Source organism: Salvia hispanica, chromosome 2 (genome assembly GCF_023119035.1).
Source record: "Salvia hispanica cultivar TCC Black 2014 chromosome 2, UniMelb_Shisp_WGS_1.0, whole genome shotgun sequence".
Classification (NCBI taxonomy): Eukaryota; Viridiplantae; Streptophyta; class Magnoliopsida; order Lamiales; family Lamiaceae; genus Salvia; species Salvia hispanica.
Genome location: NC_062966.1, coordinates 17,062,840 through 17,128,130, shown reverse-complemented (window position 1 = coordinate 17,128,130; position 65,291 = coordinate 17,062,840). Strand labels below are relative to the sequence as shown.

At 35.0% G+C, this 65,291-nt stretch overlaps 6 protein-coding genes, 1 non-coding gene and 1 pseudogene across 7 annotated transcripts; 6 read left to right on the top strand and 2 right to left on the bottom strand.

The window, feature by feature from the left end:
* Positions 1-38: 38 nt before the first annotated feature.
* On the bottom strand, positions 39-1,835 carry LOC125206386 (annotated as a pseudogene).
* A 7,466-nt stretch (positions 1,836-9,301) lies between these two features.
* Positions 9,302-11,628, top strand: LOC125206385. Its single transcript, XM_048105646.1, has 7 exons — positions 9,302-9,402; positions 9,473-9,570; positions 9,736-9,827; positions 10,086-10,631; positions 10,712-10,937; positions 11,000-11,007; positions 11,149-11,628. Exons 5-7 carry the CDS (start codon positions 10,835-10,837, stop codon positions 11,509-11,511), a joined length of 474 nt encoding a protein of 157 aa, XP_047961603.1. The 5' UTR covers positions 9,302-9,402; positions 9,473-9,570; positions 9,736-9,827; positions 10,086-10,631; positions 10,712-10,834; the 3' UTR covers positions 11,512-11,628.
* A 1,520-nt stretch (positions 11,629-13,148) lies between these two features.
* LOC125203145 lies at positions 13,149-14,491 on the top strand. The gene is made up of 2 exons (XM_048101440.1): positions 13,149-13,666; positions 13,754-14,491. The coding sequence occupies exons 1-2, from the start codon at positions 13,271-13,273 to the stop codon at positions 14,258-14,260; spliced, it is 903 nt and encodes a 300-aa protein (XP_047957397.1). The 5' UTR covers positions 13,149-13,270; the 3' UTR covers positions 14,261-14,491.
* A 3,695-nt stretch (positions 14,492-18,186) lies between these two features.
* Positions 18,187-21,641, bottom strand: LOC125207235. Its single transcript, XM_048106491.1, has 2 exons — positions 21,366-21,641; positions 18,187-19,892 (listed from the first exon to the last, which is right to left on the bottom strand). Exons 1-2 carry the CDS (start codon positions 21,456-21,458, stop codon positions 18,582-18,584), a joined length of 1,404 nt encoding a protein of 467 aa, XP_047962448.1. The 5' UTR covers positions 21,459-21,641; the 3' UTR covers positions 18,187-18,581.
* A 13,428-nt stretch (positions 21,642-35,069) lies between these two features.
* On the top strand, positions 35,070-37,463 carry LOC125208023 (rRNA 2'-O-methyltransferase fibrillarin 2-like). Its single transcript, XM_048107566.1, has 7 exons — positions 35,070-35,219; positions 35,311-35,654; positions 35,752-35,847; positions 35,937-36,014; positions 36,104-36,280; positions 36,947-37,015; positions 37,090-37,463. The coding sequence occupies exons 1-7, from the start codon at positions 35,192-35,194 to the stop codon at positions 37,264-37,266; spliced, it is 969 nt and encodes a 322-aa protein (XP_047963523.1). The 5' UTR covers positions 35,070-35,191; the 3' UTR covers positions 37,267-37,463.
* LOC125208690 lies at positions 36,501-36,571 on the top strand. Its single transcript, XR_007174172.1, has one exon. It is a non-coding gene; the product is annotated as a small nucleolar RNA snoR60 (small nucleolar RNA).
* A 5,816-nt stretch (positions 37,464-43,279) lies between the features above and the next one.
* On the top strand, positions 43,280-45,846 carry LOC125206384. Its single transcript, XM_048105645.1, has 3 exons — positions 43,280-43,519; positions 43,611-44,082; positions 45,530-45,846. Exons 1-3 carry the CDS (start codon positions 43,379-43,381, stop codon positions 45,844-45,846), a joined length of 930 nt encoding a protein of 309 aa, XP_047961602.1. The 5' UTR covers positions 43,280-43,378.
* Positions 45,847-59,134: 13,288 nt separating this feature from the next.
* Positions 59,135-61,029, top strand: LOC125203361 (scarecrow-like protein 8). Its single transcript, XM_048101687.1, has one exon. It carries the CDS (start codon positions 59,324-59,326, stop codon positions 60,884-60,886), a length of 1,563 nt encoding a protein of 520 aa, XP_047957644.1. The 5' UTR covers positions 59,135-59,323; the 3' UTR covers positions 60,887-61,029.
* Positions 61,030-65,291: the final 4,262 nt, after the last annotated feature.

The window sequence follows — 65,291 nt, the reverse complement described above, 5'->3', positions numbered from 1 at the left end:
ATTCTAGTTTCCAGTGAATCTTATAAAAGTTTACACCATCAATAATATATTTCAAGAATAAAACTGACCGTTTCAGATCCATAATACTGCACAATATTAGGATGTCTCAAGCGACTCAACAGCATGATCTCCTGCAGGAAACATAGAAGATTATGTAAGAATCTTCAACTTACCTTCCAATAAATTCCAAGGCCAAAAGACTCACTTGTCCCAACTGCTTTGCACTTTCTTTCGATTTTGCATCATCAGAAAATAATGTAACCTCCTTCATGGCACACATTTCCCCAGTTTCACTGAACCAGATAGATCAAACCGATTACTCAGGATGAACAATAAAAATGCACTAATTTGATTTAGTAAGCTTCAGAGATTTATTATTTTAAAAAAATAAGAGCTTTCAGAGGTAAACAGAAACACGTTATCACACCTGTTAAACCCAACATAGACATGTCCAAATGTGCCTCGACCAAGCAACTTCCCTTTCTTCCAACGTGAGCCAGGGCTTGTTAGATTCTCTGTTCTTCCTGGACTACGAGGCACAGAAGGCGAGGTCGCAGCTGAATTTTGATGAGAGAATGGTGAGGAATTGGAAACTGATATGGGAGGAAGTGGCAGAGGATGGCTTTGTTGTTTCGTATCATCAGGCCAGTTAGTCTGACACTCAGAATGTCCCCCTCCAGCTCTAGGATGAAGTGGTGTCACAGCACCACTATGGATTCGGGAACTAGGGCCAGGACTTGTCATTCGAGGACTAGGATTTGGAGAATATTCTGGGCTTCCTCGACTAGGCTGCCAAAATAATTGCCCCGACATATCGCCTCCCATTGAGTTATGGCCAGAAGTCTGGCCTGACCCAGGAGAGCATTGACCAGATCCAAGAAATGGAAAATCAGTGTAAGGCTTTCCGGTTGTATAAACAGTATTTGTAACTGGCTCATAACCATAGGCTCTCATTGGACTTCTAGAGGGACTGGACCTTGAGCTATCCGGAGCACTGGAAAAGGCACTATGCTGCGGGACTTGTAAATTTGCCATGTGACCATTCAAATGGCGTCTTCTTGGAGGTGAAGAGTTCAAATGTTTATTGGAGGAGAGGTTTACAGGAACAGGTGCGACTTTTGAGATTATTGGTGGAACGGGAGGTTGATCCTTAAGAGAAAGGCTTCACATGGAAAACACAGGGAGAAGAATGCCTCATTTAGTAAGATAGATATCACATATTATACATAAATAAACCCAAAAGAGAAAATGCACTTCGAAAATAAATTTCAAACCTTGAGGGGCTGCCTGCAGCAGTCCTGCACCCAATATCATAGTCATTTGCAAGAGGACTTCGCTGACGTGAATCAACTGGATCATCACTCTCAATAGAACACTCACTACAAATTGAAGCAACAGCCAACTCAGCATCCAATTCAGAACGTTCCAGTCTCTGGCGGATGCATGCGGGCCTCGGCAGAGGCAGAAACAATGATGCTTTAGAAACCTTCTCTGGTTTTGGTTTTGGCTTTGCTGTTTCGCTTATTCCAGAATAAGTACGACAGACATTGGCTGAGCGGAGGTCAGGCACAGGAAGCGGCTGTGATTGAGGCCTTTCCGCAAAACTTTGACATCGTGCTACATTCTTGGAAGGTGATGGAGACCTCGACGGAGCACGTGACTGAGTCCCTCTTTCTGAACCAATGTCACTTGAACGTCTTCTAGACCCTGCTGATCTACCAGAAGATTTACTTTCAGGACTCTTGAACTTCTTATGAAATGTGTCGATGAAAGCTTTCCTTGGTTGTTTTCTTTTTCGCTTCTTTTGACGACGACTTTCCCCACCACGAAGGCATATTTTCTGCAAACGGAAAGTACAGACTCTAAAGCTTTAACACAGTGGGAACATAAGTTGATCATAAGTCTATTACAATAATAACTACTCTATCACCGTGACATTCCACTCTATCGGAGCCACTAAAATAGAATTGTCATGAAACCTATCTTTCGCATCAATTTTTTCACTCCAGAACCAAAGATATTTACCAATCCCACAATATAAGTGTCTATAAATAGAAAGCTAGAGATCCACACAAGAAAATCCATTAATCATAGTTCTTCTTTTTCTTCCTTCTTTCCTTCTTTATAGTTTATTGTTGGTTAAAAATAAGTGGTTTCGGGATGCATTTCCATCTTGCACTTTCCCATTGACTACTACAATGACAATGGAGCCCGCTATTATAATTATTGAACCATGCTAAGTTTCAAAATGTTGAACTCGTCAAAACTAGAAAAAATTACTCCTTAATTAACCCAAAATCGAGCAATCTTTCCATCCCACGCTAGAAATAGAACTCCAAAATTTTTTCTCTTCTCTAATTTACCGCGAATAATAATATGATCAAATGATGCTCATGATCTCCGAAAACTAGTACAGCAACAAAATGCAATCGCTATCTCCAGTATCCAAAATCAGAGCTTCTTACTACAGATCTAACCATACTTCACACTCACAATACCTAACAAATAGCTTAATGCACAGGAAATCATCGCAGCAACTAATTGAAAATCTCACCTCAACTTGGCAGCTCTCTCACATCCCTAGAGCGAACCAACAAACATTCTGCATAATCTATCCCAAAATTGAGTGTACGGAGTTTAATCAAATCCCTAGCCCCGGAGTGCTTAAGGACTACGCCGTAATAATTCAAGTGCTTGTGTTGTGAGTGTGAATTCAGATTATCACAAGAGATCGCATAGAGAGAGAGAATGGAGTGAGTGCATATTGTGAGTGAAGAATTTAATAATAGCACCAATTATTGCAATTATTATTTTTCATTAAAGAAAAAGGACACTAATTTATTGTAATTTTGGTGGAATAATTTTAAATGGAATTCAATACTTACCTTTATTACGATATTTTTCGTTTTTTGAGGGATAAACTTTTTTTTCCGGTGCGCTTTGGTTGCTTTTGAGGTTTGTACTTTATTTTTTTAGTAGTGAATTAACTTCGAACACTCACTTCATTTTAATAGGGACAACATAGTACCTGAAAGTAACGGCGTCGTTTGTAAATAAGATCATTTTCGGTCATTTTCAAATAATGTAATAAATGTTGCCTAATTGTTTATTGGTCCAAATTTTAATTAGATGAAGTCAATAAATTAGGGCAGGTAATATAATTAGAATTGAATTGTTGGCAGGTTTTAGATTTTAAATCAACATCTACATAGATCCGTTAGTAGTAATTATAGTATTAATATGTTATGTTGGATTTTTTAAATAAAAATGCTATATATGTAGGAAATTTACTAGGGTTATTAATGGATTCAGTTTGAAATATGGGTATTTATGGAAGTACATGACTCGTCACAACGTATCAAACTCACTTGATCTATTTAGTTTAGATGCATCATGTATGTATGTGGAAATTCATAGTGATTTTAAGATGTGGTATTTCATTGAATAGTTAAAATTTAAATTTAAATTCAAACAAATAGTATAGAATTTGGTGGGTTAGAGTATTTATGGGTTTTATTATTGTATTTACTCGATGAATAACCAATATATGTTCTTTCGAGTTGTTGTAATATTATTAGAATATGGTGAATACATATAGTTACGTTTGGCTCTATATTGAGTTCAGCGTAATAGTAGGGAGAGTAACTTTTAATCAATGTTAAAAATTGGAGTTATATTCATCCATTTTCATGTATGCAAAAGAAAACTAAATAAAAATTTCGGTATCAAATACTCCTATAAATTTGGCCATACGTGTTTTAAAATTCAATTCTTTTTGTCATTTCTATACGTCAAAACGCAGTGAATGTGATGCTATATTTTTTACTAAAGTAATAGGCAACTAATCATTAAGGCAAACAAATATGTGCGGTTAAAATAATATTTATATATGACTCTAATTAACAACAATACATAACTTATAAAGTATTCTTGATAGTGACACATACGACGATGTCGTGATAAAATTGATACAACAAAATTATATAGGTCGAGTGATTAGTGATTTAATAGCAGAAAAAAACAAATTAAATTAGGTAAGTATTATAGTCTGCCAAATCGCCGCAGGTTTTAGACTGCTGCTTACATTTGTCATTCTTCAGACAAAGACATGAACAATAGTAGTAGTAGTAGTAAGTAGTAACATTAAACAAAAGAAGCAAAAGGTGAAAGGAAGTCTGGAACTCAACATTATTGATAAATAGAATTATTTTTATTGGGAATGCCTGGCTTATTAAATTTAAAATTACTACTAGTATGATTTTAAATTAGTTGTGTATTGTCGTATGTGGAAACAATGTTAAAAAAATTGCAATTAAATATTTTCACAAAAATGGCCATCAAGCCAAACTTTGATTTCTCAAAACAAAGTCTTGAAAGTTGAACGAGTACCGACTATAATCTGAAAATTTCGGTTCAGTAGCTTTAAATTTTGGGATAGTTTTAATTACTCGCTCCATTCCATAATAAAAGTCACATTTTGTCTTTTCGGTCCATCTCACAATAAAAGTCATTTTTCACTTTTACTATAAATATTAAGTAGACCTCACATTCTACTAACTCACTTCACTCATATTTTATTACAAAATCAATATTGAAAAATGGGTCACATATTCCGCTAACTTCTCTAATTCACTATTCTCTACATTTCTTAAAATCCGGGTGACACCAAATGTAACTCATATGGTGGGACGGAGGGAGTACAAAAATTGAAATAATAGTTTTAATTACGACAAATTGATTATTGAGCATTGTTGTGTTTAAAAAAAGCTCATTTCAAAATTGCAAAACGAGTCAATGTGAATCAAATAGCAATTTTATTAAAAAACATATATTTATCAATAATTACTTTTTCACGTAGTTTTTGGAACAATGCAAGACCACTTTGTATGAATTAATTTTTTTTTGCTAATATAACATTCCTGTTTTCAGCAAACTTTGCCTTTAATTTGTACGGAGTAGTACATATCATAAAATTGGTTGTCTTACGTATGGAGAAATCAGAAATCAGAGGACGCAGTTTTATTTTTGAAAAAAATGGTGCTATGATTTTCATTTTATAAGTCACGTGAAAATTATATATCAACTGTAAAACATTGTACAGTTGTACTAGTACTTATTTATATCGAGTGACCCTAAATCTTAATTATATCAAATACTATATTTTAGTCTTATATTGAATAATTTAAAATCAGTTCACTGCTCATAAAAGATGCTAAAATCTAGAAAATAGGAATTCATTTAGCTACTTCACAACATATTACGATATCCCAGGAGTTCAACTATTTTAATAATAATTTTTATAAAATAAGAATTGATGATTATGTACTTCATGATAACCTTCATAATAAAAAAAAAATTATACTATTTTGAAAATCATAAATCATAATTTTAGAATAATCAATCAAAACATTCCAAAATCATTCCCCCTCCGTCCCAAGATAAGTGATTTGTATTCTTTTTTGGGTGTCCCACTATAATTGACCTATTTCCATTTTTAGCAAAAAGTCATCTCTCTTACTTTATTCTGCACTTACTTTATTCTTTCTTCTTTCCCCTACTTTTCTCTCTCTCTTACTTTACTCTCTCCACTTTAACTTATTTAAATACTATTCCTTAAATCTCATGTCCAAAAGAAGTAAGTCACTTATATTGGGACAGAGGTAATAGTAATTAATGTACTATATTTTTTTCCAGCTTCCATTTTTTTGTTATTAATGTTAATCATAATATGTCAGGTAATTTACACTTATGATATAACAAATGTTACTCCATTAAAATAGTGGAATTTTAGTAGGACATCGAAAATTATGTGATATACTTCTATAAACGTGAGTTTTAATTTGCAAAGATAACGTGTTTAACTTTTTTGGGCATATATATTCTTCAACCACTTTAAGATTAATACATTCACTCGGAGGCGGAGCCAGGAATTTAATTCAGAAGGGACAAAAATATTTATATAAAGAAATTTTAAGAATTTGTGGTGGAGCATTTATAGATGAAATTGAAAAAATTAGAAAAATTATTAAAAAAAAATGATAAAAAAAAAAGTATGTTGAGGAGGGGCAAATGCACCTTATCCCCCGCCCCTGCATTCACTGATCCCATCCAATTTTGTTCTGAAAAATATGTGAATTATGTGAAGGGAATTAGTCAGAATTAAAGTTTTCATAGTATGAATTACAAGTAATTAGAGTAATATGTCCTAAGATAGCTAACTGTAACAAAATAATCATAGTACTGTATTAATATGGAAAATTTTGATATGGAGTGATCTTACAAGAAATAATACCACTCCACAACATATTTCGTATTGAGAAAAGATAAATGTATATAAATTGTACATGTACATAATATCCTTAAATTTAATTGAATTTAATTAAAAATAGTTTTGTTATTTATTGTATTATATGTAGCAATAAGAAAGAAGCGATATAAAAATTTGATATCAAATCGTGACATGGTTTCGAGCTTGATTCAAATTAATTAAAATAATTTTTTTTCTTAAATATATAAATATTTATGTTAAAATTTCAATTTTGTTTCTAAGTGTTACAAAATGATTAGTATGAAATTTATTTTAAATCAATTAATTTTTATAAATCGATTTTCAATGTAAAATGTCAAAATGATTAGTATGAAATTTATTTTAAATCAATTAATGTTTATAAATCGATTTTCCATGTAAAATGTTAAAAAAAAAGTTCGATCATGTAGATACAATTATGTACATTTATCATTGCCCATTTGTATTTAACTTTAACTATTCAAAGCGTATTATTCGGTTTTATTTATATAATTGTTTACTTACTTATTTATTTCAATCAAATAGATGATCAAATATTAGAATCTTTTATATAAATTCATGTATCCATCAAAACTAATAATATTAAGGGAAATTGGTCTCTAAAATCATGAACTTTGCCTAAAATTTGGTATTTACCATGAACTTTAAAATTGGTATATAATATCACGAACTTTGCATTTTGTTTGGTATTTCCCAAACTCACTCAAATAAGATATTTTCATCAAAATCTTATTTAATATAGACAACCTTGATATGTTTTATAATATTTGAAACCACTTTTTAAGTTCATAACATGTAGCATAAAAAGTCATGTTGAAAACTACGTTGATTTAATTGTGCCAAGTATGATAAAAAAAGCCTCGTAAGTTAGTGAAATATAGCAATAAACATGCCGTGGGAAATACCAAACAAAATGCAAAGTTCGTGATATTATATACCAATTTCAAAGTTCATGGGAAATACCAAATTTTAAGCAAAGTTCATGGTTTTAGAGACCAATTTCCCTAATATTAATACTATAAACAATCGTGATATTAAAAATCGTAGAAAAATGTTAGAGAATCACTCTTGGGTATCACCATCGACCTATTTGCTAAGAAATTCAGATATGCAATAATAATAATAATAATAATAATAATAATAATAATAATAATAATAATTAATAATAATAATAATAATTATTATTATTATTAATTATTATTATTATTATTATTATTATTATTATGTCATTTCATATCGACAAAATGAAATTTCTAGGAAATACAAATTGGCATATGTTGGTTGTGGTTCATATGTAATATGTTTATCTGGTAGTTAGGTATTCCTGTCTTTATTTTCTCATTGACTTATTACTTAGGAGTACTAAATTCTAAACCAAACTCTTCTTCCTTTCAAACACTTGATTTGGTCCTAAATCATTAGTCTTAGGTGGTCTTTGGTTTGTTAAATAAAATAGTATCGGGATATAATCGAGGATTGAGTTGTGAGATTATTTTAATTGGAGGGGCGTATTCGGTTTGTAAAATTGTATCCCGGTATTAAATAAGTAGTGTATTTGGTTCATGAGATTTAACACCACAACTCAATCCTAGATGGATAATCACTACCCAATCCTAGATTATATCTCGATACTATTTTATTTTGTAAACTGAAACACCTTAGATGTTGTTCGGTTTCCTATATAAAATAATACTGTACCAAATAATACCAAGATACAATCTAGGATTGAGTTGTGAAATTATTTTACTCATAGGGGGCTAGTTATGACTAAATATCTTATGATTATCCATCTAGGATTGAATTGTAGGATTGTATCTCATGAACCAAACACACTACATATTTAATCTGAGATACAATCTTGCAAATCGAACACCCCACTAATATAGTATTTATTTAGACCTGTTGTTTCTCTCATGTTTCGGTGCATTGCAAGTCCGCTTCTAATAAATTTGCTCTGACTTTAGTTGACACCCCCTCAATTGACTAACTTTTATTTGTCATATGGTATAAGTATATCATATACTCCATTCGTCTACGAAAAATAATCTCATTTATGAATATCACGAGATTAACGCATAATTAATAAAGTATGAGGGACAAACTGTGAATAAAATAGGCGGGGTAAATATAAAAAATAGTCTGCAATATTTTGTGTATTAATTAGAGTATTATTTTAGTTTAGAGTTCAACCCAAAAATAAAGAGTAATTTAAATGAATAATCATACCACGAAACTGAAACACGGAAAAAACGGACGAAATATCAAAACATAACTATGACATATTTTTGAAGACTGAAGTTCTGAAAATAGACTGCGTTATAAGTCCAAGAACAATACTGAAAAAACCTACTGGAGAAGTCTAACTTGTTCATCTGCAACAAAAATAAGTCAAAGAAGTCGACTTTTTTTTTCTAAAAATGTACTCCCTTCTTCCACCAAAATAATCTTACCGGTAGATTATACGAGTTTTAATATAAAATATTAAAATTGATAGAGTATGACTGACAACCTTCCACCAAAATAATCTTACATGTAGAATACACGAGTTTTAATATAAAATTGATAGAGTATGACAGACAAATAGATAACGTGGATATAAAGTGCTCCATTAAGAGATAAATAGATAAAGTGGTAAAACAAGAGAGGAAAAGGGTAAAAAAATAGATAAAATGTAAAAGAGAAATCGATAAAGTGGGTAAAATAATAGAGAAAAAGAAAAAAAATGAATAAAATAAAGTAATTTTAGGGCCTGTTCAGTTTCTTCGATATGTCAAGAATTGGGCTTGTTTATGGGATAAATCCAATGTTCACTTTCCTTTACTCAATTGTGCATGGCCCTAGAGATGGCCCGGGCCCACACTATTCAAATCAGAAACAGCGAAAAAAAATTCTTAGTGACGAGCTAGTTTTTGAAAACATTCTGGGCCCACTAACCCAGAAATGGAGACAAGATTACAGTTTTGCCCTCGAATATGTCGAATTCTCCCTCTTTTTCATCTGCTTCTTTTTCATCTGCTTCTGCAATTATTTAGGGTTACAAATTGCAGAACTCATCCTCCTCCTACAGCCAAAAAAGTAGTAGCAGCACCATAGTGGTAGGCGGTGTTTTTGCCCTCCGTCGATCGAAAATTATAATGGATTAATCACGTTTTCCTTTTGTTGCAGATACAAAATTTCTGGGGGGGTCTCGTCGCGAACGTCTTGAAGAAGGATCTCGGGATTCGTGCCAAGAATTCGTCTCCTAGAGCTCGCAAGATCTCATTGTAACTTCTCCGACCATTGTTGTCTTACAATTTGGTTGACTCGATTGAGTTGTCTTTATTAATTTATAATTTAGCGTAGCTCTACTGATACGTGAAAGGGAAAAATCTGAATCACCCAAGTGCTTGTGCTGTTCTGTTGATTTAATTGAATTGGTATTTAAATAGGCATCAATATCTCAAGGCAATCTTCAGGGGTGCTACACGAATCGTGACTGAAGCTGAACTCTACTACACAGAAAGGTTTTGCAGCTTCATCAGTAAGCTTCCCAACTCTGGAGTTAATTTGGTTAAACTATTTTATTTTGTAGATATTATACAGTATTTAAATGCTTCATAGAGTTTCGTTGAGTTGAGTTTGTGTCATCAATCTTGAAGCAAAACATTAAAACTTAGTAGTAGTCAAAACTGTATGCAGTGTTGCATTATATGTGTTTTGTTGTTGAATGCTTTATCATTAGTTCACCTAATTACTCTGTGAACATTGTTCAAATGTCAAATGTGGTTTCCACATATAGTACCCAAAAAGCACGATGATTCCCCCAACACCTAAAACGGTCGAGCTGTGTATGATGCTTGAAGACCTAACAGATATGTACCGCATGGAGACCACACTTTTAATTATGAAATATAGGAAGGCACGCACCGTGAGGGAGAAGCGACAAATACTAGATCAGGCTAGGAGGTACGGTGTCATAAACAAGATACCGGATCAGGTAAAACACCTTGACCGCCTCATACATTTAACTGACGAAGACTGCATTTCGAACCTTCGCATGGACCGAAACACCTTTGGCAAGTTGTGTCGGATTCTAGGTGAACGTGGTGGGTTGACAGTCGGTAAAGTCATTGGTGTTGAAGAGCAGGTTGCTATATTTTTGGAGGTCCTTGCTCACCACAAAAAAAATAGGATAGTTCGATTTGACTTCAAAAGATCCGGGGCTACTGTTTGTTATTACGTGCATCGGGTGTTGGGTGCCATTCTAAGCCTTCATTCTGAACTTCTAAGTAAGCCAAACCCTGTCCCCAACGATTGCACTGACCACCGCTGGAGGTGGTTCAAGGTATGGATTTTTTGCCATTACTTATTTCAGGCTTTATGAAGTAATTGTTGTTCGTACATGATTTTTGAATTTCACTGCAGGGTTGCATTGGTGCTCTCGATGGGACCCACATCAATGTTCTAGTAAGTGCTGCAGATAAGCCGTGATATCGGTCGCGGAAGGGTGATATTGCAACAAACACATTGGCAGCTTGCGACCGCGACATGCAATTTATGTATGTATTACCGGGATGGGAAGGCTCTGCAGGGGATTCACGTGTCCTTAGGGATGCCGTATCTCGTCCGAACGGCCTGAAGGTGCCACAAGGTTTGTTCCTCTCTTTATTTAATTATATGTTTATTAAATGGGAATGTATAACATGTTCTAAGAGTGTGCTGTAAATTATGTTCCAATTTCTTCCAAGTATGTTGACGTCGTTTATCTCACAGGTTGCTATTACTTGTGCGACAATGCATACACTAATAACAATGGGTTCCTAACACCATACAAAGGTGTAAGGTACCATCTTAAGGAATAGGCACCAGGGACGGATGCTCCCCAAAACTCAAAGGAATTGTTCAACCTACGACACACAAAGGCGAGAAACGTGATTGAGCGGGCGTTCGCTGTTCTAAAAATGCGGTGGGCAATCTTGAGAAGTGTTGCATACTACCCTATTCGCACACAAATCCGGATAATCATGACATGTTTTCTACTCCATAATTTCGTGCGCCGTGAAATGGCCATCGACCCAGTGGAGGCCGAGCTAGACGGAGCCATACCCAATGTAACACAGGATGGGGCATTCATTGGGGCCGAATATGTGGATTGCATAGAACCAACCCAAGAATGGACTCAAACTCGTGACAATTTGGCAATGAACATGTGGAACAATCGTTAGGAAAAAAATTATAGATGTGTCGGGGATTTTTTGTCGAACAATATGTACTAATTTTCTGGACAACTACAACATGACTTCATCCTTGTTATTCTATATTATATTAGCATGTTATGTTCATGGTGTGCTTCTGATCTCTAATGTATTCAACTGTGAGTTAGAGTTCAAAAAATGGGCGTTGAAGTCCCGCATTGTGAGTGTGGTGAGGGAAATATGGAGCTGCGTCTGCTGGGAAGAATGCTACGCTGCGTTGTATAGCATTGATGATGCTGCTCATTGGCTGTCTAATTGGCAAAGTCATGTGACACATGAGTTGCTCCGTGGATGGCACAACAAACCTTATGCCTTTTGATTACTAATCGTAAACACTCAAATCGTTTGGTAGTATAGTGTTAAAAAATGGTATGGTATGTATGTATTTTGACACTCCTCGAGAGCTTGAATTCCATGTTGGCTTATGGAAATTTCAAGTTCTGGATTATTAGCCTCTTCATTTTTAGTAATAGTCAAATTTTATGGTTTCACTTATAAGCTCGAGGACAAATGGAGTTATTGTAGGCAATTTAATCAACTAATATTTTCAACTCATGTCAGACGCTATCTTGTAAATTTCAATTGTCAAGAAAATCATGACAACTGATTAGTGGTTTGATAAATGTAATAAATTTGAGTAGGTATAGTTCCACATTTATTCTCACACAACTAAAGTTGTAAAAGTTCTATATTTTCAAGTACAATCTTCCTTGTGTAACTTCTGATCTCTAGTGCAAACAGCAATTCTGGGATAAATAAAAATGGATGGTATACTGAATTTGAAAAATCAGAACAACAACAAAAACATCACCAATGAAAATAGATAAGTTTCGAAGACCAAATAGTGTATATCAAAGTAAAAAACTTCACTGTTCCATTCAATTTTTAATTGACCAGATGAAGCACTTTTAATTTTTGTCAAATATCCAAATATTACAAATAATATGGCAAAATAAAAAGAAATACTTCTCCAATACTATCCAAATCAATAAAATAAATATCCACTTTTGAATATCAACATCTTCTAAATCTTAATCAATACTTAATATTTTATGTTTCACTAGCTTGTCGTGAAAATGCACTAGGATGTTAATATTAATGTTTTAAATAATTTAACTTTAATTTAATGATATTGTATACAATATATTTTAAATACATACTATTATGCCTCAATCGAAGCAACTATATATATATTCACTTTTTTATCATTGAAATCAGACACTTATCAAGCATAATGGTGTAGTTTAATCAAAAGTAATTAATTGCACACTGTTGTCGTACTAGGCTTATTAGGTGGCTTCTATTATTATCATTAAGTGATGTTTTGTTCTCTAATACAAACATGAATACAATTCATATTTGTATGACAAGGTCTAGATGTGCCACGTCCCATGGCATGTGGCAGATAGACATCTCACCAAATGTAAATAATAGCTCTCATTCTTGCACTCAGAATGATTTATCTAAAATACATAAATGGTATAACTTCAACCATGAAATCTATCTTAAATAATTGTTTAACTTGGAATTATACTCTTTCATCAAGTGAGGAAGAAATGTCAGCACCCAAAAATGGCGGTAGACCGCATTTAGTGTGGTGATTAGAGTGGTGTTTACAGCGTGAATTGAATGAACTTGCTTGCAGACATTGCAATGATGGTATATGGGTAGTTACATTTCAATCCATCTACTAAATTTCATTTAATTACTCTGATGATGGTAGTATATAATGTGCACCTCCGTAGCATGCTACCACCATCCACTTTCCTTCAAGGCTTTTCGAAAACCTGTAAATATGACTCCACCGAACCAAGCTTCCTACCTCTACCATGGTGTTTGGTCCGCGGCTACCGACTCCATCGTGCTAGACACGATGCTCACCATGAAGAAGGAAACTCGGTGGACGGGTAATAATTTCCCGTCTTGGTTCCTCATGACCGCCGCGCAAGAGCTCCAGACTAGAATGGGTATTGTTGTCACCGAGGAAGAGTTGGCCAAAAGAATGGTCATAATGCATAGGCGGTATCGTGTTTTCAAAGCTGTGGTTCGCACGTTCGGAGCACAATGGGATCAAGACAACAAAATTATCACCGCTAGCGACGAGCTTTGGGAGAAAATCATGAAGGTGCTCTCCCATTCTCTCTGTCTTAATCGTGTTATCGTACTTGTTTATGTAACTTGAATTTAATTTAATGTTTCAATTCTTTGGTAGTATGATTGGTTTGTCGGTGCGTACTATCACCACGACGAGCCGGAGTGGACGAAGCTAGCATGCTTATTTGGTTTAGGAGATGTGAAGGTTGAGCATGAGGTGGAAGGGCAACGCCAGAATGAGGTGGTCATAATTTCTGATGACACGGTCAAGGTTCCAACTGGTGAGCCGTACATCAATGACACTAATGAGGTGAATGAGGAGGTGAACTCGCCGGCCATACCCCATCCTCTACCGGTGCGCCGCAAACTATTTGATGATCCTCCACCAACCGATAATGAGTCCACCACCGACAAAAGAATATGCTTCATAGATCTTGCTCTGGATGGATCACTTCGCACACGCTTTGAAAAGACTCGGTCCCTACCTCAGTCTCATGCTATGAAGGCAGCTTGCCCCGGTGGTGGGCTAGGTGAAGCTGGGCCCTCAAGCAAGTCAACTCGAGCTAGCTCGTGCGCATCGAACTCACCCCGATCTTGGTATCCTCACAACATAAGGCGTCCATGATGATGTTCACTTGGATAGGGCATCACGTCCAATAAATTCACGTATACTATAATGTGGATGAGGACTCTTTTCACCTGTTTTTGAAGGCCCTAGAAAGGTAAATCTAGGAACTATGGTCATGGTTTTACTCCTGTTGTTGTTTTTAGTCGGTTGGATCAATCTAGTCATGGTGTGAATTTTCAAACTTGTATTATAGAATGCCATGAATGAATATTTGAATGTTTGTTGGTATTTAAACTTGTCTTTACAAATAATATGGAAAGGTTCCTCAATGCTCTATGCTGAATCTGAAAATCGATCCTTCGGCTCTACCAATGTAATGTTAAAATCTCTCTGATACACATTTGATGTTGTCCATCTTTGGAGACAATTTGAAAATGTGGAATATAAAAATATTCATAAGGATCATTCAGAGGGAAGATACGTACAATCCATCTTGGGGCGTTACAGAACAGTTTATCTTGCCCACAAAATGAAAAATGCTCCAAGTAGCTAGATGATCCTATGGCCACCAAAATATTTACAACTGATCATATGCACTTGCTACCCTAATTTATATAATAATATGCATCATATTATAATAGATATCAACTAGCTAGATGATCCTTTGCTGCCCTAATTTATATAATAATATGCATCATATTATAATAGATAGAAACTAGCTAGATGATCCTATGGCCACCAAAATATTCACAACTGATCATATGCACTTGCTGCCCTAATTCATATAATAATATGCTTCATATTGTAGTAGATAATAACAGCTTCACTTCATGCGCTGGATCACTCAAATACTAGCCTCCGTCGATGAACCTTTTCACATATCCAAGACGAGCATTTTCCGGCATACCCATAAAGATTCGGAGACGTTGTGATTTCTCACTAAGAATGTCACAAAGTTCATACCTTTCACCAAGGGTCAGTCCTTCAACCGTGCCTAGTTTGTCAAACACCTCGCTCTGTGCCTTTCCCATGTCAAACTCGTAGCCAATCCTAGCAGCAATAACCTCAAGCCGAGAGTTAGTCTCAGCATGAAGGTTCGCAAGAAACTCCATAAATGCATCATCTGTGCTGGCGCTCTTCCGTTTGTGGGAGCCATTCTTCAAAGGGGGAGTACAGCGGCGTTCTGCACCTGAGCTCACCCGGTTGTTCAGCAATTGGAGTAGTCTGTTCAACAGGGATGTCGTCCAGGCTTGGATGGTAATCATTTTCATTGCATTCACTTCCATAGGTTCCTTGTGGACGAGCTCGCTCAGCAGCATCCGGAATGTCTTCAGTCGTAGTTCCCTGTGCTCGATCCTTGCCAAAAATAAGCTTCCATGTTTCCCAAAATGGCCAAGACTTATGCCTCATGAGTTTGGCTTCCTTGTCGGCCTACACTCACAGAGGGAGTACACATTCAACTAATAAATCAAATAAGTGTAACATAAATCAAAATCAAATGCTCATCATGAACGAGTTAAGGAATAACACATGAACGATCTGCTCCCATTGTTCGTCATCACAGTCGATCTTGAAATCCCCATGTGGATTGAATCCAACCCCAGTTCGTGCCAAGATCTTTCGAAGGCTGTTGTAGTTATTTTTCCAAGCTTGAAGTTTGGATGTAACATGTGGTGTACCCCTGATATCTGAGGTTGGGAATTCAGCACGAATGCTATCTACGATTTTCTGGAGATAACCAGCGCGAAACCCATTGTCTGATTTCCAACCTCGCGCAACGAGCTCCACTAATGTTGCTGCAAGTATCTCTTCCTCGCGCGATGTCCACATCCGTCGTGTACGATCGCCCTTCTTGAACTTCGCCTTCGCCGGCATAGTGTCCCCTGGTCAGTAAATTAAGTAAACATCTCAGCAACTCAAAACCTGAATAATCACGATACAACCAAGTTATTGTGTCGTATTCTGGAAGAGAACAAACCCTGACTACCAGAACCGAACCCAGAGCTCACGGCTACACGATTCGCGAAAGACATTTTGCTGCAAAGAAATTCAAGTTTAAAACCTCGTATTAACACAAACTTTGCTGCAGAAGGGACGAATGTCTATTGTTTCTCCTCAGGTCAATTCAGTGCCAACACACAAATGTATAAATGTACGGCATCAATATGGAGAATTGAAGCAAAATAAATTCACATAAACATTCAAGACTCCACGCAGGTTAATTCAGAGCCAGATTCACAAGATTAAAAAAAGCAGGGCATCGATATGGATCATTTAGTGCAAAATAAATTCACATCAAAGAATGCAAGCAACATAGATTTAATAAACGCAGATGAGCCGGCAATGTGAAATCAACTCATCTCCGGAGAGGAAATCGAATGGAGAGGAGATTAATCTAAAATCAATTGGACTAATGCATACCTTGGTGTGTTTGGAATCGCAAATTCGATCTTCTCACAGACGTTGTGTGTCGACTACCGTGTGGGAAACTATTTGAAGAGGGGAAAGTCGCCGAAAGTTTCAAATTCGCCGCCCATTTTTTCATTTCAGAGGGAAGAGCTAAATTCTTCATTTTTGAGGCGAGGTTAATCTGGTCAGTTTGTAATATGCATTACTTAAATTAATTATTTAATTCATCCAATCTAGAGTTAAATCGTGATAACTAAACTCCATATTATATTCTTGATATGGTGGGCCATGATGCCTCATTTCTGGTGTTGGTACAAATCTGAATAGTAGCTAAGTAGGAAATTGAAGAGGCCCTTATATTTTTGACATGAGACTAATTTTGATGGACTAACCAAAATAAAAACACGACGAAACTAAGAGCTTCTTGGTATGATGGAATGGAATGTGATTCCTACTTCCATTCTATTCATTTGCTTGGTGTGAGAGAATGAATGAGTGAATGGATGAAAATGCAAAGGAAATCCAAGAAAACTGACATTTCATTCTAACCTCCATTCCATTCCATCATACCAAACATTATTGCATGGTAGAACTACATTTTGGGCCAGAAAAATGCACTTTTTCGTCAAATGTTGTAGTAGTAATTTTTATTAGGCCTGACCCAAGACAATACTAGGCCTATGTTTCAGGCTTATGTTATTTTTATAGGTAAGAATTGTCCCGGCCCGATTTTAAGCCCGACTGCTGCATAACCAGGAACGATAAAGTTTTGGACCAGGCCTAAACTTTTTTATTTATAAATGAATTGTTATTAGGTTGGGCTAGTAATGCACAGTGTAACACAAAACAAATAATCTAGTAATTTCATTTTTTTACTCCATCATGTGATAAATCCACACCAGCTTTCTGTGAGCTCTGTAATTTTTCCTATGTAGAATTTTAACTAGGCGACGTGTTTTAATCGTAGTCGTAGATCGTTTAAATACGATATAGTAGTAAGTTGCTTCCAATAAAAGGTGTACAGTCAAAATATACCTCGGACCACATGGGATTAAATTATTAATCATGTACTTACGACTTATCAATACAAGTAAACAAGACCTCAACCCAACGTACGATTTAAATTTGGTAAATTGCATTCTCACTAATTGTATATTTATCGTGGAAAAGAGAAGAGAAAAAATCAATTTATTATATATACCCCAATGATAATAATCGCTCTTTAAATTCATCATTTCTTTTCGCTCCTTTTCAATTAAAAATGCATCTTTTCTTGTTTCTCTTTCACTCGGATATTATTATCATGAGATATTGGTATAGTAATATTATCCCTCACTGGAGTGAAAAAGAGAATCAAGAATGAGTGAAATTCAATTAGCAAAAAATGATGGAAAACAAAAAAAAAAAAAATTTAAGGCGTGAGAATTATATTATCACACTATAAATTTGTTACCAGGGGTTAGTTGCTAACTACTGCACAGACAGTTACAAACTTACAATCTTTAGCACAACATTTTGGGGATGGAAAGAACATGCTTCTGCAGGAAAAAAAGTTGTATAACACTTTTTTGCAATAGAAAAACAAGTAAATAAGGATATTGGATAATTAGAGGGATAGGCTGTTGAAGCAGGACCGTTCTGTCCAAAGTCAAGAGAAACAAGCACAGAGAGCTTGTTTCCAGAATACAAGTCAATAATCATGACACCTATACATGAAAATATTTTTCATAGTATGCACCTAAAATTCTGGAAATACAAGGAAAAATCTTGATATCATTCTTACTCTACCAGGCATAATTAGGTCTCTATAGATACCTTCTTCTCGATGCAAGGTACTGGAATCCATTTACAACGCTAACCCAACAAGCTTGCAAAATCTACACACGAAACTAAATCGATGTTTTCTGCTTGTATAACCATAAAGTTTTCGAGTTTCTCACCTTCATTCAGAGATTTACAATGCTTGGTGTCAGCTGGCCCCTGATTGTAGCATCGGGAAGAAACTCCAGCTATTCCGAGGGCCTGTTTCCTCCCTTGCAACTTCCTCACTGATCCACCACTCACAATCCACAGTGGATTTCTCCGAGACTTCTCCTTTTGGATTGTTGAAGTCGAACTCTTTGCTCGAACCTAGTGAGATTGTACGATGTTTCTGATGTAACTCCTCTCCCTCCCCTTCTGAAGGCACCCCCGGAACTTCATTTGCAGTATCCCTATTCAATTGCTCTCTGAAGCTATGTGCATTCTTGGTTGCTGAAACCTTCTTATCTGTTTCATCTGCTGTTGCCTCCTGGAGATCTGCTGATGCGTTTCTATGAGACGGGGCTGGCTCCCTCACGATACAAGTAGGAATGTCTTCACCGAATAGTTCAAAAGAGACTCTATGATCAACTACAAGATCATCATTTTGAGATTTATGGTCTGAGTTGGCAAGTGATGCCACTTCATAGATTTGGTTCTCCAGAAGGTGGCCATCTCGGGATGAAGGTTCCCCACCATTAGGTGTCAAAGCTCCAGAGCCTAGCCTTGAGCCCCAACCATTTGGAGTTAATGATCCAGAACCAACTCTTGAATCCCACTTATAATTTGGAAAGTGTTCATACCCCAGAAATGTGGGCGCTTCCCCCACCCTAAATTCCATAATAGGCCGTTTATCAGGGAAGGGCGATGAGGTTCCAGAAGTGGACATTGCTGAGCCAGGTGACTTAAGATGACAACCAGGGCTTCCTGGATACTGATAAGGTTGGAATTCATACTGGGATAAGTTGTATTTCAGGTTGGTGCCACTGTTTCTCCGATTCCGCGCAAGTGATGATGATAAAAGCTGGGCAAAGGGAACTTCTGGTGAAGAAGGTGTTGTCATTTGTACCGATTCAGGAGGTGGAGTGAAACAAGCAGTTGATGGCTCAGTGGTGAAGGTAGAAAAGACAGGTGGCGATACTAACTGAGTCTCATGAGCATAGGGGCCAATTGAAAACATCGGTGCAGTTCCACCAGTAGACTGAGCATGAACTGAAAGGGACGCAAGGGACAGTACACCAGCTGGTGATTGAGTGGCAGAGGAAGGGTCCGATTGCAGGAAGGAAGCAGGAGAAGATGGAGGGGCTATGAAGGGCATTACAAGGGTGGAAGGGCGGCTCCAACTTTCAGAAACAGGGGCCGCGACCCCGGCCCCAGGTGCAGCTGGTTCAGAAACAATAACGGCATGACCAATTCGTTTGCTGTGTTTGTAAGAACCAAAACACCAGTAGATGCTCCAACAGCTACCCCATCTTCTTTTCTGGATTAAAACGAATGCAAGCATGATCAGTTATTGCATCTTCTATTTCTCAATGTTTTAGTAGCTAAATATATAAGAGCAGTTTGAAAAAGATACACACCATGCCAACAGAAAACATCTTCAACTATCATTGAAACTCAGATCTTAAAAACAAAACTACTCACTAGCAGCAGCCCCAAAGCTTCTAACACAAAACAATTACATCCACACAACATTAAAGTGAATATCAAAAAAAGAAATCAAGATTTTATACTGTTAACTAACTTATCCACTCTTAACAACACGGGAAAGACTTAATTATTAGCCTGATAATAACACTCTCCCGCCCCCCATTATGTTTTCCTTAAGAGTAATTAATTAATACACTCAAGCTGTCTCCCAACTTTTCCAAGATGCACCTGCTATGTCCATCTCCCCACTCGCAATTTTCATTTTATTGTAGAGTGCCTGTACGCGACTTCACGTATTCAGTAGCTTGTTGCTTTGCTATACATTTCTGAATTCTCCATATTCACACTTCAATGCCATATTTTGACCTCCCTAAGGGACAGTCTCCATTATATGAACCTTGCGAGAATGACTAAAGCCTGAATCATGCTCTTTACCTTCTACATATAAAAATCCATCAAACAGCCTTATCTCAACATTTCTTGTACTGTGATTTTTTCTAGCCAGGTTGAACCATAAGATAACTTCACCGCTCTTCGGCAAAAAATAGTTTCTTGCTTATGCTGACTGTGAGAACCTTGTTAAATCAAGACATAATATCAAAATACAGGCTAATATTGTTCTTCTGCTCCAATCCCTACAATAATTCTTCAAGAGTGTTCCATCTAAAGAACATTCCAGAAATCGGCAACCCTTATGCTTCAACTTCAAGAGATCATAAACTCAATTTGATCTGTGTCACAAATAACTAGGTTTTGGTAGCAATTGAGTTGGGGAAATATGGGGAAAATCACAAGTCTTTCCAATCTGAGTTCTGCCTAACTTTGCAGTCTGATCTTTCTGCTAAAAATTATAACTGATGTCGATGTTATGGTCATGGTGTATCAAGGACATCACACATAATTCACAGCTCAAAGACATGGAGTATATAAATTTCTGAAAAACACAACTACCATCTGTAATTTTCAAATTAAGGTCAAATTTGGCTGCCACTGTACACTTTAACTCGAGGGAGCCTTTTTCCAGTTAGATTTCTTCCAATTATAGCGCAAGCTTTGCAACTATAACAAAAGTAATTTCCATCATTATATCAAAAAGATTCCATTTACAAATAAGTCGATCTAAAAGATTCAAATTACCATCAAATCTAATTCTAGAAGTTCATCACGAATAAGCGTTAGCAACCAGATTTCCCGATCAGCAAACGGAAAAAAAATACCAAAACAGCAAAAATCGACGCCGAGAATCACACACAGGACAATTCAGTGAGCAATTCAAACGATTGAGAAGAGAAAACAGACGCACCTGAACCGTGGATGGCTGAACTCTGCTTTCAGCGGTAACAATTGCGGTGGCAGCAGCATTTACGGTGTCCACGCTGTTGTGCACGTTGCTCATGGTAATTCGCAGCCGTAGCGACGGCTATTCCGGCGATTGGAAAGCGCGTTGATGCGGGGCCCCGGTGGCTTTCGTCGGAAGTCAATCAAAGAGATGGGTGTGAAGCAAAAGCAAGATCACATGGCATATTTCAAGAGGCTCAGACACAAACACAAACAAACCAAGTAACGGCGACTTTATAAATGAACCCACAAACAATTATTTTCTTTTTTCGCCCTTTTCTTTATTTTTATTTTCATAAACACTCCCATTTTATTTGTGACTGAAGTTATTGCGCAATAGTGAAATTTATGTGACGGAAGTTATTGCGCTTGTTTTAAATTTAAAATCTATTAATTCAAATTTACATTCATTTCCGGTCTGACATTTCAACATTCCTAATTTGATCTTCAGATATTCTTTTACCTAATTGTAAATATCGTATGTTACTATGTGACTGTTTACTTTTAAGTTTTAACTATCCATAAAATAAATTATTGGTTTCATTAGCATTTAAAGGTTCTCTAGTGTTACTATTGCGTCATGGAGTAGAAATTAGCCCAAATGATATTCCAAAATCCTAATCCATCCAAGTAAATAAGAGCTTAGGTTAGTAATAGTACTTTATTCGTTCCATAGCAGATGACATATTTGGATAATAGTATGAGATTTTAGAAGATGTTATTTGTGTTAAGTGGAAAGAGAAAATAGTCATTTAAATTAATGCGAGAAAGAATTTTTTACAAATAAAGAAATGTGACATTTTTTTGGGTTTGGATTCACTGGTGTGGAGAGAGGGGATATTGTTCCTCACAATCCTGTTATTTTATAGTATAAAACAGAAATTAATATTTTAATATTTTATTTTATGAATAAAATAATGAAATATGGGGCTAAGCATTTCTGATGTACTTATCTCCAGTGATTCAAATCCCATTTTTTATGGCACAAATTGAAAAAAGAAAGTGTGACATTATTATGAGATGGGAGAGTATTAGTTATCTTTTTAGACTAATTTTAGAAAGTAAACATCCTCTTATATTCATCTATATATATATATCGGTATGCTATCTAAATACAAGCTGAAAAAAAAACAAAAATAATTTTTGAGTGTCTATATGTATCACTATGGTACCTAGATGTAAAAGCATAAGCATATGTAATAAGCTATATGGTACCTAGATGTAAAAGCATAAGCATATGTAATAAGCTTCCTGAGGTAGTTAATCTTTTGAAAATTATTATTTTATTTGAATTTAAACGATGAAATTCAAGGTAAGTTAAAGATTCATCATGCATTTAATTGGTAAAATCTTAATTTCACTTGAATGTCAATTGTTGTTTTTTTTGTACTAGTAATATTTATCATAAATTTCTATTAAGACGAGAATAATCTACACTCACTTTCGAAATTTGCAAAATGGTAATTCTACCCATGTACGTGAAATCACACAAATATCAAGGGTGATATAGACCTTGAATTTTCTAGCTTAACTATTCCCTTGTAACATCCAATAAGGCATACTGTGAATAAAAAAATATATTTGTGCATGTGGTGTGTGTGATATTTTATGATTGATGAAAAGGGTGGGAGTGTAGCATTTATATTGAAAAAAAAGATGGCAAGGTTCTCTTCATGTGGCTGTTATTTTGTAATTATGCGAGTTGGTGGGGCTGAACTAAGGATTATAAAACTAATTAGGATATGGTGCTTTTTGGTGTTTTGCAGATAGTGTGAGGTTCCAAACACAAAAAAAAAATCGCAAATTGACAAATTAGCCCTCACCTCATCCTAATTTTGGAGCCGCGCAGGATAAGAGTAGGAATCGGCTATTAATGGCAAAACTGACGCCAGGTGGCGGAGGGTGCGCACTGCGCAGTTAATGTGGCGTATGTTTGGTTGGGTGCGCCCACCGCGTTGCAATTTTAATTCCACGTCACGTGACCTTCGTGAAATTGGTGGCCTTTATTGCCAACTCATCGTCGAGTAATTCATCTCTGCCTGAACAACCTAACTACTAGTTCGCTAATTCTACTGATTTGATTAAAACCTTTTGCTAATTGGGTTTTGATTATTAACAACTTTTCTTGAAGGGGCAAAATAGGAAACCTCCTATTTCTTTTTTGATGATTACATTGAGTAAGAGGAGAGAGAGAGTTTTTGCTTTTGAGAACAAAACAAATTAAAACAAATTAATTATTTATTTATCATTGGATCATTGTCTATTTTGTTCATTTGGCGTGCACATTACTTTTTTGAGCGATTTAAATTTGGATTTGTATATGATCCTATAGACAGATCAAACAATTTTTTTTTTACTATTCCCTCCGTCCCCGATTAAAAGTCACACTTTTCCATTTCGGTCCGTCCCCAATTAAAAGTCACATTTCATTTTTATCATAAATAGTGAATAGGTCCTTCCTACATTCACTAACTCAATTCACTCATATTTTATTATAAAATCAATATAAAAAAGGGGTAACTGCTTTTAAAGTCACCAACTTTCCATGAATTTCGGTTTTTCCCACGAACTTTAAAAAGTTCGTGTAATGTCATGAACTTTATTGTCAGTTGCTATTTTCCCATGTCAGGTTTTCCGGTCTGATTCATACTGTTCGTTTCCTATTAAGACAATGTCCAAATTCTTTTATCTTACTATCATTATTTTTGTCTTTGAAATAGCTTCGCGTGGGTACTTTGTACGCCTCAATCGGAACTCGGATGAAGAAGTTATGGCCATTTGATGAAGGCTACGACCTTTGTGCGACCTTGTACTATCATAATGGCCATAACTTCTTGATCCGAGTTCCGATTGAGGCGTACAAGGTACCGTACGAAGCTATTTCAAAGACAAAGATAACGATAGTAAGATAAAAGAATTTGGACATTGTCTTAATAGGAAACGAACAGTTTGAATCAGACCGGAAAACCTGACATGGGAAAATAGCAACCGACAATAAAGTTCGTGGCATTACACGAACTTTTTAAAATTCATGGGAAAAACCGGAATTCATGGAAAGTTGGTGATTTTAAAAGCAATTACCCCTATAAAAAAATAGGTCTCACATTCCACTAACTTTTTCAACCAACTTTTCATTATATTTCTTAAAATTCATGCCCGGTCAAAGTATGACTTTTAATCAGGGACGGAGGGAGTATTTTCCGAGAGATACAGATTATTAGCCATACAAATGACACATGAATATATTCAGTAGTAAAAATCAGAAAATATCCCGGCTTTTCACGATTCTCAATAAATGATCTTGAAATTAAAAAATCGAATTACAAAAATTACTCATTGTTATTTTAAAGTTCAATAATAATTGTATAAATTCCACAAAATCAATGCAAAGACACACATAAAATTGAGCGGTAACTACACTTTCAACATATAAACTATTCATCTTAAATTGTTATTAGCTGAAATTTAGGAGGCTTGAATTATGTTAAAAATAGGCCTAAAAGCAGTGTATTTTCCCTAATTTAATACTACGTACTACTATAGTATCTATGTTTAAAGTAAGCTTGGAAATTAAATAGGGATGGGGCTTTTCGTCAAAAGCATTCACGTGCTTAGATGGAGATGCGTGGAAGGATGGTGTTATTCTAGAGAGAGAAAGTGAGATGAGAGATGGCTATAGGGTTTAGGCCTCGTGTGATAGAAAATGACACACTTTTTTGATTTTTCTCAATACAGATACTTTCCCATAGTTTAACTACTTTTGCACGAGTGGTTCCACCTCCACATTATCTCTTTCCCCCTTTGATAAAGATATCACAACTTCCACCACTCCATTCTCCTTCACCCTTCCAAAAAACAACTATTCTCAATCATTCTCATCTAAAACTATCTTATTCCCAAATATTTTCGAACAAAAGAGTAATACTACAATTATAAATATTTGGGGTCTTTTGGTTGCCATTTTTACTTATCACATGTCTAATGTTAACTATATTATTCAGTTAATTTTTCTCAAAAACTCAATCCGTGACAATGTCTCTTGGCTTATTTCTATAATGCTAATATTAAATTGTCTCTCATGATTAAGCATTTTACCTCCTTCTCCATGACCAACTTAATACTACACAAATCTTATTTTAGCCTATTTCATATTATGTCTTTTTATTATCTTATGTGACGAACCAAATGCCATCTTAGAGAATTATACTCTTTGCGGATATTCAAGCAATTACTAGTAGTATGATTAAGCAAGTGATCAATTTTCATTTTTTATAGAGTATAAATACAAAAATATGATGGTAATTACCTCAATTCTTTGTGGAGTTTTATTATTACTAATTTTTTTACTCCCTCCATCCCACAATAAGAGTCACACTTTGTCATTTTAGTTTGTTCCACAATAAGAGTCTCACTTCATTTTTACCATAAATGATAAGTAGGTCTCACATTCCACTAATTCACTTTACTCACATTTTATTATAAAATTAATATAAAAAAAGCGAGTCTCATATTTTACTAGCTTTTTCCAACTTATTATTTTTTACATTTCTTAAAATCCATGCATGTTCACAATAACATCGACTCCTATGGAGGAGAGAGTATTACTTAACTACAATACAAAATTTTATAAGCATAGCAAGATTGTAGTAGGAGTAGTATTATTCAATCATGTAATATAAATTTGAAATTGATTATTTTATAATTTATGCAAATCATACTCATTTACAACCAGTCTACCTTTGATTGAAGTGAAGACTGGCTCTTTATTGCCCAATGCCCAGCGAATAAATTTTATAAAAAACGGTTATGTTGACTAAATTGCAAATTGCAATAGCATTCAGACAAGCCGACAGTTGTGTATCAAAGACAATTAATCAACAACAAATTAGTAATGAATTAATAAACTTCTTTGCCTTAAAAGGTTTGCAATCGACGCCTTCAACTATGGTCTATGTGTGATGCAATTCAAGTCATATTGATCAGTCTCATGCGTCAAACAATAACGTGAAAATGGTTGGAATTAAATAAAATTATTATTTGAATAAGAGATAGGGATAGAATAAATTCAGTTATAGACTACTAGTGGTTTGTTGAGTCCTCTCTCTTATTAATAAGTATATTTTACTTTAACAAACTTTCTACATAGATTTCATGATGCTTTTTCTCTAATAACTGCGATTGCCTTTTTATCCCACCTTTTTCACCCCCACGAACTGCAGTAGTAATCATCATCACTTTTTAGGCCCATCTCAGGAATTCCAAACAAAATATTTTAACATAAAGTCGTAGCCTTCCTTATAATTTTCACATAAAAAAATAGGAAAATAAAAATAAGATAACTAAATAATTAAATAAATTTGGTGGGACCTAAAGAGACGTGCATCCACTGAGACATCTCACAAACTGACCATCTTATGGGGTGGCTTGTGGCCCCACAAGACAAAAGTTTAACCAGCATCCCACATGTTCAAGTAGGTAGTGCTTCATCTCTAATTATTCTTTTCTCTTTTATTTTAATCATTTTTTAATGTTGTGGGATACTATATCGCATTTCATAAGATCTCAATAATACGTTGAGAAGAAATTTGACTTTTGGCATATCTTTTTATTTGATTTTTTAGCTTCTTAGGGCCTCAGCCCATGAAGCATCTAGCTCTCTTACTTTCAATTTAATAAAGTTTTTTATTTAATTATATATTTAGGCATGATTAGATTTAGGACGGGAACAAGATTTGGATTTTGGATATTGCGACTTTTTTTTAGTTATCATTGATTTCATTTCACGATATCTCAAAATCCATAACTCATTCCTCCTACTATAAAAGTTTCCCTTTTCAAATACGAGATCTTTATATGTTATTGAAAATAATTTTGACATTCAATATTCTACTTATTAATAGAAAAACCATAGTAGTTAATTTCCTCGCTACATAAACTACGAAAAGATGGATTAGTTCGGGAAACGGAATAATATTTTTTTATTTGGCCAACGCTCGTAATTCTTTAAACTTGTTTTCATTCTCTTGGTATAATAATCAATTTCCGTAATTAAAGGCATTTGTGCGACCAAAATGTTGCGACTTTATGTTTTTGATATTCTCGTGTTTTGAAATGTTGTTCTTTTTAGTCGAAGAAGAAGGGTGAACGGTGAACCATGTTAATTAAGGGTCAAAAACCAAACAAAACACGTTTTAATTAATTCATTTTTAGGATATACAGAGCATTTAAAAAAATGCTTGTTTGCATTTTGGTGTGATTGAGAAACAGAGAAAAGTATAACTCTATTGTCATTTTGGTGGATAAGAAAGAGATAAAAGTAAACCCACTACCAATGCTTAAGCCCAATGCTCAAATACTCCACTTTGGGTAACTAGAGTGATTGGTGGGCTCTGATATTGTAACCAAACCAATTAAGTTGGTCAATCGATCTAAATGATGGACAGAGGGAAGAATGAATTGTAAAAGGGAAGAATAAATTATAAAACTCTGATTTTCCAAAACACAAATAATCATAAGTAGATTTCAGAATACAAGTATATTTACTAATATAAGTAATTAGATACTGTTATAGATAAAATATCAATAAAATTATTTTTAATTGAAAAATACAAAAGTAATAAAATTGTAAATCACATAGAATACTTTAAATGTTCATATGGCACGCATCGCATAACACTCATTTGTATAGGTATTCATTTATTATAAATATAAAATTACCGTATAAATCAATAAGTTAAACATATGAAAGAAATTAATGAAATGTGAACTTTGCTTTTATATGCCAGTTTTATACTAACAAATATGAGTATAATAAGTTAGTGAAATGAGAAGTCCATCCATCTAGAAAAATAGCAAAAATAAAATGGAATATTTATTGGGGACCATCAAAATAAGAAAATATATACTCCGTATGAGATATTTAATAGAGACCGAAGTATAATATGTCAATATGTAACATGTAACCACATTGTTCAACAGCCCGTTACGATAGGCTGGGCCCAAGCAAGTTGGCCCTTTTGACTTCTCTACTTTGCACACCCTAATTAGCAGGCTTTGGGCTTTGCACATAGGCCCACTGTTGGGCTTCCTCTCATATGTGATCGGCCATGAAATAAAATTATTCTCAAATAACTACTCATTTTGGTCTATAGATAAAAAAAAAAGCTATATATTTTAACGTATACATAAGTTCACCTCATTAAAATAAAAGTTACCTCTCAGTCCAAAATATTACTCTCTCTGTCCCATGAAATATTGTCCAGTTTTATTATTTCGGTCCGTTCGTAAAATAGTGTTCACTTGCTTTTATTTCACTTTTGGTAAATGGACTCTACTTTCCACTTTTCATTATTCGCAACCTAGAGCAACAACACGTAAATTTGATCGATAAACTTAAAGTTCGACGGCGACACTATTTCCATATCGATGTATTATAGTCATAAAATTTGGAGCCTTTGATATGGAGTAGTTATTTATTCATTATTTTAAAATCTAAGCATTAAAAAGTTCAGCCACGCCGAAATACATCTCCATATTTGTAGTACTGTCATAGCTGCGAAGGAATCAAGTAATTATTCATAATATATGTACAACTCCCAAACAAATGAACCATTAAACCGCATGTATAATGATTAAGGGGTTGGAAACTTGGAATACGTTTATCCGAACCGACCCAATACTATGTATTGGAAACTCAATATCCAATTTTTGAGATAGATCAGATAAGACTAAAGTTTCTTTTTGTTCCATAACATATGACGATTTTTTGATTTTGGTCCATAATTTTATCTTTTGAATTATTTGGTCCGTCACAAATAAAAATGTGTTACATTTAATCTGAAACTAACAGAACTGTTGAAATTTAACGCTAAACGATTTTTATATCGATTTTAACCGGATTAAATTAATAATTATGTTTAATTAAGTTAAAAATCGATGCCCCACACGATCTTCAACACCGCCATCAGCTTCTCCATCTTCCCCACGAATATCTCCCGCAGCTTCTTCACCATTTTGTTGTACTCCTCATTTGCTCGCGCCATCTCACATTGCCCTGTGAAATTCAACTCGATTATCACCCTCACTTCTTTCTTCGAATTTGACCCATCAATTACATCCAAAAACGTATGCTCCACTGCATCAACCAAACAAATCCCCAAATGTCCGCACTACTTCTTTTCTCAATTCATAGCAATTGATTAAAAATTGAACTACCTGAAGGAATATCGGGTGAGCTCTTCGATTTGGATTTGCAAATTGCACTGTTATACCCCGAATTCGGAAGGCGGCGGCACATATCCGCCGCCATTAGACATTTCCGGCAACCGTCCGCCATTAGACTATTCCTCTCTCAATTTTTCTGTCCAGATTGTGCTCCTCATTCTCTCTCTCTCTTCTCCTTTTTGTTCCACAAAAGCAACCGCCCAAATCCTCTCTCTCAATTCTCCCCATAAACTGTCTTTTCTCCTTTTTGTTCCAATTATCTGCAGATTGTGCTCATCTATATACATATACCCTCATGTTCATTCTAGGTGCTTATCCGGATTGATGAGTTTTTGATATCTTCCTCAAGAAGAAGACAAAGACGTGATTCATGTTGATTATTTGCTAGACTAAAAACCGGATAAAAGGAAAGCAATCTCATCTAATTTTTAAAACCCTTAATCCGGTCAAAATCGATATAAAAATAGTTGAATGTTAAATTTTTAGTCATCAGATAATGAAATTTAAAATAATTCTAGTATTGGGTAACTCGATTGGATATCGAGTATGAGTCCTATTATCCACAAATTCACTCTTAAAGATCGAACTAGAGACCAAATTAGGACCCTTAGATTTAGTTTTTAATGGATGAGATTAGCCCATACTTTAATAATTTCACTCCTTCATTAAGTAATTAATTTACTTCAATCCAAGGGTATTTTGGTCAAAATACATGTAGGGTAAATTTTTTGAATCAACTGATTCAATTCACACGGTTCTCATTCAACTCACGCAGTGTTCGTTTTCAATTCTCTCTCTATTTCTTCTCCAAATCGACGAATTTCTCCTCCAAATCGCGCTGATTTCTCTCTCTAAATTGACGATGATTTCTCTCTCCAAATCTACGTTGATTTATTTCTCTAAATCAACATTCATCTTCTACTCCAAATAGACGATTCAAAGTTGTTTCTCTAGAAAAATCGAAATGGTTGACACAAGGAAGTCCTCGGGCGATAGTGGACGCCAATTGCGTTCCACCAGAACTTCTGGTGAAGGTAATACACTTTTAAGCTTTCCAGATGTTTAATCTTAATTTACTTCATCTAGTTCTTGAATTTGTTTCCGATTTAATCAAAACAGATCTAGGACTAAAATATCACCGCAAGAAGATAGCTACTGGAAGAAAAATTCCTGAGGAAGAAGGTATAAAAAATATTTGTTATGAAGTAGTAATTTGATAAAAAGAAGTTAAAGCCCTAATATAAAAACAATCATTTTGTTTGGTCTTCGTCTCGTCAGATGCTGCTTTAGTTTACTCGATTTTATAATGCTCTTGTATGAAACTTGCTATAGAGGTTAAGGGCTGATGATAATAATGCTTAGAATATCTATGCAATGACACAAACACTTGCTGGTATATTGTTGGCTACTACAGTAAAGTTACATACATTGATCTGTAAAATTTAATTACATTGATCTGTAAAGTTTACTACTACTACTACATCACAAGCAGAGATCAGGTTGTCACACGTAGTTATAGATTCATGTTCAGCTTATCACACAAATTTATGAATTCATGTTATATTGCATATAATGATCTTCGAGCCTGTACAATTCATGCCAGTGGATGATTTGAATAAGGTAAAATATTACCTTGTCTTTTATTAACTCTGTTTGAAGTAATATTTCAGTATAATGAAGTAATTATCGTACTGATGAACTATCTTTTACCTTCCCTTTTATTAACTATGTTTGAAGTAATATTTCAGTATGATGAAGTAACTATCGTACTGAATGAACTATTTTTTACCTTGCCTTTTATTAACTCGTAATATTTCAGTATGATGAAGTAACTATCGTACTGAATGAACTATTTTTTACCTTGGCTTTTATTAACTCTGTTTGAAGTAATATTTCAGTATGATGAAGTAATTATCGTACTGAATGCACTATTTATTAACTTTGTTTGAAGTAATATTTTAGTATAATGAAGTAACTATCGTACTGAATGAACTATCTTTTACCTTGTCTTTTATTAACTCTGTTTGAAGTAATATTTCAGCATGATGAAGTAACTATCGTACTAAATGAACTATTTTTTACCTTGCCTTTTATTAACTCTATTTGAAGTAATATTTCAGTATGATGAAGTAACTATCTTACTGAATGAACTATTTTTTATATAATACTACTGACAGGGTCTTAATGTACAAATGTCAAATGTTACATCGCCATCAAACTTCAGTGTTGACACAGGCCTTATGGAAAACTCAAACGCTAATATAATGGAGAAGGTAAAATCAGAATTTTCAGAAGTATACATCTCAAACAATGAAATAGCTTGTCCTTGTAATGAATCATTTTCTAAATCAATATCAGGATTTTAATACACTATGTGTTGTTCAACATGGATCAAATGTGAGATCGCATATAGATAATGAGCCAAAGGATTATGGAACCAATGTATAAATCTAAATTACATGATTAAAAATCTTTATCACCCTACTACACACAACATACAACCATGTGACATGATCCCTTTACTTGTTTGATCCATGTTTACAATGTCAAACACTGAATACTTTTTACTTCATTATATTTATAATTTGGTTCATTATGTAGAAGATCTAGTTCATTATGAATTAACTATCTTATTTAATGAAGTATTTTGTTATGTAATTTTACTTCCAGGATCTTAGTATACAAATGGCAGATGTTAGCAAATAACAGCCATACAAGCTTCAACAACAAACAAGTTACAGCAGCATACTACGAGGAGGAAAGCAAATGCCATATAATAGATGTTGAGAAAATGATTGCAGCATATTTAAAGAAAAAATGAAGATTTTAGCAGATTAAGTTTTGAAATATACATAGATCTGTTTTGAGCAATTCAAAATAAAGTACTTCGCTTATTAATGTTGTTCAATATTAGATTTAAATGTCGCATTGGATAATAGATATAGTTCATTGGGTAGTTAATTTGTAGAATGAAGTAATAAATTATAATAATGAAGTGGAAATCTATAATAATGAAGTATCAGACTTTTATTATGAAGTATCTATTTACTGCGTTGTATGAGTTTATGGTAACTGAAGTGTTATTTGCACATACAAATGAAGATTTTAGCAGATTAAGTTTTGAAATATACATAGATCTGTTTTGAGCAATTCAAAATAAAGTACTTCGCTTATTAATGTTGTTCTATATTAGATTTAAATGTCGCATTGGATAATAGATATAGTTCATTGGGTATGTAATTTGTAGAATGAAGTAATAAATTATATAATGAAGTGGAAATCTATAATAATGAAGTATCAGACTTTTATTATGAAGTATCTATTTACTGCGTTGTATGGGTTTATGGTTTAAATTTAACTGCTATGTTATTTGCACATATAAATGACCTAAATATTCTATTTAATGATATAATAACCTCGTATCAATTAATAAGCTAATGATCTATTTTCATAATAAGCTAAACTATAAAACTAAAAAATATTTTCAGCATAATAATAAAGAATAACATAAGCCATTATAAAAATAATTCAGTCTATACTCTTTAAGATTGCAAAAAGTTTAAACCAATTCAAATTCAAAGTGTAAATGAAATAAGAAACTACCGGTCTGAAGTACAGAACTTAAAAAATGAAGAACAAAACATATCCCACTGAAGTAATAAACGACGGAACAGAACTACTGTTACAGAACAGAACAACAAGCCTCAACATTGTTGTTTCCTCTTTTTCTTCTTCTTTAACTCCTGTATCTTGTCACAATTCCTTGAATCATGCTGACCAATCTCGCCACATTTGCCACATTTTCGACCAGGCTTCGACAACTCTCTTCGATGAAATATATCTCCGACGTCTCCATGAAGCTATGGCGGCGCGTGTACGACCAAAGCTCACACACGATGAGGATGACTCTTTAGTTCCAATCGTTGTCGGTGAACGTGCTGGTCCTGAGCGCGTTGCTGTAGAACGCATCGTGCTTCCTCAACTTTGGCAGCTCCGACGGTGTGATCAATTTCTTGGTGAAGGAGAGGACCTCTGGGAGATTCAACCACGACGGATTTCTGCTTGGGCACATATTTGTTGTGTCTGTGTTTGGCAGCGATTGAGAAGATTAGTTCATAAAAGTATAATTCATCACGCACTTATGCATACAATACACTTCAGATTAGCATTTCTTATTAACCGGTATTAAATTCATTCGACATGTTATTACTTCATTCGAATATGTTGCTACTTTATTTTGCTAGGTATACAGCTATACGCAAACTTATGCATACAACATAGTTAAGTTCTTGTTACTTCATTCGACATGCTGATTACTTCATTCAAATGAATTGTTACTTCATTATTGATCTGTGTATAGTGCAGACATGAAAAAATTAAAAAAAATATTCATCAACAAGGTTCAACAAGAGGTTTTTCATCATATTGGTTAAAAAACTGCATCAAAAATTAAAAACACATCATGTATCCAATAAAACAAATCATAAAAGACGTGAACCTTCAAATAAGTTGTCTTCTTCTTCTTCTAGCTTTGAATCTGAATCTGTATCTTGTAGATCATTCACATCATCCATGCTCCATGCTCTGGGATGTTGAATTCTCCATGGAAATTCAGATCTAAGCTTCGAAAGAAATCGGAATTACCCACGCACAAAATAATCGGAGTTCTTCACGCCAGGCTTCATTGTGCAAATTTCTCAAGCTTTATATTCAGATTTGAATCATCGTGAATTGAAGGCAGATCGTGAATTGAACGTGAATATTTTGAAATTGAATTGAACGTGAATTGAAGAAGATCGACGAAGATTGTTGACGGCAAATTGAAGAAGATTGAAGAAGGTCGTGATCGTGAATTGCGAGAATTGTGTGAGAATTGAGACAAAGAGAATAACATTATGATTGTTAATAATTGATTTCCTAAAATACCCCTCAACAAGTTTTAATTGAATAAAATATTAATTTAATTGTAAATTCATCCTAGCCACAAGATTAAAAAAATGAAGGGCCCTAATTTGATCTCTAGTTCGGTCTTTAAGAAGGGTTCGACATTGATCACAACTCTATCGAGTATTACTCAAATACTTGATTCATTAATAAGACTATATTTTAATACTCTATCAGGTTTTTTGACTTGTGTATTAATTGTTTCTATATTTAATTGGATGAACAATAGGAGTATCATTTATATATTGCATAACCAGTTCACGCAAAGACAAAGTAATCGTATACTTTAAAATAAACGTGACCCATTTTTATATATTATACAATAAAATATGTGGAATATTAAAGATATTAATTTATTTAAATATTCTCTATATTATATTAATACAAGTATTACTCCTAATTTGTAATGGTACCCGAATAAGAACTGTTGGGGCCATACTACAAAATAGCTAAACTAGGGGATGGCTGTGGAAATATATACAAACTCCCGAAAACCCTAAACCCTAGAATCACATTTTCCCTCATCTTTATAAATGGAATAAACATTCGGCATATCCCCATTCCCCGCCTGCTCCGATAAACCCTAATCCCGTTGCTTTCACACTAGTATTATTTCTAGCAGCCATGGTTGCAACAACACCCACCCGAGGAGGTTTGTTTCTATTATCCCACATTTTTTCGTATGCATTTACAGAACTTGTTGAATAATCAAATAATTTGAAATCAATTTGATCTTTTCGCAGGACGCGGAGGCTTTAGGGGCGGCCGTGGAGATGGCGGCGGCAGAAGCGGTGGACGAGGTGGATTTGGGAGAAGCGGAGGTAGAGGCGGTGGCGACTTCGGCGGTAGAAGTAGCGGAATGAAGCGAGGTGGTGGCAGGGGCGGCGGCAGAGGCGCCGGAGGTAGAGGTGGACGAGGCGGCAGAGGTGGAAGAGGAGGAGCGGGAATGAAAGGAGGAAGCAAGGTTGTGGTTGAGCCACACAGACACGACGGTGTTTTTATTGCTAAGGGGAAAGAAGATGCTCTCTGCACCAAAAATTTGGTGCCTGGTGAAGCCGTATACAACGAGAAGAGGGTTTCCGTTCAGGTATCCCGTTGATTTGATTGAAATGCTATTTTAACAATCCAATCGGATCCATTTGTTAATTTTTGTTTAATTTTTATGTATGTCGTATTTTTACCAGAACGAAGATGGAACCAAGGTTGAATACAGAGTATGGAATCCCTTCCGTTCCAAGTTGGCTGCTGCAATTCTCGGTGGAGTCGACAACATTTGGATTGTGAGTGTATTTAATGCTATTTTCACTTGCTTTTGTCAATTTTTGTAGTGTTCTTATTGTATATTCCACATGTTTTTGATTGGATATAGAAACCTGGTGCACGTGTTCTTTACCTTGGTGCTGCTTCCGGAACAACTGTTTCTCATGTTTCTGACCTTGTTGGCCCTGTGAGTAGCTTACTCTTTAACAGATGTGAACAGTTATATTTCTTTTATTTTGTTTGGAGTTTTAAAGTTTGTTATGTTTGTTATGGTAGGAGGGTGTGGTTTATGCTGTTGAGTTTTCTCACAGAAGTGGTAGAGATTTAGTTAACATGGCTAAGAAACGAACCAATGTTATCCCCATCATTGAGGATGCAAGGCATCCGGCTAAGTATAGAATGCTTGTTGGCATGGTTGATGTTATTTTCTCTGATGTTGCTCAGCCTGACCAGGTTTGCTTTCTTTTTTCTTATTCATTTCCCATTATGTATTGCATTTGTCTCGTGTTTAACCACCTATTGTATTAACCCTTTTTTTCTATATTCCTACTTCAGATTCATACCATATGTATAAGTTTACTTGTTTCTAAAGTTCACTTTTTTTTTTAAATCTTAGCGCCCTACTTTTTGGTTTCAGTTGTTTTCATTATTGTTATATCACATAAATTGATGTGAGCAAATGATGATTTACTCGGATTCCCCTTCAAGACCTCTTGGATGATGTAAAACCGAGATTCTGATGCACTTTTGTCTTTTTTCTTCCATGTGATTTTTTAAAAATTATTTTTCTGTTTTTAGTTTTTGGCTTGGTTGGAACAAGTCCAAACATGTATTTTTCCACTACTGGATATCTTGTTTCCGAGTTGTAAGCACTTTCTAGTAATTTGTAAGTTGCAAGCACTCTGCATAGAAATTGTGTTTATGTCAATAGGGTCTGATTGCTTCCGTGCGGGAGTGCTCCATGGATATTTATTGCCCCTTCAAAGGGAATGCATGTATTTGGCCTTCAGAGTGTATATAGTTAGAAATTTCGGACATCACTGCACACATGGACACTTTTTTTCTTGCACAGCATGTCTTACAACTTGAGGTCATTTGAGCTACCTTCATACATTACAGGCTAGAATTTTGGCTCTAAATGCATCCTATTTCCTAAAAGCTGGAGGCCATTTTGTCATATCTATCAAGGTTCGTATAATTGATTCCTTTTAGATCACTTAAGCCCCCCATTATTCCCAGTGTTCATCATTTACATTTTCCAGGCTAACTGCATAGATTCGACCGTCCCGGCTGAGGCCGTCTTTGCCCAAGAAGTAAAGAAATTACAGGCGGAACAATTCAAACCTGCTGAACAAGTTACTCTTGAACCATTTGAACGAGATCATGCTTGTGTGGTTGGAGCTTATCGCCTACCAAAGAAACAGAAGGCTGGAGCTTGATGGAATATCTAATTTTGTTGTATCCTAGTTTCAGTAGGCTTTTTAACACCTATCAAACTTGTTATGTTAGAGTGTACTTGGTTTGCTTAAATTTGGTCCTTGTGATCTTTGGTCAGTTTTGGTAGGAAATGGTTAAAATTCGGTTGTAGTAAATTTGATATTTTTGCAATCCTATTTTACTGGTACTCTTCTACGCCTATTGATTTTCAGGCTAAGCTTGGTTTTTCAGTTTAAGCTTTTAAATATTAAAACATCAAAAATATAATCTGAACAGTATAATTTTATCTTATTTGTCCTTTAATAGTACTCCTTTTGTTTTTTCATAGTTGAATCATTTTTTCATTTCAGAAAGTTTCTTCACAGTTGAGTCATTTCTATATGTAGTAATTTTCTTTTTCTCTTTCTTATTTTATTCTCTCTTACTTTATTCTCTCTGCTTTATTCACCTTATACTTTATTTTCTAACATTTTCCTTTCTCTTACTTTTTTATGTATTTATTTAACACATCTAATATTCTTTTCTAAAATTCCGTGCTGAAAAGTTTCGCCTCAACTATGGCGAAATGGAGGGAGTACTTAATTCGATCAGTATTTATTACCGTCTTTGATGTGGGCTTTAAACAACTATTCTTATGTTGGGCCTTGAACCTGAAAGACTTGTTCTAATTATGGTTTTGTTGAGAAAGACAGTTGTTCCATATTCCCATTAAAACCGAAACATTTTAGTTTGAGATTTTATATAGCATTGTTTTATAAGTTATTGAAGAGAAAATAAAGCAAAAAAGAAGAAAAAGTAGATAAATGTTGTTTTTCAATTTAGGTAAGCTTTCATTTTTAATAGAATAATCTAAAAAGAAAAACGTTTCATATTTAATGGGACTATCTGAAAAGGAAATTTTTTGGATTTTAATGAGACGTGGGGAAGTTTTGTATACATCTCCAAAAAATACATCCCATGTTTTTAATTTATGAAATTGTTAACTTTTTGTCAGATATCCAAGATCAATGACGGACCCAGGTGGGATCGATTGGGGTCGACCGACCCCACCGTGGTCCGACGAGTGCTGCCGGAAACTCCATTCTTTGACCTCCGAGATCCCGCGCAACTCGATCTTCGACCCCACGGAGCTCCGCCTTGATCCCAAGCGGCGGATCTCAACCACAATCCTTTGGCCTTTGCCATAAATAAAAGGGGAGATAGGGAATATAAGTGGGTAGAAGATGAGAGAGATGAAGACGGAGGGGGCAGACTGGCAGAGAGTTCAGACGTATTACGTATATTTTCAAGAAGAAGAAGACACATTTAATTCTTATTTTAATCAATAATTTTTTTGATCGAATGGGCTAAATGGGCCCACTATTAAAATTACTTTGTGTCCTAAAATGTGAGAGGAAAAGATAGATTTGTTCATTAAATTAACAATAATTTCATTTCATTTTATTTTATTTATTGATTTTTTTAATTATTGATAAACATCAAAGTGATTATAAAAAAAATTTCTATATAACTTTAAAAATAAAAATATTTTATTAGAAAATGTATTTAAATTATAAGTAATATAGTATTTTTTTAAATATTATACTGTATTTATTAATATTTTAGTAATATAGTCGATCCCACGAGTTTCAATTCCTGGATCCGTCGTTGTCCAAGATAATATTTACTACTTTATGGCTGATCTATATAATAATTTGATGCATCACCTGCCTAACGCAGTGAGTGGGAATGCATTCCAGTTTCTTGAAATATTCCTTGCAAAGTACTTTAACACAATTTTAGTTATCGAAAGAGAATATTACAATAAGAACTTTCTAACTGAATAATTTGTCACGCCATATGAATGTGTTGTAACATGTAAGCTAACTCTGAAAATTGTTAGTACTATTCTTATTGTTTCTAAAGCCTTATTGACATTGTTTACTTCAAATTTGGCTGCACTGCTTTTTCAGTATACATATGATCTTCAATTGACAAGTTAGTACATATTTTATTTCTGGAAAAATATAAGTAATAGTATTTTATAATATCATCGAATAATACCGGAATTTCTCCACCAGTTCTACCGGATTACCGGTTGACACGTGGTATGAGATGCAACAATCCAACGGTTGATAATTTGTTCAATTAGTGAAATCAATTCATCATTTGCTTCAAATTACATACGTTAAAGATGCTTATAATATCAATTTTTTTTACTTGCGTGATTTCATTGGTTTTGAAGATTTCATTTGTCTAACTAATTATAAGACTATTCACACACAATATGGTGTACACATAATACCTCATACGAGGTGGCATCATATAGGCACAATAGAATATAATGTATATATAAACGATGTTGAAAAATTTCATTTTGTCAATATGGATAAACTATCCTTCTATACTATAGTATATAAAAACTAGAATGGCCCATCAACTTTAGTCTAAATGTTAATGTTAAACCAATTTATAAAATGCTCGGCCGTGTTGTTGACTACATTTTGACGTTTATCAACAACCAATTTTTAAAAAAATAATAGCATTATCTCGCCTACAACAATTTTTCGGATTTATATACTTCAGGATGGGTGGGGTTGTTTGATGGCAATTTTTTTGTAAACTTATTCGTATTATATACACTATATAAGTGAATCATATTCATATGATTCATATATACCGCGTATAAATGAATATACAACCTAGCTACATAATATGATGAGCTAATTAATCGATATTGCTTATTCAATAGAAATGCAAGTTGAGCCCTTACATCGATTCAAATTGGATTGGCCGTGATCGTATTTGATCTAATACTCTTATATAGGAGTATTACACAATGAAAAATAGTGGTTGTACTATTTTTTTTTTCATTTTTGATTCATCCACCAAATTAATTACTACTTATATATAATAAAATTTTCTCTCTTGTAAGTTGAATCTCATTTTTTAATAAGAATATTTTAATTAATGTAAAATTTAAAAAAAGTTCCTACCAATATTGCACTCTATTATTCTATTTGTCCCATAATAGATGTAATACTAGGGTAATGACATCTTTTGTGATAAAAACTAAAAATGAAAGTGTAACATCTATTATGGAATGAAGGGAGGATAATATTTTTTAATTTAAAAAAAATAAATTCAGTCCTACTCTGATTTGTGTTCGCTTTGTTCTCGAGGCTTTGTCCCTCGACCTGTTTTGGACTTGCGGCTGACTTTTTCTTTTAGCAAATCTGTGTGGGATGCCCCCCATTACATTCCTCAGTTTAAAATTTTCTTTCATGTACAAATAAATTCAGTACCTATGACTAATGACCCTACTAACCATTGCTAAACTATATAATCTCACATAGCGTTGCTAGCATGCAGTATCTATTAGTTTGAATGTTATTGATTTACCTTTAAATTTCAAGTTAATTTCTCTGCATTAATATTTTCTAAGATAAATTTAATTATATTTTCGGGGTTCATTTCTCACACAAAAGTCATAATTGACTATAGGAAGATAACTTAATATTTATATCACACAAAAGTAGAACTAAAAATTCGATGGCTCAGATTTGTCTATTTTCAATTCCAAAATAAATACTGAGAATTCATGAAATTCAATAAATGGCAGTAAATCATTGCTTATATTAAAAAAATTCAATCTCGATTTATGAATTCGAATTAATGTGCTCAAATCGACTAAAGTTGACCTAATTTATGTATTTAGCAAATCAACTTGATTAATATTAATAAAGCTGGAATGTTAGATTAACCTCACTAATCTAAACCTAAATTAGGTAGAGCAAAAAGGTGTGGCGTGTGGCTTACAAATCAATACAGATTAATGGCAAGAAAACACTATTTACATTAGGTAATGACAGTGATTATATTAGGTGATAATTTGGAGGTTAGGATGTTTTGTGTGAGATGATTGGTCTATATAAAAGCTCAGTTTGGCAAGTAATATATAGTTAATTTTTTTTAAAAATATAGTTTAAGTTTGTATAGCATGCAATGCGCGCATGCCTTAAACCATAATCAGTCTTATACTTGGCTTGATTCATTTCATAATTTAGTAGTCCGTGTTATTATGCAATTTTAATATTAATATGTTTTTTACTAGCTAGGGAATTTCAATTTTAAGATGCTAGCTTGTAATATTAATATTAGAGTATACTATAATTTTCTATGGGTTTGTATGATTAAACTTTTACATGCTATTGTGCTTTCTCTTATTTCTAGTAGTGGTAGGAATTTCTTTATGTTTATTTTAACCTATTAGATATAACCAAATGCTATCTTATCAATCCGATGCGAAATTTCTCAAACTGAAGTTTTCAAGCCACTTCCTTAACCTATTTAATAATACGTACCGTGTTTTTTGTCTTCTTTAAATAATTGTTTCCATAAATAAATCATGTTGTAGGGGACCAAATTACAATCAGTGCTTTTACCTGGACCATTATTATTTAAGAGTCACCATGGACAAAGAACATAATATTAATTTAGGTGGAGACGAGTCAATTTCAAAAGAAAATTACAAGAACAATTTAGTTTTTATTTGTTATTCATGTACTTTAAAAAGGCTGCTATATTAACATCAAGCCAATATTTGACTTCCTAGGGAATTGAGAAGAAGCTGTGTTCAACGTTAAAAGGATAAAGAAAATGTTGTGCTAATTCATATTGACAAATTAAATAATGTCAAATAATAATACACCACTGCGCATTATTAGCTCTTGATGTACTAAAATAATATTCCGTCGATTTCAGGATAGCAAGAAATTTTATCGAAGTTTAGTTTATAGCTTTAGTTAGCTATCAAAATTATTTTCAACAGCTAGAATTTTCTTTTTTACTAGTTTAATTAATGCCTCTTAAGTAATTTTCTGGCGCATATTTGACTAGGATATATAGTAAACTTATTAGGTGGGTTTTTTTCAACATTATTACCCGCAACAATATCATTTTTACGTTAATTAATAAAAGTAGTATAGACTCTGGTCATCTATATCAAATAACAAATGACATTTCAATATGCATAAAAATAATAATAATTATGATTATAATACGATTAGGGGTTTGATTTGGTTCTTATCCAAAAGAGTATAGTTCTATTTTTGTCCTAAACATATGGCCGATTTATGATTTTGGTTCAGAACATTCATTTTTTAAAAAGTAAGTCCAAAACAAATGAAAAATGGTATCATTTGCATCCTTTTTTGACGGAACCGTCAATTAGTGAAAATTTGACTCGATTAGACTTAATCTGAGATTATTAGTTGGTTAATATTATGTTAATTATTTAGCTAAATAATTAATTTTTTTTTAATATTTTGAATATGAATAATCAAACTCCAATTTTCACTAAGTATAGACTTGGAACTTCAAACGTCATTCTCTCTCTCTACTTTCTTCTCGCTCGTCACTCTCTAAGAAGAACCCTAGTTCTGATTAGACGTCACCAAACCGAACCGGCCTGGAACCGTCACCGGCGGTTCGAAACCGGATAGGAGTCGGCGGTTTAGGCGGGCCGGTTCAGGTTTGCGGAAAATCAAGAACCGTAACCGCCGGTTCGCTGGAAACCGGCGGTTCCAAACCGCCGGTTAGGCGGTTTCGGCAGCTTTTTCAGGCGGCAGGTGGTGGCAGCGTAGGGTTGCAGGCGTAGGGTGGCAGAACGGACAGGAAACCGGCGGTTTGGTCGGGAACCGGCCAGAAACCGCCGGTTCCGGCAGCTTTTCAGGCGGTCTAGGCGTAGGGTTGCAGCGTAGGGTGGCAGAACGGGCAGAAACCGGCGGTTTCGTGTCAGAAACCGGCCAGAAACCGGCGGTTCAGGCGGTAAACCGGCCGGTTTCAAATTTTCGAAATTCAATTTATTTATTTATTTATTAAATCTGATTTTTTCTCCTATAAATACCCCCTCTCCCCTTCATTTCTACTCACCCCATTCTTGTGTTAACAAGGAATTCTCTTCTCAATCTCACAATTTCTCTCATCTCTATCTCCATTCTCTTTAATTGCTCAAGTTGTTTACTATATTTGTGCAAATTGTTCTTATAATTTACTTCAATTGTCTATCATAATCATCCGGTCATCCCTCACTACTCTTGTTATACTCTCTCTTTATTTTTCAATTTGCAAAAAATGTCTTCATCTCGTCGTGGTGGTGATCGGGGCAAGGGAATTGCCCAAGACCAAGATCAAAGTGGTCGTCGGAAATCAAGGCGCCCTAGTCGTCGTGAGGTTATGGATGAGGTTTCCCGACAAACCGCTATGCGTTTGCAAGTAAGTTGTTCGAATATTAATTTTACAAATTCTTGTTTTTGGTACTATACATTATTTATACCGTTTATAACTTTATATATAATATTTGTAGGCCGAAGAAGATCATAGGGCTGCCATGGTACTTAGCAACATGAGCGGCGGCGAAGGTTACGAGTCTTATCACTCTTATGGTAACGTGAATTTATCATCCGACGACGACGGTGGTAATGGTGGAGGATCTGCACAATATCCTCCGACGAGCGCCGGACAAGTTGGTGAAAATGATGAAGCGGTTCCTCCTCCTGAAACTCAAACCGAGCGGGGTAAGGCTAATAAGAAGGCTTTGAAATCGGATATTTTTGTTAAACATTATAAAAAAGTCCCGGTACTAGATGCAACCACTCAAAAAGAGACCAATGAATTTGTCGCATATTGTAACTATTGCGATAAATCCTACCCCTTTTTTGCCGGTGGGGGCTATGGTACTCTCCATCGTCATTTAAAGGCAAAGCATCCGATCGAATATGGGACCGCCAAATCCCAAACCCAACTAAACTTCTCGTCCGGTGCGTCTGAAACAACAGGTACGCCTCTTTTTAAATATGATCATAAAGTCACTCAAGATGCTATGGTTAGATGGGCTGCAATGAAGCATTTGCCTTTCAATTTTTTTGATGACAAAAAATATGAAGTTACTATGCAAACCGCTTTTAATGTCGGTGCTAAAAGAATACCCGCAACTTCACATCAAAGATCTAACAACAGACAATTTTTTGAGAAGCAAAAAGAAGTAACACGTTTTTTGTCCACCTTGGGTCACAAAGTAAACATTTGCTCTGATGTGTGGACTGATGCTTTTCAAAGAAATTCTTATATGGGCATTACATGTCATTTTTTGGACAATTTCCTACGCCACACACCGCACCCGCAATTGCTGCTTTAATTATTCAAGTTTTGGATGAATATAGATTGTGCAATAAGGTCTTTTCTATTGGTTTTGATAATGCAACCGCTAACACTGCAAGTATTGCCGACTTAATTGCGGCTTGTGCCCCGGTTATAAATGGTAAGTACTTTCATCAAAGATGCATTTGTCATATTTTAAATTTATGTGTACAAGATGCTCTTTCTTTGTGGCAAAAACATGTTGATCCTATTAGAACTGCCGTAAATTTGATCCATTGGAAGCCTCACATTGGTAAGGCTTGGAAGAAATATTGTCATCAAAAGAAGATCAGGTACACAAATTTTACAATTGATGTGTCTACTAGATGGAACTCCACATATGATTGTTTGAACTCTACTTTGGAGCATATAGATTATTTGATTGATTTTTTTAGGACTTATCCCGTTCCTGATTTATATTTATCGCATGCATGTTGGGAGCAAAGTATGAGTTTGTTTAAATTGTTCAAAGGTTTCAAAAATGCGACTGTTGAGTTATCGGGTGTTTATTATTGCACATCTGTTCGTGTTTTAGAGCATTGCATGTATATATCACTTGGTTTTAAGACGGCTATGAAAAATTCCATTACAAATCCTGAGTTGATGTGTGTTTTATATTATATGATTGACAAATGGCTTAAGTATTTCAGTGAGATTCCAACGGTGTTTTTGATTGCAAAGGTTTTGGATCCGAAATGGAAATTAGTCGGTACCTTGAAGATTTTAGAATTTTATTACAACAATTTGAGTTCTATTGATCTTCAACCACTTCGGGATTTGCAATCCGAAGTCAATGAGGACAACAACATACATTTGTCCGAAACATTCCAAATAAACCTCCCCAATCTCTCCGTCATCAAACATGCATTTGAGTTTGAGTTGCGAACTCTCTTTGCCGAATACGAAGCCAAGTACAACAGTACCCACCAAGTGAGACAACGACCCACCCCTCATCAACAACACAGTTTTGGGTTCTTTCAAGTTGATGACCCCGACGCACAATCCCAATTGGCCGACCTATACGGTCGGCAAGGACGGTAAGTGAGTTAGATTTATATTTTGACTCACGCTTTTCTTTGAATGAAGATGAAGGTCCCGTTCCCAACCAAATCGACGTCCTCGATTGGTGGGGAACACATGAGAAAGATTTTCCCATCCTTGCATCAATGGCCAAGGAGATTTTTTCAATTCCGGCTTCCACTGTCGCCGTCGAGTCCGCTTTTAGTGTTGGAGGCAACGTCTTGGACGATAGAAGAAGTAGACTATCCGGCCAAAATATGGAAGCCACCATGTTACTTGACGATTGGTGTTCGGCTGACATTAGAGACCAAGAGCTAGATTGGAACACCCAAGTACAAACCGACCAAGACTACTACCCCGACGAAGAAGAAGAACAACAATGAGGTGGAGTGGGAGGTCTACCGCCGATTGCCGAATAGGTAAGTAAGGTAAGAGAACTACGTGGACTTTGATTCCTTAATGCAATTGAGCATTAAGGATACACAGGCAATGATGGTGCTGGCAGCGGAAGCGCAGGCATATATAAATCAATCACATAATAATCAGATCTATTTAGCAGATTATTTAGACAAAATCTATTCGCGTAATTATCACATGTATCATGCTCATAACTTGAATAAATCATGCTTTAAGAATATTGAAACCTAAAACATGTTTTTCTACGGAGTAGATAAATACCTAATTAATTCTCCAAAGAATTGAAGATGGCTAGCTTCTTCTCCACGTGATGCTTTGAGTACTAAACCACAAATCTTCTCTCTGGTTCCCGAACTGTATCCCAATATCAGTGTGGGCTGATCTTACTAGAATACTAGGACTTAAATAAAGAAGACAGAAGAAATCCTTTTCGGAATAGGAGAGGAATTCGAAAATCTCCTCAGCTGGGGAAGGGATTTTCGAAAATTACAATGATGAGAAATTGTGTTTTCTGTCTCCTTTATTCTCATATTTATATTAAGTTCCTTTTGGGCCCAGACAGGGATCTATGGAAGGTTTTGGATATGGGCTCATCCAATTTACTTTTTACTAATTAAATTGAACCCACAATTTAATATAAGTTATAATTGGAATATTACGAGCAGCCACTACAGAAGTAATATTGAACTCTCCCCATCCAAATCCGAAATTACAAGTAATCCGGGTTTCCGTTTAACTTTCATTTCCCGTGCTTAAGATTAAAATGTCCATTAATTAATTAATGTCTGCTATTGACTTAATTAATTAACTTCTTATTAATTCCAAGAGTGAACTTAGCATGAAACGCTTATTTATTATTCATAGAGTAATCACACTCCAACTAGCTAGGTTCCGAATAATAAAACCTTGTTTCGCGCTCCTCTTGAGGACATTATCAAACGAGACTCAGCTCGCGCACGATTCAATATAATAGCAATCCTAGCACCGCTAGATATCGATCACCACTACCCAACATATCAGGATAATTGGGTTACGAAAAACCCGCACCATTTGATAAGTCAAAGCAGTGCATAATCAATACCGTATGCTCAATGCTAACCTATATTGATTAAGAAATAAATATTTATCAAGATCTCGCCTTTCAGTAGATAGCCTAAGGCAAGTCTTGCTGTTAGATCCGTTCAGTGCTATACCACACCAATGTCATCTTATTTCAGTAAGGCTTAGAAATATGCGGACTGACATTGCAACCTTTCTCGATGGATAGTCAAATTCCATCTAGGTTGTGAAATTCATCTTTTTCTTTGTTTAGAACTGACCGTATTACCTTAAAGTGGACGACGCCCACAACCGGTCTACTAAAACAAAGACTTAGACTTTGTTAAGTTAACATATACATTTAAACATGCATTAACATCCATTAAATGTAAAACATAACAACATTATGACAAAAAATAATCTGTTTTATTTATTGGAAAATAAAATAAGAGTTTTACAGTATTCAATCACTCGAAACGTGATTTCTAATATACAAACTCTAACAGGCAACCCAACTTAAATTTTAAATTTAAGTTGGGCTCAAGTCCTTTTCCTTTATTTCTTTTTTTTCAATTGTTTCAACTTTAAAATATACAAATACAATTATATAATTGTATTTGTATATACTCTAATCGATGAAGAAGACTTCTCTATAAGACTAAATCCGGGAGACTTTTGACAATTCTACTATGATTGTTGATGGTTAAATTAAACTCAACAATTAAGGTTGAATTGCTAAAGGTATCCTCAATTTAGTTATGTAGAAACATCTCCTTCGCCGACTAAGAGTATATATATAATATATTATACTATCTATTTGCATTTATAATTTATTGTTTTTTACTTCAAGATTTTTTATTTAAATTGTTATACAAGCTAACAAGCATGTATTATGTTACGTATTAAGTCTTTTGACTCTTTTGTAATTTCAATTTTCAAAATTTGTATTTGTAATATCAACATATCGTTCAAATTTGTATAATTGTATGATTGTAATTTGTAATCATTGTATCAATAAAATTCCAATTGTCCAACTCCAATGTCGACTTCTACTCTATTTGTCAATTGTCATTTTCGTTATATTTATTTATTCGATAGTAATTAGTAAGTAGAACACTACAACTACAAGATGTAATTTGTAATTAGCACTATAAATGAATAAATGAATAAATTTTAAAAAAAAACGAACTTGAACCGGCGAACCGGCCCGGAACCGGACCGGAACCGTCTGAAAATCGCTGGTCTTGAACCTAATATGGACCCTGAATGAACCGGTTCATGAACCGTGGTGACGTCTAGTTCTGATTCCGATCAAAGCCGGCCGATTCCGACCGATTGACTGTTTGCCATGAGTTGGAAGTCACCGTACCCATACGGCCGTGCCATCGAAGGTCTCGACGACGTGAAAAAATCATATGCAAGGAAGTGGAAGAAGGCTGAAACGAGCGATTCACGTCTGCTTGACACCGAACAAGGACCGTCGGCTGTGTCGGGATTTGTAGGTTCTAACCCTAGCTCTGACGCGGATGTCCATTCTTCTCCGAAAATGAACCCTACGTCTTCAGTCGGTGAAGGTGGCTAGAAGTGCAGTGCGTGCTGTGTGATATGTGTCACTCGATCTAATAGGTCCAGAGGATTCGACTAGGCTTTGGAGGCTAAAAGATCATGAAACTATCAGAAGGGGGTCGTTAGATGCACTCTATTTCCTCAAAAACCTCAACCCACTATATTACAACTTAGCACATGGAAGTAAAGGATCGATCCCACGAGGACGAAGGTGTTACGAAACTGCATTTGGGGGTGTTTTGGGAAAGTGGGGTTGGCTGCTGCCATGCAATTTTGTGGGTCGAGAACTTAAAACTACTGGGTCTGAAAGATAAGAAAAACTTTACTCTACCTACTGGGTCTAAGAAATGAGAACGTACGAAACTTGCATGACTTAGAGAAATGAGATATTTTAAAGTTCTAAAACAACTGGAGTAAACTTAACTTGACAGAGTTTTCTAATTTGGACAGACAAGCATAAAGCAAAAAGTAAAGACAAGTTTCCTTAAACTACCAGAGTCTGGAAAAGCATGCAGAAAACTAAAAAGACAAAGCAGATCGTACTGATAGGGTCTAGGGGACAATGCAGAAAAGTAAAGTACATGCTTTGAAAAGTAAAGGACATGCAGAAAAGTACTGACATGAAGCAGATCTGGTTCTAGCTACCAACAACTTCATCTTCTTCGGGAATCGAACGAGAATAGCAGATAAAACAGAGTATTTAACACCATGAAAACAGAGCAAACTTCAGATCTAACTTAAAACGAGAAATTTAAGCCTAAGCTAACAGATCTATGCTACTGGACCTAAAGGATGCAGAGACAAAAAGTGAACAGCCATAATCATGAACAACGTAAACAGCAAACACCAAATACGCGAAACTCCAACTCAAATACACCACGATTCAACAATTCCAGACATCTCCATACGCAAATCCCCAACCTCCAACAACAAACCAACAGATCTCAGCTCCAAACATCCTACAATCAACAATAACGAAAGCTAAAAGCAAGAAATTGACATACTTGGATTTTACATGGTTTTAGAGGGTGGTTTTGTATGAATTTGAGCATATTTCGTCTATTATTAGGCGTGTTTATATCTACTTCTCTATTATGTTGGTATGTTAACCATTTTATTAAGAATGTGTAGAAAAAGGTACAAAATATGTGGATGTGCAGCAGCCTTGGTTTGAGACAATATTTACTAGATATTTTGAAGTCTAATCAGCCCCTAATGTATATCAATCTCTTCGTCTTCGAAAGATCTTAGCGTGGGTATCTCGCACGCCTCAACCGGAGTTCGGTAGAAGAAGTTATGGCCGTTATACTAACACTGCGCTGTCCAGAAAATGTCACCTGACCGGGTGAATTATTACCCTATAATTCCACCCGGCCGGGTGGCGTAATTAAGCCTGCGAGACTCCAGAGAGTACCGAAGAATTCCCATCCGGCCGGGTCCGTCATTTTTGGCGTTTTTTTAGAGCTGAAACGCAATTTTTTGAAGAAGAAATAAGAAGGAAGAATTAGGTCAATTCTAGGCATTCTCTACAAGCGACAAAACACATCTCTCTCTTGGTGAAGAATTCTTGGAAGAAGATTGAAGATTCAAGCTTCAATTCTTCCGCCAATTGCAATTCGGATCATGATTTCCATTGTTTTGCTTAGTTTCTTTTTGTTTTCTACCATGAACATGAGTAACTAAACTTTTCATGTAGAATTCTTGGTGAAGATGCATTGATTCATAGTTTTAATCCAATTGACTTCGTTTTTATCTTGCTCTTGCAATTGTTTGAATTATTCTTGTGCTTTTTCCTAACAATTGCTTGATCACCAATTGGGAGTGTAGGGTTTCTTAGAATAATCGGGAGATGAAATATTTAACCTTGAAAGAAGAATAATTCACACCTTAATTCAATAAAACTCAGGAGAGTTGAGGTTTTGAGTGGAATCTTTAATCTAATTGAACTATTAGGAGTTAGGTCTAAGAATTAGAAGGGGACTTCAATTATTACACCTAATCTACGGATTTCTCACCTCGGGAGGGGGTTTAATCTATATTTGTGATTGATTCAACAATTCTGGAGACTTTAAATGGTAAATCGGTTTCAATTGGGTTAGGCTATGAGTTGTGCATCAGATCCTAGAATTTTGCATATTTCTCTATCATTCTCTACAACTTGCTTAATTGTTTTCTTGTTTAAGTGCTTATTTTAATCTCTGTTTTTATATGCTTTTAGTAGTTGTTAGTTTAAAACCAAAATTCTCGATCGTCTGGATAGTAGTTGAAATTTGTTTGTGGTACTTAGGCTTACACTAAATTGTCTCTGTGGGATACGATATACTCTTGCTTGCTGTTTGCTACGATAACCCCGTACACTTGCGGGTATTATTTGGGTAAAATAAAGTTGAGTCAGAAATAAACATCAACTCAGCGATATGCAACAGAAACCAACATAAACTTCCATAATAAAGAGAAATAGGTTCGAATCCAGTGGATCAAAGTCAGAAACTAAAGTTGCGAAACTTAAAAACCAACAAATACTAAACGAAAGCAAGTAATTATTGTTTCTTCGCCTTCACAAGGCGGTGTTACACAGCAGCAAAATAACGATGATGAGAACCACGGTGGCCAGAATCCTCCATCTCCAAGCGCACAGTAAACGAAATGAGAAATTTTTGAAGTGTGGAACTAAGGAATGGAATGAGAGCTTAAGCTAAAGTGCGAGTAGAAGTGGCTATCTTGTTCTTCAAGGTTGAGCTCTTTATATATGTGAGGCTCTGATCCCTAGGGTATCCCTCTGGTGATTTGACGCTCTTGCCCTTGAGTAAGACTCTTTAAAATAATCTGCTCTCGCTCCATTCTGCTCCTGTCGCCAACTTTTGATTTTCCCAGGTCCGAACGACGACTTCTGATTTTTACTTCAATTCCATCTCTTTTACATCTGCCAGGTCAGGTAACAGCAACTCCTAGGTCCGGCAGATTTACTACGCACCTGAACTCATAAACACACATTAGCGCCCCAAATGCACAGAATTTTAACCCTAAACCAATGCATGAAACGAGCCTTATCAGTCGGTGACTGTCGAGCTTCTCCAGAAAGCGACCCCGATTTTGAGAGGACGAAGAAGGCCCGATATCCCCGTCATTTTTACCAAAAGCCGCCGCTCCATCTACTTCATCCCCGCGAAGAAGAAACCACCCAGCAAGGAGAAGGGTGTTTGATGTTGGCATTTCACTTTAAAAAACGTGTCATATTGTGTAACAAATACAATGAATATTTGTTGTTGATGGTTTTTGGGTGTTGATGGTGTTAAGATTGATACATTGCCTTATGACAATATTTTTTTGTGGATGTACTGTGGTTGTTTTTTAGCGTGTATCAGGTGTAAATGACTTATGACAATAGGACTCTGTTGTTTTTGATGCAGTACCTTATGCTTATGTCTTTTTGATCGTTTAAATGTTCAGGACCAATTCGCAGTAAAAAGTTGAATATGAAGGACCACTTTGCATTGTATTTTGTTGTCCATTTATTGGTTCAATTTGATGTCAATAAATTGGCATAGTCAACGAAGAAACAATCACATACGAAGAAAAAATCTCATAACGTATGGAACCAACATCACTTACAAAATTTTGTACCTGTAACTCTGCAATTGGTGTGCGTAAATGTTCGGGACCAAATGGAAGTAAAAAATTTATATGAAGGACTACTTTGTCTTATATTTTAGGATTGTCCAATTAGGGCTTTCTGCCGATTTTTATAAGAAGATTATGAACGATTCACTTCAAAATTCAAATACGAACAACAGTGTTACAACAACAACAAATTCAAATTACCTATCTACTTTAAAATTCAAATACGATTCACAAACACTACATCAAATTACTTGAATATACACATAAGTGTTGCAACAACAACAAAACAAAGAACAAAGCTCAAAACATTCACTAATTTCTAGATTTTTTTCTTAATTTCGGTCAAATTCAAAGCCAACTCCTCAAAAGGCCCGAGCTTCGACATCACGATTGAGGATGACGAAGAAGAGGCCCGAGCTTCGACATCATGATTTGGCTCGCACCACTTGAAGAAAGTGCATTTCTTCCTCTCACTACGAAGTAAAGCTTCTCTCTCGACGGTTTGCCATGTCCGGTGACAATACGGAGCGCCGCCGTTTTCTTACAATAGCAGAAAGCATAGCTAAATCGGAAGTCTCCGAAGTCACGAACGCGGTCGCGGTCGCGGTTGCTGTCGACGTCGACGGAGTTCCGGCCACACGTCGAACGGCCCATGTTCGAAAGTGTTTGGTTGTTGCAGAGATGGAGAAAAAGAATTAGGGTTCTTAGGGTTCTTAGGGAGGAAGAAGAAGAATGAGCGGGAGAAAAGGGGGGGAATAATTTGAATGAAATGAGTGTTGGATTTTGTGTTTAATATTAGAGTATTTTCACTATTTTCATTTAGGATTTAAAAATGTAAAAGCCAAAAAAAAAACTACAGTAATTAAAAAAACTAATCGGGGTCAAATTTTTGCTAATTGACGGTTGACTATCAAGAATTGACGATTCTGTCAAAAAAGGATGCAAACGATACCATTTTTCATTTGTTTTGAACTTACTTTTTGAAAAGTGAATGTTATGGACCAAAATCATAAATCGACTATATGTAAAGGACCAAAAGAGAATTATACTCAATCCAAAAAATAAATTATAGTAGTACTGCGTACTACTGTAATTTTTCTAAATAATTAAAATCAAACTACACAAAATAATTGTGGTTTGGACTGCTTTGTTTTGTGGCTTTACTAAAATTATGAACCTCCCTAGCAATTACCATGTTGTGCTAGTATGCTGCACGATACCTTGAGAAACTTTATAAAAATGTGATAATCATTGTATGTGAACGTATAATTGCATGGTTGTGATTCAAGGTATCTCAAATAACAATACTGTATAATGGAGGAATACTTGGTCTAAGTCGACACAAAAACTCCTTTTTATATAAAGAGACGCCTACAATTTGAGTGTTTCGACTTGTCATTTTTTTGTCTTTGTTTTATTCAATCCGACCGCACACGTAATTGCACATATATAAACACATTCGCTGTGTTTCACAGTTGATAATATATGCAAATTAATGTCAACAAAGACACTGTAGATAATGGTTTTATGATAATGATATTTCATTATTGGATTTGAGATTTGGAAAATCACAATTTACCGTTTAGTGGGCTGTAAATTTTAATTTCACAAGTCGTAAAAGAGAAAATTAAACATCATGAACGAGAAAATAAAAAGCTTAGCAAAAAGGAGCAATTATGCGTTACTCAACTAACCTTATTCCAAAATTGATCAGTCATTTTCTCCAAAGAAGAAGGTCATTGAGTGATTATGTACATTGGATTATAATATATTAAAATGATGGTGGGATTAGATACAAATTCCAAAATTGGAATGAAAAATTGTTAGATGTTGACCGTGCTTTAATTTGTCACTTACTGACATTTGAAGAATGAAAAATTAGATAATTAAGGGTCCATTGTCTTTTTTGCTTCTTAATTAATTTTTTTCGGCGTAAAGAGATGAGAGAAAAATTCTTTAAAAGAGGATTGATTCTGGAAGTTGATTTGTGTTCCATCATTTGTTATTCTAAGACCCAAGAATCTTGACTTGTATTCAAATGAAAAGTGCATATAAAATCATATTGCTGGTAATTAATTCCATGTGACTGGTTTTGTTTCAATTAATTATCAGAAAGAGAAAAAAAAATATTCAAAGAATGGGCTATTTTTTTTACAATTTAAAAATACTCAAAACTAGAAATTGACTTGCAAAGACGATCACTCGAGACCGCAGTGCAACACGAAAACAACATCAAAGGTACACTTAATTAAAACCAATAGGGAGACTAACACACAACAACATCACTCAATAACTTTCAAATGTATCGATCTTGCAACACACAACATATCCAAAGACGTTCATGCTTAATTATAAAGTCACTATTTAGTCAAATTTTCGATTCCCATAAATTCATATTCGAAAGATAATCAGAGTACCAAAGTTTGTGAGAATATATTCAAAAATATATTGTAAACCATCAGCTAAAATATTGCTCTCTCCGTCGCGCTTTAGGAGTCCTGGTTGAGTCGGACACATATTTTAAGAAAGTGTTTGAGTGTGTAATAAATAAATATTGTAGTGGATGTTGAGACCTACTTTTTAATTGAGTGTGTAATAAATAAATGTTGTAGTAGATGTTGAGATCCACTTTTAACACCTTTTTACTTACTTTGTAGGAATTTTTTATTAGTTTATCCCAAGCGAGACTCCTAAAGTGGGACGTCCGAAATTGATCAACCGGGACTTCTAAAGCGGGACGGAGGGGGTAGTAATTTTCAATTACTACTAAATTACTAATAGCTCAAATGCTCGTATAACTATAATTTGAAGCTAAATTAGAGCCTCAATTACGAAAGCATATGAAATAATCGAATACCTGGATTTGCACATTGCTGAAAACTAAGATTCAAGTTTCAATTTTCAGCAAATAAGACTCTTCCTTAACTTCTTGGTCATTGATCAATCCATTACACGAGAACTAAAATTTCCGGTCCCACTTATTTACGTAATTAAATAAATCGAGTGCATAAAAGAATATGATTTTCTAGAAATTTTTAAAAAAATAATTACAACAGCTGAAATGATTAAATAAATTTCTCATTAATTACGTTACTAATTAATAATTATACATCTTCACCACGTAATCACAACTCAACATATTATTATTATTATTATTATTATTATTATTATTATTATTATTATTATTATTATTATTATTATTATTTAAATTATTATTATTATTATTATTAAAATTATTATTTAAATTATTATTTAAATTATTATATATGATAATGATTAGCATTAAAGTAAAAGTCAATTTTGGTTCTAAACATATGTCCAAAATATAAATTTGGTCCAAAACATTCAATTTTTAAAAAACGGGACTATATCAAATGAAAATGTCGCCGAAGTAGTCATTTTATTTACGGTTCCGTCAAAAAACTAACAGTCAATGCTAATTGCACAGTGGCATGACCGTTAGTTTTTTGACAGAACCGTAAAAAAAGGATCACTTCGACAAAGATTTCATTTGGTATGGACCTATTTTTTAAAAAGTAATTGTTTTGGATTAAATTCGTATTTTAGTCACATGTTTAGGACCAAAATTAACATTTATACTTATTATTATCATTTTGAAAACTTCTTAAAATCAACGATTTTTCAAAAAAAGTCTCATTTTTTAAAATTAAAAATTTTGTGCTTCTAGCGTGGTCTTAAAATATCCCACCATATTAAATTTTATAAACAATGAGCTATTTCATGTTGTCATGTCCCACTATAAAATGACATTAGTTAACAGAACGCAACATTGATCCATATAGCGTATTTTATCTCTATACATCATATAATTATAAAAAAAAAACATTTAACTTTGTGAAGTTTTTAAACAAAAGTTGAAGACATTATGAAAAATACTGAAAAATAGAGATTTTGAATAAAAAAATAAAAGTTAGGATTTTCTTCAATATATAAATATATAAAATTTGGACACAACAAAATATCCAAATCATTAACAATCTTCGTTTAAAGTCCAAAGAAATACCGCACCACTTACCTTTAATAATACTCCTACGATTGATTTGAACATAAATTTCATAGCGTTAACAACAAGGAAATTCCGTTAGAAACTTATAACTGCGGAGAAAGCAACGAAAAAACTTTAAAAACAAAATACTCCTACAACTTTTTGCAAGTATTATTATTCATGGTTATTAGAAGGCCTTAAGTGTCATGTTATAAATGGTATATGCCCTTATATCTAAAAATTCACTCACCTTCTCCTTCCTTGGATGGAGCTACAGACGCTCTACATGAGGCCCCAGTCCCACCTTAAAAAAGTTCATTTATATTTTATACTCTCTCCGTCCCATAAAAGATGTCACACTTGTAAAACGGAACTAGATTTTAGAAGGTTTTGTTTTGTGTGTTAAATAGAGAGAGAAAATATAATTTTTATATTCATGTGAGAGAGAACTTTTTCCAAAAAGGAAAATATGACATCTTTTGTGGGATAAACTAAAAAGAAAAGTGTGACATCTTTTGCGGGACGGATAGAGTACTATTTTGATCATTATTTTTAAAAAAATTCTGAAATACTCTTATAGTAAGTATATTTTTGCCCTACTTATATATAATTTCCGGCTCAGTCACTATGACTTTCCTCGAAGTCATCACTAACCAACCAGTCCTTAGATGATCTCATACCTTAATTCTTTCATTCCCTTGAACTATTTTGACCCAACACCTCTTTGATTCCAAAAGCACCCCGAACCCAAATGTCAGACCTAGGCTAAACAAGATAAGATAGTGTAAAATTAACACATAATGTGACACAATTTTAAAAACAAATAAAATAAAATAGAATCAAATAAATCTATTTCCCTTAGGTGCGGCCGTGCGGGTGTCTCGTCCCCCACCCCTTGCAAAGTGTTTCCCCACCAACCCCCTCATTGGGACGACGAGCTAGCCAACCACTCTGGTGTGCAGGCCTAAGTCAGATGTGTCCAGTCATATTTCAAATGCCATTTTTGGTCGGATAATATTTTTGTATTAAAAGATTATGTTATACTCCATCAATTTATATAGGTTAGGTTAGTTTATAGGAAACGGTTAAATGTGGATACAACTAACATTTTGATTCAAATATAATATGACGAATTAAAAATTTATTTGAAAATTAGTAAATTTATACAACTAACATTTCATCCAAGATAAATTTGATAAGAAAATATTCATGATATAGTGAATAAATTAATTAAATCTACATCAAACTACATCCTTTAATTATTAAGTACGATTAAGAAAGGCATTAAAAAATGTGCACATCCTCACCAGATTTATCACACCTTAAATCCTGGGCGTAAAGAATTGGACAGTTATTGGTTTAATTGGGTCAATTCTTGTGTTTACTTTCCACTAATTAATTGTTGGGGGCCTCACAATTAAGGTGGGGTCCGCACTATTCATGTCAATTTAGGAAGAATTGAAATCTTGCAAAATAGGTAAGATTTGGGTGTGCATTGAAAAATGCACTAAGAAATTGACTAGGTTTTATACATTTGCCCTACCTTTTCACTTTTTCACCTTTCCACATTTCCACTTGAAGGGATAAATTTGTCAATCCATAATTCTACTAAGTCAAAGTCTTTATTTTATAATATTTGGATCAATTCTTGGGTCAATTCTAGTAATACTAAACAATGGGAACATAATTATATATGTGGTCAATTATGGCTCAAATCTTGATGGGCCGAATGAGTAGAAATGAAAGCACTCCTATTACATTGATTGAAGAGATGCGAGTGTCTCTCAATCGTGTACAGTAGCCACTGCAGCCTAAGAGCCGCACCCATGGCTCGAGCTATCAACAATTTCTGTTCACAAGAGTTGCAAACCTTTGTCCAAGAATTGCTGCTAAAGTTCATGAATTTTGAGTACTTCATCTTTTAAACTGATGTAGTACATAAAAATGCGACCTACTCACCCTCGGTTCGAGTCGTCGACATTTTCATTCACAAAGGTCAAAGAGGGGGGTAAGAGCATTCACTATAGGTGGACACTTTTTGGTGGACAACTTTTTTTATTGTCCATACCCACTTTTTAGTTGTCCGCGGCCACAAAAAAAAGTTTCCGTAGCACTAGTGGACACTTTTGTTAGCCACATTTCACTTTATTTTTATTCTTTGTATATTTTAATTCAATTAGACTTAAAATTATCAAACTAAAAATAATTAGAAAACGGGATTATAATAAAATTAAAAAGTGCGATGAGACCAAATATTCGTTGTATTCATGGATACCGGAAAATTATTCAACGGAGATTTTATAATAAAAAAAAACATATAAAAACACCGCCAGTGGAGTGAAAAACAAATTGGTGGGGTATTTAAATAAGCCAAAAAAAGAATTAGAAATTCGAAATTAAAAAAAAATAAAAAAAATAAACAAAAACGACACCGCCACGGCAGTTTCACCGCGCAATAGATAGGCGCGGCCACCGCCGCGCTTCTCTCTCCTGCGCCTCGTCCTCGCCGCTTTCGGGGCGAATGCCCGTCCGCCCCAACAAAATCGTCCGCCTCCGGGGCGGACGCTTCCCTCGCAATAGGCCGCCGCTAAGCCGCGATGGGGGCGGCCGGCGCGCCGCCCCTATAGTGGATGCTCTAAGCTTTCAATCAAGCTTTGCCGCTCGCCGTATTAGCCGGTTCTTGGGTAAAATTCATTACTATTTTATTTTTATAATTTAGATATAAAAAACTTGGAATATGGATGGAATAGTTGAACCAATAGTAGAATACGGAGTAGTAGTAGTATTTTAAAAAGAAAGCCCAATTATAGTCGAAGGATTGAACACAAGAAAATTTGTCCAATACATTTTCAACCGCCGCGTGAATTGTGTGTGGGCTCAGCGGCCATCTCATCCGATGATTCCCACCGTCGAAAGATTCTCAAAAGATCCAATGAATTTCCAATCCAACGGCTGAGATGAGAGACACGTAAAACTCAGTCCTAACTCCTAAAGCAACAATTTTTCAAACTTAGAAATAAACGACTCACATAATTCATTCACAACCCAATATTTCTTCTCCTTCTCATATTCATAGAATATTAGAATCACATTCCTCTCAAAATCTGCAACAACTTCCTCTGTCTCTGGTAATGACAAAAAAAAAAAGCCGACATTTGCTCAATTCTTAACCCTCTCCCTGCTTGAATCCAACCAATTTAAAGGCCAGAAGAATGTCTTCCGGGTTTCCAGGCGGCTTTACCAATCAGCAGCAGCAATTTCCGTTCCGATCGCCGCTAGCCGAAATCCTTCACGACCCTGCTTCCCAGATCCGGAAGAGATCACTAGCAGAATTTCAGCAACAGCAAGGCTTGGAGTTGTATCTACGAAACGTCAAGCTAAGGCCGAATTTCCCGCATGCAAATCCTCTTTCCCCCATCTTTCCGCTAGATTTCCCTACTGAGGTTTTGGGGCATGAAACTCACAAGAAGAAGATGATGAATCATCGGCTGCAGGAGCTGGAGAAGGAGCTTCTAGGAGACCAAGTGGACGGAGATGAGGTATCCGTCGTCACCCACAGCGACTGGTCGGAGACCATCCACAATCTAATCGCCCCTACCAAAATCCCCATTTCTCCGTCTCCGACTTCTTCTTCCTCCTCGTGCTCATCCACGTCAGCGTCTCCTCCGATCCTGACCACCAAACACTCTCTGATAGACGCCGCCGCAGCTATCTCAGAAGGAAATTTGGCCGCCGCAACCGAAATTATCACACGCCTCCAGCAGCTCGCTAACCCCAAGGGTACCTCGGAACAGAGGCTCACATCTTTCATGGTTTCGGCTCTAAAATCGCGCGTGAACCCCACCGGGACGTCGGAGCTCTACAGCAAAGACCACAAATTATCAACGCAAATGCTGTATGAGGTGTCGCCGTGTTTCAAGCTCAGTTTCATGGCCGCTAATCTCGCCATCATCTACGCAACCTCAGAGCAGGGGTTTCAGAGGATTCACGTTGTGGATTTCGAGATCGGCGAGGGTGGACAGTACATGCATTTCCTCCACGCGCTGGCGGCGAATCAATCCGGCGCCGCCGCCTTGAAAATCACCGCCTTCTCGGATAACACCTCCGGCGCCGACGAAAAGCTGAAGATCGTCGGCGAGAGACTGCACACGTTGGCCTACAAAATCGGCGTCCGGTTCGATTTCACAGTGAAGAAATTGATCGTCAGCGATTTGAACCGAATTAAATTGGGAATCGAGCCCGGCGAAGCCCTAGCCGTGAACTTGGCGTTCAAGCTACACAATCTACCTGACGAGAGCGTGACGACGGAGAATTTGAGGGACGAGCTGCTCCGCCTCGTGAAAGGTCTGTCTCCGGACGTAACGACGGTGGTGGAGCAGGAGATGAACGCCAACACGGCGCCGCTGACCGTGCGCGTGAGGGAGGCCTGCGAGCTCTACGGCGCGCTGCTTGACTCGCTCGACGCGACCGTGTCGCGGGGCAACCCGGACCGAGTCAGGATCGAGGAGGCGGTGGGTCGGAAAATCGTGAACTCGGTGTCGTGCGAGGGGAGGGAGCGGGTGGAGAGGTGCGAGGTGTTCGGCAAGTGGCGGGCTAGGATGAGTATGGCCGGGTTTGAATCGGTGCCGATGAGTCAACCCGTCGCGGACTCGCTGCGGGCGAGGCTGAACTTGGGGACACGTGGCAACCCGGGATTCACCGTGACCGAACAATCCGGCGGCATCTGCTTTGGGTGGATGGGACGGACCCTCACTGTCGCATCTGCTTGGCGTTGATTTACAAAAAAATTAAGTGTGAATTTAATTTCGATTACTTTTTTATTTTCAATTGTTGAATTAGCGTTTTGTATTACTAGGAGTCTTAATTTTGCGTAAATGATGCCCAGGAAATTAATAAAAGATTCACTAATTATTTGATCTTTCTTGAATTTCGTTACCCGCTAATTTCATAATTAACACTTATATTTATACGTGGTGTTGTTATATAAAATAATACAAAAATATAATTTAAAATTAAGTTATATTTAAATTGATAGGGGTTGGATAATCGATATGATCAGTTATAATATGATTATCATATAGGATTGAATCTTATAAATCCAATACAATATATATTTAATATTAAAATACACTCTTGTAAAAAAAAAGCCCAATAGTAGGAGTAGTGGTATTATAAAAGAGTGGATAAAAATCTAACAATGAGATGTTAGGCGAATATTCTACAAAGCTTTACCAAACGTTTGTTTGGAGACATTTTTGGGTAAGTTTCTCCAATTAAATTGGTCAAAAATGATTCCGAATAGATTTTAAAATATACTCCTAGTACTGTATTAGTCAATATTTTACATATATTCCATTTAGATCATTTTATTTACTATGGAACGGATGGAGTATTAGTTATATTCCTTAGTTAGTTATATTATTTATATTTTCGTATCTCAATTTCCTTTAGTTTGAATACTTGAACTTTAATTAATCGCGTCGAGCATATCTATATGCAATGGAGGCACTCGCCAATTTGCTAATACAATGTAGCAAGGCCGGATTTCGCCTTATTTCTAGCACAAAGGTGCTCGAAAATGAACTTTTGCTTGCAACTGTCCTCACAAGTTTGCGACGAACGTCAAAGCTAGCACACATGGTGCTCGAAGTGTGCTAGCAAAATGAGCTGTTGTAAGCACAATTGCAAGCTTTTTGCTTGCACGAGGACGAGGGTGCTAGCAAATGATCGCAATTTTTGTAGTGAAATATTCGAGCCATGTGAAAAAAGGTTAAAACAAAAAAACCGCCTATTTATTTTGTTTTAATGAGAATAATACTGTGATCTTTACGAAATTGTGCATTTAGCACTAATGTTAAAAAAAAGATAAAATAAACATTATCAAATTCGGTACATTTAAGGTCCATTCGGTACAAAAAATTGGAATTAAAATTCTATTTAATTGAAATTGGAATTGAAATTCTACAGAAAATAAAGGAATTGAATATAATTTATTTTCAAATCTTTTATTAGGTAAAAATGATAGGAAATTGAATTTGTAGAAATTATGCACACAAACACATGAGTGTGTAGTGTGTGTGTCGGTGTGTGTCTATGTGTAATTGTGTGTGTTTAAGTGTGTAACTCTGTGTGTATGTGTGTGACCGTCTGTGTATAAGTGATTGTGTGTGTGATTATGTGTATGTACGTGTGTTTGTTTGTTTTTGTGTTTGTGTGTGTGATTATGTGTATGTATGTTTGTTTGTTTGTGTTTGTGTAACTTTGTATATGCATGTGTGTGACTGCGTGTATTTGTGTGTAGTTGTGTGTGCTCCGTTTTAGTAGTGTGTGAAAGTGTCATTTTTCAATTATATGGAATTCCAATTTTTTAATTTTGATATGTAGTTCAAATTGTGAAATTGAAAGGAATTGAAATGTAATTCAATTCCAAATCTGGATGTTTTGCGTTGTCAAACATCGGATTCGAAATTGAAGTCTCCAATTCCATAGCCCCCCATGGTTCCGAACGGATCCATTATAGAATGTCAGTACAATTTCATATAAATATGAGAATAGGGATGTAAACTGCAAACTAAATTTTGTATATTAAATTTTCAGATCTGATATCAACAGATGATAAATAACTCTGTATTGTCAACATAATATCTCATTTAATCCTGATTGACAGTTTTATGAAGCCAGTTGACATTCGTATATTCTAATCCCAAATAACATTATGCTAACATTTACATTATTTATCATTTGCTGAGATTAAATTTAGTTTTGCAATGAACGAAATTTAGTTTATATTGGTAGTTCGTATTAAAAATCATATTACAGTATAGTAGGACCTTGTAAGTTGTAACAATACTTATATACCCCGACTTGTCTATATAAAAATTAAGGAATTTTATGGATTGCTCTTAGTTAACACTGTTGGATACGATGAGAAGTAACCTACTTGGATTTGTTATCTTTTGGGTTATGGTTGGGTCTAGTTTAGGTAGTTCTAGTTGGTGGGACACGTGTATTATCATAATTAGTTTCTCGTGTACCATACCGTATAAATTAGGTTCTCTTGGAGGTTCAGGGTTGTCATATTTATTGAAGAGAACATTATTGTTATAAATTGAGGATGCAAGAGAGTAAGTCTGTCTCAGGTGCGCGTGGGAAAAACATTTTAGTTGAGTTTCGGTTTTGATATTGGTACCAAATTATGTGCATGTGTCTAGCCTATTTTTTCCGGTCCATAAATTTTGTCACATCTTGATCGGGTATGAGTTAAAATTACTATAATGAAAAGTGAGTCAGATAAAAAAGTGGTTTCAATATTTATATATTAGTTTTATCATAAAATGTTTGTGATAATGAGTTAGTGGAATATGAGATTCACTACAAAAAATGGTAAAAAGTGACATGTGACTAATTTTATGGGACGAACGGAAATAAAAAATGTGACAAAATTCAAGGGACGGTTACTTAACTGAAGTTTGTATTTTCGTTTTTAAAAAAAAATGGTGTATACTCTTTTCGTCATCTAAATTGAGATATAGAGAATTACATGTATTTTAGTGCAAAAATAGTGAAGTTAAAAATAAAATGAACTAATTTTATGAAATATAGTAAAATAAGAAAAAGATATTGTAAGAGTACTTCTATTTTTGAAGAACAAACGAAGTATTTATTCAAGTTGCCTCTCAAAATAATTTGGGAATTTTCAGTGATATAGCCATCTATTTTTAATGGCCATATAGGACACATGTCATGAAATTATTCATGGATTCATATTATTATTTAATCTTGTTATTTCAATCCATGCTAATGAGATTACCTGGCTTGGGGTACAATCCATTTTTTTTTAAATGATTCTTTTAAATCACTAGTTGTATCGCTTAAATAAGTTGCGGATTTTATGCTACCAAATTTTTTATCCATTGATTGTGCATGTAGCTCAAAACTCAAAATATATGCCACGTCTACACTACCATCGATTTACAGCATATAAAATTGAGTCACGCTTGTCAATATACTCGTATTTTAGTAACTCATATCATTTCCAGCGCAGCAACAGGTCAGCAAGGGGAGGTGGCAGAAGCGAATTAAAAGCTTTGTGTTTATTTTAGTTAATGTCATTTTCCATTGACCCTATATTTATTTGAAAACATATATTTATGAACTTAATCCAAGTTTTACCCATTTAGTGGATTTTATCCTACAATTTATCAAATTTATTCTGACCTTTTAAGTTTGAAGCGTCAGAGTGTTGTTATGCCACGTAATGAGTTGAACAAAGTCGATAGCTTTTAAATTTGGGATTATCAATTAAAAAATGAGGGACTGATACGGCTCGAAAATATACTCCCTCCCATATAACTATAATCCAAATGATATATATGAGCGGTGAGCCCAACTTAGATGATTCTGCAATCGTTTACAATTTTCAAATCTTTATTCGTTAATTTTAAATCGCAAATTCTCAATGCAATGTTTGTGATGATGGCTCTTTTTCAAAAGGGAAACACCTCCATGTTTGTTTGTTTTGTTTCTAAATACGTTATATACGGTAAGGATCACCTACGGCAAGTCCTAATCCATCTCCTAATATATACACACAAACATAATAAATGATGGTGAGGTCCATACATGAGACTCATGTATGTGTGTATGTATTAGGAGATGAATTAAGACTTGCTGTAGGTGATCCTCTCCGGGTTATATACTATTTCTCATGAAGTAATGAAATGACACATAAACTTTAATAGTTATAATACCAAATTAGTGCATGATCAATGGGTGTGTTACAAAACACGTTCAAATGGATGATATGAATCAAATTGTAGTAGATTTGATGCATTTTAAAGTATTTTATGAATTTATTGTTGCGTTATTGTAAAACATGTTTTGAAAGTGCTTGTATATTTATCAATCTTATTCTCAATATATGAGAAGAAATATTTTTGTCTGTTTCGATTATTCATTTATATCGCATTATACAATCATTTATTCATTTATGTGGTTAAAAGAAGGCACATCTCTATTAGTTTTTAATGATCTCTTGGTATTAACATTTTATGATTGAATTAACAATTGATTATATATTAAAAGGGATTGTTCAAAATGTATAAGCCACCTGCACCCGATTAAATGAATTGATAAGTTCACTTAATTAGTTCCTGTCTTATGAGAGTTATGGATTGCAAT

Coding starts and splice junctions, on each gene's coding strand:
- LOC125203361 (XM_048101687.1), top strand. CDS start 59,324: ATGTCTTCCGGGTTTCCAGGCGGCTTTACCAATCAGCAGCAGCAATTT.
- LOC125206385 (XM_048105646.1), top strand. CDS start 10,835: ATGCAATTTATGTATGTATTACCGGGATGGGAAGGCTCTGCAGGGGAT.
- LOC125208023 (XM_048107566.1), top strand. CDS start 35,192: ATGGTTGCAACAACACCCACCCGAGGAG. Junction 35,848..35,936: donor GAGTCGACAACATTTGGATT/GTGAGTGTATTT, acceptor GATTGGATATAG/AAACCTGGTGCACGTGTTCT. Junction 36,281..36,946: donor ATGTTGCTCAGCCTGACCAG/GTTTGCTTTCTT, acceptor CATACATTACAG/GCTAGAATTTTGGCTCTAAA.
- LOC125206384 (XM_048105645.1), top strand. CDS start 43,379: ATGTCTTCATCTCGTCGTGGTGGTGATCGGGGCAAGGGAATTGCCCAA. Junction 43,520..43,610: donor AAACCGCTATGCGTTTGCAA/GTAAGTTGTTCG, acceptor TAATATTTGTAG/GCCGAAGAAGATCATAGGGC. Junction 44,083..45,529: donor CGGTGCGTCTGAAACAACAG/GTACGCCTCTTT, acceptor CTTTGAATGAAG/ATGAAGGTCCCGTTCCCAAC.
- LOC125203145 (XM_048101440.1), top strand. CDS start 13,271: ATGTGCACCTCCGTAGCATGCTACCACCATCCACTTTCCTTCAAGGCT. Junction 13,667..13,753: donor TTTGGGAGAAAATCATGAAG/GTGCTCTCCCAT, acceptor ATTCTTTGGTAG/TATGATTGGTTTGTCGGTGC.
- LOC125207235 (XM_048106491.1), bottom strand. CDS start 21,458: ATGAGCAACGTGCACAACAGCGTGGACACCGTAAATGCTGCTGCCACC. Junction 19,893..21,365: donor TTCAGCCATCCACGGTTCAG/GTGCGTCTGTTT, acceptor GTTTTAATCCAG/AAAAGAAGATGGGGTAGCTG.